At 37.0% G+C, this 57,408-nt stretch overlaps 1 protein-coding gene across 1 annotated transcript; it reads right to left on the bottom strand.

Annotated features, from left to right (window-relative positions):
- Window positions 1–5,484: 5,484 nt before the first annotated feature.
- Window positions 5,485–53,631, bottom strand: PLEKHH2 (pleckstrin homology, MyTH4 and FERM domain containing H2). The gene is made up of 29 exons (XM_009641595.1): window positions 53,509–53,631; window positions 40,886–40,948; window positions 39,696–39,845; window positions 39,141–39,224; window positions 37,557–37,638; window positions 35,559–35,741; window positions 32,878–33,866; window positions 31,787–31,862; window positions 31,204–31,298; window positions 30,437–30,581; window positions 28,100–28,236; window positions 26,897–27,007; window positions 26,548–26,634; window positions 25,903–26,061; window positions 25,118–25,198; window positions 21,944–22,123; window positions 21,033–21,141; window positions 20,833–20,945; window positions 18,422–18,601; window positions 16,556–16,653; window positions 15,904–16,081; window positions 13,927–14,082; window positions 12,429–12,526; window positions 11,929–12,070; window positions 11,038–11,183; window positions 9,321–9,450; window positions 8,339–8,425; window positions 6,488–6,625; window positions 5,485–5,667 (listed from the first exon to the last, which is right to left on the bottom strand). The coding sequence occupies exons 1-29, from the start codon at window positions 53,629–53,631 to the stop codon at window positions 5,485–5,487; spliced, it is 4,503 nt and encodes a 1,500-aa protein (XP_009639890.1).
- Window positions 53,632–57,408: the final 3,777 nt, after the last annotated feature.

Here is a 57,408-nt window from a genome sequence, read left to right as displayed (position 1 = left end):
CGCCTCGCACCTGAGGGGAGTGAAGGCCCGCGGTTCTGCCCCCGGAGTTGTTGGTGGGACCCGCCGCTGCCGCTGTTTTTCGGGTGCTGAAAATGGCGACCCGCCTTAGAACCAGAGCGAGGGGAGCTGGTGTGAGGGAGTCACCGCGTCCTTGGGGGACCTCGACTGCAGCCCTTGCTGTGAAGTGACAAAATACTTCAGCCGTGGAGAAAGCCAGGGAGGAATAAACAAGCCATAAATGGCCGGAGCCTTTTATTTTACCTCAGACGTAAGCATCGGCTCTTGATAAACTCAGGATTCCCAAGCCAGGTTTGTTAACAGTGAAGGGAATGAAACATGATTTGAGATGGTTCCCACCCCCTAATAAGTGAACTGCTGTTTAAGAAATTCAGTGTAATTATTTTGTAATAACTATGGCATACAGATCAAATGTAACTAAAAGTAAGATGCTGTAACAAACAGCAGATGGGGGCTAGACTATTTCAAATAAGATCTATCAGTCAAAGATCAAATCCAAAGATTGTGTTAGGGTTAGGTTAGAAATCTAAAGGGTGCAGTAAACCAGTGGGATGACCCAGCACATGAAAGGGATATAGGAGGTAGGTGAACCCGACAAGACAAGTCAAAAGCAGCTTATGTCAGGGAAGTGACCCCAAATCCAGGACAGCAATTAGGGCTGACCTGTAGCTGATGAGCTGCTTTGCGTCTTGAGAGACTAGAGAGAGAAAAACCTAAGTAAAATCCTCTCTTACCTGTTTGATCATAACCGGGAAAGTGGCCTCATTCATAATGATTAACTCAGAATTAATTTTAGCTGTTCCTTCTTCCTTCCTGAAAGAAGGCTTACGTAGCCTTCTACAGACCCAAAGTAATACTTGTTCTTTAAATAAGAGGTTTTTCTAAGTTTGACTTGCATGATCACTCAGTTTCAGCTCCAAAAGCCTTCATATGGTTATTTTCAGCTGCCTTTATTTACTTCCAGGTTTTTACATGGCTCTTCTAAAGCATTTGCTACCCCCGTATGGAAACCATGGTCTTACTAATTAAAATCCAGAAAGAAACTTCATTGTTTAGTGTTGCATGGGGGCAAGTCATGCCGATGCCTTTCTAAGTGCGTTTCTTTTCATCAATTTCATTTTAACAGAACCTTTCTTGGTATCTTGGTGTATGAAGCCAGTGCCTATATATAATCAGTGGTTAGAGGTGGTGAAAACCCTGGACAAAGCTGCTATTGCTCTGCCAAAGAAAGCAAAACTAAGGTCGGAATTGCTCCTGGCACTGTGATCTAGGCATATATTACTGCAACAGCAAGAGTGTAACACTAAAAAGCAAAGTATTTTTACAGTGATTTACTCACTGGCAGAGAGGTTGCAAATCTGGAAGATGCCGCAGTACAAATCTGAGCTGGGAAGCACTGTGTGAGACTGTACAATTAATAAGCTGTACTGAAGTCCAATATGAAAATGAATTGGCCTTTTCATTATTTTAAGCTTCACCCTACTCAGTTTCATTTCCTTTGCCCTAAGGAACTGTAAAAAATACTTTTTTCTTCCTAATTAATTATTACTGAGTTGCTAATCACCTTAGTTAAAATTAACTCAAACTAATGGATTGCACTAAGCCGCATGGACTATTAAAGCTCTGCCTAAAGCTTTAAGTGGTGCATTCCTTTATGCAAGGATGAATTTTTTTCCTTCAGGATCTAACCTATAAAAACTGTTAGTCTGACAAGCAACTCCAACACCAAATACCTACCAGCCTTCTTTTATAGAGAAAAATATATCTCAATTTCAAATTTAAAAATAGCCCAAATTTAAAATAACAGAAAAACATGCATTTTGTGGATTGTATTAAAACCTCAAAGCTTTATCACTTGCCTACTGTACTACAGGAGTAAATAGGTCTTGCTTGTTTTAGAAATGAGCAGTTCGCTTACTAACACTGCTGCACAAAAATTGACAAGGCAAAGTGAAGTTGAAGTAATATATTAATTTACATTGCATTCCAAATACTATTTTCAATGTGATTGTTTATGCAGAGAGTTGTCAGTGATCTTTCAGTTTCATTGACCATTTATACTGAGTGTTGTTACTGACCGCTAGCTCAAAGCAAGCACAAAAGATGTTCTAAAGTTCATGATAGAAGGTGAAGTCTCCTTGCATGTGCTAACACATTAAATCTCATCCTGTGAATATTTTTACAGCCTAGGTTCTGCAAGCCTTGAGCATGGGAGGTTCTTCAGCATCAGTCTTAGAGGTCACTGCTCATTTGACAGCTTCCATTGCATCCTCACTGCTGAAGGTTAAAAGGTGAGAGAGGTCTAGTTCCTACCTGGGATTAGGTAGCACGGTATGAATTGTGTTGGTGGTTGACTCAAGGTTAAGACTGAGATGTAGATCACTCGTGAGGCTTGGGCGGGGTGGGGATGGCAGAACACATTATCTGACTGGACTCTGAAATTTTCAGCTTTTGCTGTCTTATGTTTTGTGGTATCCTCTAAGTAGCTCTGGAGCTAGGTTAACATGGAACAAGTTCCTGGAGACTTGCACAGCTGTGTTTGCAAACCCAGCTGTTGAAGCGTGCTTGCGTGTGTAAGAGACCTTACTTGCTGACTCTGTTAACTTGAAGGGAAGTGTCTGCTTGAGGAGGTTACTAGCGTGCTACCGGAAGCCCACTCTTGCTAATCAAAATCCTGGAAGAAATTTCATTGTTTAGTCTAGTGTTGTCACAGTAGCTGTAATTCCAAGTGCATTTATTCCATAAAAATCAACACAGCATTTCTGGTAATGTGACTGTGTGGGATTAATGGTGACCTATAATGAGCAGTTAGTGGTAGTAAGTCTGGAAAGTGCTTCCAAGAAAAGGGAAACTAAGGCATGAATTGCTTCTGGCACTATGATGTAGGGGTACACTGCAGCAGCAAGAGTTTACCACTAAAAAGCAAAGCAATGCCTAGAGATATCCACCCAAAGGCAGGCAGGAACATCATACTATACTTCATATATTGTATACTGCTTTATAAAACAGCAGTTTGTAAGGCTGTATTAATGAAAATTGTTTAAAAAACTCAAAATCTGCATATCAGCTGTGAGTATTGTATATCATGTTGTCTCCAAACTTAGCAAAGATTTTAAAAACTTCATGAACAAGCTCACTAGCGGCATGCCCCAATTCTTTTTTTTTTCCCTTCTAGCAGAACCTCATCTGCCACATTCATTTAAGACCAGACAATTAGGAAAGAATTATTAGTTGGAATATTCTAGGTTGATGGCTGTCATAATTTTGTGATGACATGTAAATTTCTGCATTTGTAAATTGTGGTTTCTAATAAACGTATTTGAGAAGCTTTAGCCTATGACTAGGCAGTGGCAGCTGTTTGAATTTGCACATACAACACTTCCCCCCCCCCCAAACTGCTGAAAGTTAACTATTCTGCTGATTGCAGAAGGATGTTAATTCCTAGCCCAATTACACCACACTATCTGCATCACTTCACATGGGGTGCTGCACAAAAAGATGCTGCAGTTGGTGCCAGGGTCTCTTGTAGCTTCTGATTTGCTTTCCTTCATTATGGCAGGCGATCAGCTGCCCACTCGGAGGTCAACCTCCTGCTGCTGGCCCTTCCTAGTTGGAAGAGAAGGATCTAGTGCCACAGCCACCACCAAAGGGTGAAAGTTACCAGGCAGCTCTTTTCGCATTGCAAATGTGAAGGCATTTAGATACACTATGCTTATTATCTGCTTGTAATTTTCAAGACAAAACATTGGCCCACAGTACCATTCACAAAATGGTGCTCCGAGTCCTGCAGAGTTAAGGAGCTGTGACAGGACTTCTGAGAGCTTTCAGAAGAAACATATGTATCAAGTCAGCTTGCCAATTTGTCTTTCCACTTTTTAAGAGCATGTTCTTTTCACAACCTGTATTTTCCTTCCAATCTATTTTAATTCTTCAGGAGAACACTCCCTACATTTCATAGATAGCAAACAGCTGAAAATTCCTTTTCTCTCAATATGAGTATGTATATATCTGAAATGTCTATATGTCATAAAACATATGAGATTTTCAACCTTAAAATATTAAAATTCATCATTGTGAAATTACTTCAGTTTTAAGTAATTAAAATAACCCAAATGATTAGGGCTAGCTGTAAGGGATTAATAATCCATGATCATTAGCATGAGCAGAAGTGAAAACTGAAATGTGTATGAATCAAGTGATTTATGTTTGACTACCTTCTCTATGGTTGGACTTAAATTATCTATTAGAATGTACTGCTGATCCGTTTCAGAGCCTGCAGAAGTGCTTTCTTTGCATGGAAATGAAAATGTGAGGGTTGGAAATAAAAAACAGGTGTAGTTTCTATATACTTGACCCTACGTAGCACTGAGGCTTGCAGCTGAAAAAGGCAACCAGAAGGTGCTCCCAGATCCAGTAGTGCAGATCCAGCATAATGTCTTCAGTGTGCAAAAACATTCTATTAATTAGTATTATAATACGAAATGTATAGATACAAATGAAAACCAAAAAGTACACCTTTTACAAAATATTATTCTGAATCATTGTATATACATTATACACATTGTACATGGATTTTATATGTCACATATGTCTCCAAGTTCAGACACAACAGTTCAAGCAAGGTCTTTCTGTGTTATTCTTGTTTTCCATTATGAGTCTTCTTTGCATCTGTATTATATTATTATTCTATTATTCTGGATTAAAGAAGAAATTAGGTATGGGATCTTGTTTAACAATACTATAGTAAATACAGTGCCAGTCCAGTTTAGATTTTTCCTAAAGGCTGGGGCAGAGGGGAATTATTTAGAAGTTTACCAGACCAAGGCTGAAGATTTGCCAAGTAAAATAGCTGTATAACAAAGCTAGAGTGTATCATGAGAATACTCTTTAGATTTATAATAGTTACATGATGCGCTTATGTTTTTTTTTTTAAAGGAGGAACAATTATACAAATGAAACAATTAGTTCTTTTTACTCCCACGGTGCTTGTATTGCAAATAAGGAGGGGTTCTGGAAGTGGAAAATATTCTGTGCTTGACTTTTTTTTTCTAAACAAAAATTCCTTTTCAAAATGAAGGTTATACAACTTGTATACTTTTGAAAAACAGAGTCAAAGAGTTAGAGTTGAAGAGAGTTTGGTCCCTGAGTAGGTATCTGGAAAATGACTAAAATCTATACATTTTTTCCTAAGGCCATCTTTCCCCATCATTATCAACAGACAGATTTATTTCTGAGTTGTAGGCATAAGCTACCACCAGTAAAGCATAATCCTTACATTGGCTCATCATCATTCCAGTTCAGGCCAGGGCTTTAATTAAAGGGCTCCTCCTGTTACATACCACTGAAATGGATGTAAACCTGTTGGCCGTTCTTTTGGTTATGGACCTGCTTATGCCTACATCAAAATGTTGTCAATCGGTGTAGAAACCCTGTAACAAAGATGGATTGTCATGATGCATAATCCTTTCATAACAAAGTGGGACATTTAGTTGGTCTGTTGTTTGCAAGAAGTGGCTGACTGCCCATTTCCTTGAGTTTCTGTCCACTTTGAGGTGTCAGTAATGCTGGAGCAGAGAGGTGAAGAGCAGCTCCTTTCAGCTGATGAAAGTTGTTAATATAGCTGGCAATCAGTAGAGTGATCTCAAGAATCTATAACAGGAACATACAAAACTCTCTGAAAAATACAGTGATGTGTTTTGACTGCTGAAAAAATAGCTAACTTTTTAGCAAGTGACAATCATTATCAACTGGAAAAGTACTTGTACTTTATCAAACAAATTAATGATGGGGAGGGAGGAGATGCCTAATAGAGCTTTTTTCTACTGCTCCTTGCCAATAATGTAATGTTATTCCCATCAGTATGCTAGGTACTTCGTCTTCCACAGTCCTCAATGATTCAAACAGATGGTTTCTTTCACTTTGAGAGAGATTTTGAAGTCCGAAAGATGACACTCTTAAAAAAAACCAAAACTTTCATGATGTGTTCCTTCAGTTTTGCTAGAAAATATCTAGTGCTCAGAGAACTAAAGATGCAGGGTAGATAAAAGTAATACAGACTTCTGGGAGCTTTTTAGCCTATTTTCTCTTTGCAGTCCACACAACCTTGCCTGTAAGGGCATGATCTGACAGACACTTGAACAGATGTATTTTACTACGCTTATTTGTATGACGAGTCGTGTTTTGACCAATATACTTCCTATCCTTAATAGCCGCCTTTGTCCTTCTATGAAAAATTTGGAATGTTATAGACAGGGACGTGAAAAGAAAAGGAACACATCAGTATGGTCACCACCGTTAGCTCTTACATTGCTAATTGTTTTGCTCTCTAAAACCATCTGGCAAAAGTCAATGATCTGAGAATGCTAGGAATAAAGAAGGTGTTTCATCTTTCACATCTGTTAAGGATTACCCACTAGAAGTAGTAGAAAAGTAGCAGATGGTGGGAAACTATTTCAGGTAATATACCAACCTTTGGTTTTGTCATGGCAAAAAGGTGTTTTTCAGTTGATTTGTCCTTTGTCTGAGCATTGTTAACAACCAACATAAAATCATCTTGATAGCCTCCGAAAGTCATCAGGCTCTTATATGTATATGTAACTGTTAATCGCTTAAAAAAGAAAACCAAAAGAACAAAACGCAAAGCTATAAGCAGGACAATGCAGGAAAAACAGATTATGACAAATACTTCTTTTAAAAATATAATTACGTGTATTTTTAAAAATCTTGTTGTTAGCCTCTTGTAAATCTTGAAATTAATTGTAGATTTTGGGATAGCTTCGTTCAGACCTTCACTATCGGGAATTTGCATTGCAGATGATAACTCTTAGAAGTTTGCCCTCTGTTTCTATTCCAAATTAATTAGATCAGAGGTATTATAAACAGGTTTCAACTCAAGTGTGTAATTCAATTTACACAAGTCTTCGCTGACTCTGAGGGAAGTTAATTTTAGGAATTCCATCTGAAATCGAAGCAGTGTCTAAATAAATTAAATGGCAGAGCATGAGACATCTAAAGGAATTTAGATTTAGGACTTCTTTTTGTGCAGTGATGTAGTTTACATACACACAAGTGAAATTAAATTCTGTTCTCTTTTTTTTCACATCCATGATGAAACATAAATGCTCTTCAAGGCTCCTCTGCTTTCCATGCCTTGGCTCTTATCGTTCAATGTCCTACACCACACTAGTGGCTTTTGAGTCTATGATTAGCATTTAATTTCTTATTATGACTCATATTAATGTGCTGCAGATGTCCACATTTGAAATTCATCGGGAGATAATATGTGTACAATAACTGACTTCGTGTCCTTCGGTTACTAAACCTCTTTTTGCCCTTATTTTGAAATTATGTTTTCTCTAACTACCCCTTGCAACACCATTTCTGATACCCTTGATCCTTCCTACAGAAAATCAGAATGTTCCCTGGAAACTGGGCGTTTCTTGAATGGCAAGTAAGGTATTGTAAACTGGCAGTGCTCTGCAGAAATGCCACAGCTAGCTCTAGGAGTAGATAGTGTTCACAGAGCTTTCTGCAGTCTGATGCAAGCTCATTTTGCCTGTTCTCTGAACAGAGCTGCTGTTTGCTCTCCTCATGTTCTTTGTTTTATTATTTCTTTAACTGCACAGAAGCGTAATGAAAAGGCCCATATCAGTACAATTATAAAGTTGAGATTTTAATTTTCTGATATTCAATATTAGCACTTGCTAATAGCACCGTGCCATTCTGTTTCTTTGCAGCATATAAATTAAAGCAGGGATCTTCTCAGGCACTGTGTTTTTACACCAATTACCATGAGTCGTTTTCTGCGAAAACTTTTATTGGAAATCAAAGAAAAATCAGAGCCTAAAATGACATAATTAAATAACACCGGGTTATATTACCTACTATTAAACAAAAATAATACAATGAAAATAACAATCTTTTAAAGCAACTGCTCTTTGCAGAGTGTATTATGAATAATAATGGAAAATGAAGTCTCCAGGAAAAGAAAATTAATGTTATTGTAAGAACTGTAACTATGGATCTCCTGACATCTGAATGATTAAAACATTAACATTTCATTAAAAGATATAAAAACTGTATCTGATAAACAAAAATAAATTCTGTGAAAGAATTCATTACTTATATCTATTATTAGTGCTACTATAATGATGATAACATTAAAGCATTTTGAAAGGAATGAATTTTTCTTTAAGAGAAAGACTAGATAACTTAGCATGGAAGGCTAATGCCGTCTTTTATGTAGTATGGTGGCAAATCTCTCCATATACTCAGTATTAAAATCTACTTTGACCAAAACAAAAAAAGAAATTTCACTTACCATAGAGCTGTAATCTAGGATGCTTACGCCGTCTTCATGTACAGCAAACCATATGAAGGACTTCTCAGCTGAGGATGTTGCTAGAGGCTACAAAGAGAAATGTTCTTTAATTGCTACTTCAAAATGAGGCAATATGTAAATAATTATTAACTCTCAGCTATTATAGAGCTCTCTCCATCCACAGATCTTACTGAGGTTTACACTGGGAGGGAACTGATGTAAAGGAATTGAAGTAGCTGCCCAAAGCCATGTAGGTGGCCAGTGGCAGAGCTATGAACTCAACCTAATACTCTTGAAGCCTCCCCTGGTGCTTAGTCCAATAAAATGTACAGTCTCATTAATAAAATAAATAAAAAAAGTCAGGTGCTTTAAAGTTTGTTCACTAGCACATACGCTTCCATAAGCAAAGAACAGAGTGCTGATAAGCAATCATATATATATATATATATACACACACACACTAGGATTACCTAATAAAACATAAGGGGTGAGGTGACAGTTCTGTTTAACAGCTGTTACTCGAATCAAGAGAATTAAGATACTTGTGGTTTAAGAGAAATTGAGAGAGGCCAGCACAGAAGGGAGTGCTCTAAACACCCTTAACAACATTCAGTTGTTTCTGCAAGGTTCAGCTTCCATAGCCAGTTAATGATGCTTTTCCAGTATTCTACTAGTTATCGGGTAAAAAAAGTCTGGAACAAAAAGGCTATCTCAAACTAAGATATAAGAAAATGAAAAGATACCACCTAGATTAATAATATAAAACAAGCAATAAGTGTACTGGAAAGTTACCATTATGGTATATTTAGTACTACGGCTATTACATTTTGCCAGTGTATGGCTTAAACACGTTAGTAATTTGACAAGAGATTCAATCAGCACATGTGTAACACACTCATTTTTAACAAAAAGGTATCACTATTGGCAAATTATATTTATGTTTAAAAAACCCCCACCACTCAAACTCAGTAAAGTTTCTTACTTTTGCTGCAAACAATTTAGCACCAAAGAAAGACCATTTTCTGGCTACAGTGAGATAAATGCGCACACAGTCTGCAGCACTGTGCCCCCGGAGAGCCATCCATCTTGTAGACAATCGCTGACAAAGCTGTCTGTTGAAATGAAATATGTAATTTAGTTATTGAAAGGAATTTAAATGCTTACCCATAGCGAGTTTAATGAGCAAAAAAAAATCCATTTGTTAAAATGATAATTTAAGTTAATGCAACAACTATCACTTATACAGTATTGAATAAATCCAAAGTGTCATTTAATATTTTTATGCACATGAAAATTATGAAGTATCTTCTGATTTCTGCAACATTATGATTAAATATTGATGTAGCAGTTGCAGCATAAAGGGAAAAAGTCTAGCACAGCTTTTAATGTGTCTCCACAGATGATCAATCTACCTTTATCAGTACTCAACAGCTATGCCAGTTGTCATTCCAAAAATCCATCCAGCTTAGTACATAACTTTACCTGTGGCTAGTATTAGATGTGGAAGATAAAGCTTAATGCTACTTTATTATAGTGTGTCTGGGCGCTGCTGCCGAAAAGGGTGCTTCTGATGCATGATGTGTTCACACTGGCTCTTTTCTTTTGTGGCCCCATGGTGAGTTGGTTCAATGAAATGATCCTATGGAAAACTAACCCTTCAAATAAAAAAAACCCCAGAATACCTTTCTAGCACATTGACTTGCAGGAGTGACTCACCTGGCAGCGACAAGATTATTAGATGCAGCCCAAGAAAAGGGAGGGGGAATGCGTAGTACAGCGAGACCTTTCACTTGCAGCTTACTCTTACTGGAAGTTTATGAAGTCAAACTGCACCCTTAGCAAAAGAATACAAGAAACAGGGCACGTATAGAGTGATTCTTTCCCTGCCACAGACTTCCAGGTCTGGCAACTGGTAGTTTAGGGACTACTTGAACAGTTTGACAGTTGTTTGACTTAATCCTCCATTAGTTAGTCTAATCTAGGACCTCTCATACTTTGTCCTTTGAAATTAATTGCATAACTTTATATTTGTTGTGCATATACTTTTGAATGTCCCTATTATCTTCTGAGTATGTAATAATGTTACTTTGTGCATATGATAATAGTTTCAAACTTTCTCAGCCCTGTAGTGAAGAATGAAGATTTCTATGATTTTTATTGGACTTCAAAATGGCTATGTCATTGACTTTGGATAATTTATGACACTGTTCTGCTCTTCTTTATTTTAATAGGTGTTGATTGAAATGACTTGCAAATTATTCATTTTAAATTAAGTGATATCTTACTAGCAAGCCCACTAAGTTAATGTATTGCCAATTTGGCTGGCTGCCAGAGATAGCACATTCGAACAGCAAACACTCAGATCAGATCCGCGTGTCCTTTACTTTCAGTAGTCCTTTAGTCTGTGCACGGACTTAATTTAGATTTGCTGAATAAGAAAAATAAGAATTTCAAAATCTCCGGGTTTTGTAACACAATGTAGTAACTTGTACAGCTTTTGCTTGAATGTGCCCTTAACAATGGTCCTCTATTTTAGATTAGAAATATACAGAGGGAATGGGTAATTTAGCAAGAATATGAGTTTCAAACACGGGTTTAGGCAAGTATGGCATAACAGTAAGTTGTACCTAATGACAATTTAAAACCTCCTCATTTCACTCCTAGATTTTGAGAGAATATGAATTGCAAATACATCTCACCTTAATTGTTCCTCTGAACAGCCATGCCTGTATCTCTTTGGGTAGAATCTCTCCAAAACTTGTTTTAACGTTTGATTGGACTTGGACTGGGAATTGACTTGCCCTGCTGGAGTGGAGAAAGGCCGTTCAAAATCTCCAATCTCTACCTAAGGGAAAGACCACAAAGAAGAAATTCTTTTGTTATTCCAGAATAATTTTCTATCTGAGTATTATGAGCTATCTTTTCCTCTGTCTTACCAAGTATAAAATGAAACAGTTTGTCAATTCATGTATATTTGTCACCGATACAAAAGTCATGCAAGTAATTTTATTTTTCTTGTTTTATATTTACCATAGAAAACAGATAAACATGAAGTATAAATTGTACAAATATAATACTTACTAGTTCTGCTCCAAGATTGCTAGATCTCCAGCTGACACAAACCAGTTTAAATTTATTGAGTAACACCATCAAGTAACTTTATCAATAACCTTCCCTTGAGCCTTTAATTTTTTAAAAATAAAACAGATCTTACCAAGACCCACGTCTAGTAAAGGAGTCTTAGGCTTTCATTAAACAGCTGCTACTTTGGTGTATTAACTTGCAGAAATCATGTAAGGAATAGTGAATCAAGAAACGGTACGTGATGACATGATATTTAATCAAAGACTGTGTAGGAGGTAAAGCACGTTTTATCCGTACTGGTGCCAAGAGCAGCATACGCTGTAAAGCATTTCTACTGAAGTACAGAGTTAACCTTACACAAAAATTCCAGCCCAGCCTATTTCCTGCACTATCACGTGTAAAAAAGCTGGAGGTCACTTGACTGTCAAGCAATCGTGGACCAGTTTCTTTATTCAAGTTTTTCATCTGTACAACTGCCGAGTGAGTCATTAATGCACAAGGATTACCTGAGCTAAAAGAGCTGTCAATTCCATCGCTAGTTCTTTGTTTACGGGGAAGAGTCCATTGACTATTTGATCATTTGTCTGATATACTAGCAGCAGCTTCTCTCTCTCTGTCTCCCCATGGACTTGAACCGAAAAATAAAGCCTACAGAAAAGACAGAAAGTTATTAAATAAAGAAGATGGGGAAATGCATTAGCCCAGGGGATTAGCAGTATCTGCTCTGAATGTGACATGTTTACGTGAGCGTCAAAACACATCAGCAGAGCAACACTTGTACTTGAACCTGTGAGCAAATATTTAATTTCAGTCTTCTGAGTTCAGTGTTGCTTGGTTGGTTGGGGGTTTTTTTGGCAGCCCTGATCACCTCTGAAGAACTAGAAAAAATTAACTTTTTTTTTTTTTTTAAAATTCTCTGGTTACACCTATTTACTATTTTTGTTGCAAGTTTTGAGTCAGGCATTATTTTTCAAATGAAGAAACTCTGCATACTTGCTATACAAACCTATTTTTGTAAGTAAGGCGGACAGTCCTTGTGCCTTCACATTTCCCAGGGTGTTGTTCTTTGGAGGCTTGCTCCCATTTTGAAATAATGTCACAGATCTAGAAGGAAAGCATTACAAAACTGACTTTGCCATGTATTCCTCTTTGAAAAGACCTTTGAATGGAAATTGTCTACTTATTTTAATATCTTTAACCTATTACAGATCAGAAACATACATAGTTTGAATTTTTAAACTTACTGAAAGACAAGTTTACTTGCATTTCTTAGTTGGAGCATTTAATAATTAACGTTTTTGTTGTTTGTTTATCCTGCAACACACACACTACCTTTGGGAACGAGCCATAACACGTTTATATGGAAAGGCCAGGTACTTGATTTAGCAGCCGCCAATGAATGTGTGATTATACAGAGTGAGTTGTTATATAATTAATCAAATGCCTTTGATCTCTGCCTTCTCTTTCTGCTGCATGCTGGAGGTTTTCAGGTCCTTTCTGGTAACTGCTGCAAAGTTTGTATGAAGTTTGTTATGAAGTGCAGCTAGAGTGGTTTACGACAAGTGGTGTAGGTGGGCAGGTGGGGAGGAGGTGGAGTGGAGGTCCTGGGAGCCCTGTTGGGCTTCATGTGCTCCTTCATAGAAGAGCCTTCCTGGAAGCAGTAATGTGACCAGCTTCTGAAGTTGCATTTACCAGGAAAATAGGTACATTTTTTATACATTTTGCTTTCCGTATGCTAATTATTCTAGTAAGGGAAGAGAGCTGATCAGGACGGCCCTGCTTTTCTTTGTCACTAAGGCCTGGTTATACTGTACCTTGTGACTCAAAGTGCAGCTGTAAACATTGGCTGAAGGGTGCAAAAGAACCAATTGATAGAAGCACAAAAAATTCATTATTCATTAGTTGCTAAAAAGCTTGAAAAATATCTAATATTTTATTAAAGTGTAGATTATATTGCATTTTGCCAATCTTTACTGCAAAGAATTTAATTCTAGCAATAGAGGGAAATAAATTCAGAATTCAGAACAATGATAAGCCAAACATTGGAAATTTCCTGAACAGAACCCTAATTATTCTCTAGTTAGATAAAGAACCCTTTCCTCTCTTTTTTTTCTTTCCCAGGATCTCTGCCCCACCATGAATGACTTTTTGGACCTCAAACGGTCATCTTTTGGAGCCATACAAGAAATGTCTAAATGCATCTTGGAATCCAATTGCTTTTTAAAGGACTGTGATTAGTAACAGCTTTATTCTTCTTTTTTAACGCAGCTGCTACTTCTATAGCATCATTCTAGACAAAGCTTTTAAATATAGTTCACTGAATGAATTTCAGAAATTGAAATAGTGATTTTTTTTTAATCTTTCCTTTTACGTTATGAGGAAAAAACCCTAAAGACAGTTTTCAGCCTGAAAAGTGTTTTCCTTTACATTGTCTGAAGAGAGCTCTGTAAAACGAAGATATTTTGTTGTTTTATATGCAGAGCTCATTAAAGGTTTTTGCTTACCTTGATGTTTCCTTGAAGACAGTGCTCTATATCCTTGCCAGAGGGATCATCAGAAAACAGTGCAAATCCTGACTGAGCTGGTTTCCTCATTCCTGTATCCTGGTTCAGGGTGTTTAGAAATTCCTCCACTGTGGTAGAGGCATCAAATCCAACAACCTAAAAAAGCAGCCAAAATGTATTTTGCTATCAAACTCAATAAAAAAACCTCACTGCCTTGCCCCCTGCCAAATCAAAGATATTGAAGGATAATACCTCTAGAATAACAGTGGCAATGTAAGAGTAATTCCATCCCCTATGAATAACTTATTGTCATTGGAAATAAAAAAAATCCATAAAGGGTTTGGAAAAGATTCAAGATCTCCACATGGGGAGTCAATTTAGTGGAGTTTTTCTCCATCCAAAAATTGACAAACTTCCCAGCAGATTACACCTTACTGCATTTTGTTTATGAAACCAAAGTCACTATTAAAAAGCTTTCAAATGTTGTATTTTGGTTTTCTTTTCTTCGTTTATACTATTTTCTTTGCACTTGCTACACTTGCATTTCTCTTACTGAATTTATGTAACAGAAAGCAGTCTAGTACCTGAGCTTTTTGTGAGAAATACCACTTGAAAAATGAAGACTCATCATGTGCAACTTCAGAGGGGTATTTACCTTTTTGTGAGAAATACCACTTGAAAAATGAAGACAACTCATCATGTGCAACTTCAGAGGGGTATTTACTGGCAGATCTACACTGGCAGATCCAAAACATTTTACAAATGTTGCTCTGTCAGTACTACATATGCCAGTAATAGAAAGAGCCTTCTAAGTTTTATTTTCCCAAATCAGAATTTTTGTCTGTTACTAACATTAAAGCATTTTAGCAAGAGATGGCAAATGGCTTTTATACAGATTGTGGTTGCTGTTGTTCATTTCTATCTACTTTGAGGGTGTTTTCCTGTATTTGATATGTTTAAGAAGGCCCCTTACCTCTTTTCTGTAAAGAAATATCTTGAAAAAGGATCTTGGACTTCTAATTTGGGCTTCTCAGTGGTTGGAATTAAAAAAAAAATTCTGTTGAATCTAGCTTTAGAGATGAATACAAGAGTTTTCAATACCACTATAACTGGTTATTTGCTGATCCCACCGAAGGAATTTATTTATTTAATTAAAGTTTTCATAACCCTTAAGTATACATTTTTGACCAATAACTAACTAGTGAGTAGTTACTGCTTTTCTCCTTCAAACTTCAATTTTGAAACCTTTTAGGATGATTTAAATACATGTTGTTTTTTTCTGTTTTACTGGGCAAGCAGTAACCAATTAAGAAACTTAGAGGGGAAAAAAAAACAGAGTTCTTCTGTGACCTGAAATAAAAAAATTATTCGATATAGTTTTGATTTCATACCAAAAACTTGCTTTTTGTCTAGGAATACTGTGAATTGTTAAAAAACTCTTTTCAGCCAGCTCTTACAGGTAGAAACACAAACCAGGATGTGAAGCCCATGGAAAGTTTCCTACAGACTTTGACTGATGAAGAGTTAAGAATGAAGCTGTGTTTGTTCTGTAACAAATACAGTTATCCTTCATGACTGATAATGGGAGTTACAGCTGTGCTTCCAGGCCTTCAGTGAGATATTGAACTTTCAAGATGTCTGATGAAAGGAAGTGGAATATAATACCTTTCCCTGTTCTTCAGTCTAATTCATTCATTCAGTGGTCAGGTTAAATAAGAAACAGAACTTTAGTATTTCTCACTCTTAAGAGGTGTTAATTTTTTTTTCTTTCTTTTAATGATTTGCCTCCAAACCTTTACTCTTCGTTGATCAAATCTGATTCAATTACCTTGTGCCTGTCATTGCTAGCACTGGCACAGGACGAACTTGAACCGTGTTTACCTTAACAATTACAGTTCTGTTTCTGATATACTACTTCATGTATATGCTAATACCAAGGGGCTGAGAGGTTAGATTTTGTGGTCTACCTGATATTACCTGATATATGCCATTCATGAAATGAACTGGAATACTGAAGGGCAGGGAGTGGTGGTAGGGGTTTCGTAGAAGAGTGGAAAGGATTTCCATTCTGGAAGGTCTGGCTTCTCTGTCTCCGTTCTGCTGGGTACGCTCTACACATCGCTGACAATATATTGCATATTTCCCAAATTCAGTTCTGTGACAAAAAGAGAAATGAGGCAATTTTGGGGAATTGATTGAAAGGATAGTAAACTGTGAGTAAGTCCCTCTGGGGGTGCCAAATGGGAGGAGCAGTCAGATTTCACCACAAGATTTCCAACACATTTTTCCATGTGGAATTATAAGGACAATTAGTCCTCTGAGACCAAGAGAATTGTGCCAAAGATGAACATGGCTCAGAGCGTTTTGTGTAACTGCCATATTTTGGTTTTCGTGGTTTTGCAACATACAGCCAGAGTTCCATTGCAGAGTATTTTTCAAAACAAAGGATAACTTTCCCAAGGGATGCATAAAAGTAACGTGTACTACATTTTTGTAGCACTGGAGCACAATTCTACTCAATTTTTTTTTTAAATATATGCCAAAAGATCTGAAATACTAAATGGAAGATTGAAAATAAGGTACTTCAGAAAGACTAGTCAACTATCTGGGTAATAATATTCAGGCACACCTGGAATCTGCGTTCTTCTTTAAATGAAGTTTAAGAAGCCAAAGGAATGGATGCTGGGGCAGAAAGAGTCCAACGCAGAGAGCCAAGAGCTGCAAGCCCTGGACAAAAGGAAGACATTCACTGTTTTAAACATCTTACAAAGTAAAACTTCCTGCAGTGGCTGCTGGCCAGCAGTGCAGCTTACTGCGCCAAGTCAAGTAACAGACAGCTGTAAATAGGAGTAAAAAAACAAAACAGAGAAAAAGCTGAGTAAATAAGCATGTCACCTCATCAGAAGGCCAAAATGCTTTCTATTTATTCTGTACAGCAAGTTTCTTTCAGGGCTGGAAGTGGGAAAGCAGATCAGTTTGTATAAAAAGGAGTAATACACAGGAAAAAATTACTAAGGCTGCAAGGCCAAGCACTAAGAAATGAGGAGAACCCCGTGCAATTTTGATTCATGTCTCCAGTTATATATATTACGAAGCAACCTGTAAAGCATTTTCCTCCTACCAAGTAGATAGTAACTATTGAAAAAACAATTACTTAATATTTTGTTATATTTTCATTGCTCAATATGTACCCATAGGCTTCATTTAATACAGACCCCTCTCGTGCACTCTGGAGGTACACTTACTAATGTTGCCACTACTTTTCTCACAATTGTATCAATGCATCACACTGAAAGTTAGAAAATGGGGTTTCTCTATCTTGATTTATCTGACTTGCCTGGTATTAAATAGGAATTTGGCAGCACAGGCACAGATATTCCCTTTCATCAAATACTTGTACTTTGATGGAGCATAGCATTGGCTCTGTTTCAGGAAGACAAAGCAGTAGAAGCAAGTGTGGGAGACTACAGCATGAATTTAGGACTTAAAGAAATCAGTGTGAGGCTATGAACATTTTACTGAACATGTTAACCCTTAAAAATCATGCCAGTGGATTATGATAGCAACAATTTATTTATCTGTATCAGACAGAAGGCCTTGCCAGTGGTACAGAAGTACCAAAGAAGGATTACGGTTAATTTAAATTCCATCAGTTGTATGTAAGTTCAGTGAATGCTAATTGACATGAATGTGCTAAGTCCATTATAAAAGCTTTGTGGATGTTTTAGCAATGCACACATACTGACCATATCCCAGATATGGGCTGTTTCTAGATAATAGTTATGTCTGCTTGTCATGTTCTACTATCTATGGCAAGAGAAAAACATGTCTATTACAAAAGCCTTGATGTGGTAATTTCCTTTCTCATTTTCTGATCCATCTCATAGTTCTGTACATATTCCTCCATCATATGCACTATTGTTCCAGTTCTGTTAATTCTACACAAACTATAAGTATTAGCTTTCCTTTCCATTTTAGTTCATTTAATAGCTGGCAATGGACAAAGGTGAAGAATTTTAAGTATGTATTTATAATCTAGTGTGTCAGGTGCACGCAGAACAGCATGACATACAAGAGGTGACATCTATCCGAAACCCTGAGCATATCTGAGATTCCACGACATGGCACTACAGCTTTTCTTCACACTCATGCTACTCAGACATCTGCCATGTGGTTTAGTCCACCATGCTTCCTGATGCAGCACCTCTCTTAGCAAAATGCAGTAAAAGAGAATTAGGTTCTATACATGATGTCTTACTTAACACTTTACTTGAAGATAGCCCATTTTATGTTCAGCCTGTAAAAACAGCACAGGCACAGATAAACCCTGTCATCAGATATAAGTACTTTGATGCATCAGCTCTGTTTCAGGAGCACACGGTAGCAATAAGATGTTATTTCAGGTTTTTATTAAGCAAATGCTACAGAAGTGTGGAGCCCCTTTACCAATTTAAACAGTCTGTGCTAGATACCATTAAAATAAATACTGGGTTACCTGTATTGGTCCTGCCTGGTTTTGTGGATGTCGACGTCTCGTCTGTTTAATAAGCTGGCAACAGATCTCATTTTGAAGTTCAGGATGTGTGAGGCAGATCTGCAAAGCACTTTGGGCCAAAGATACATGGTAATCAATGGCAGGAGAGTCAACTGCAGCATTTATAAACAACTGGCAGGTCTAGATATAAAATAATAAACAAGTGAGTTTACATACAAAAAGTTCCAACAAATCTTTTTAGATGTTCTGTATAACAAAAGTGCACTATAATTGGGGCCACAATTAGTCAGTTTACCAGTAGACAAAAGAAACCCTGCTGGCCCTGCAAAAACGGGCGGAAAGGGGCCAGAATGGGTGAAAAGCTATACAGAGAGACTTAAGATAAAAACACCTCTTAAAAACCACGCTTTTCACTCCATATGGTGGTAGGCAGGTTCAAGGGCATGCTGAACACAGCTTATCCCTGCACAGGACTTTAAAACACAAGGTGTCCAGCTCTCAATGGCAGCCAGTGTAAAATGCTTGTGCAAGTAGCAAGCACAACACGGCAGAATATACACAGATAAGAAATCCGTAACTCAGAGCAATTTGTTTTATGTCTTGGCTTTCCGGGTATTTTTACTGAGGGTAAGTATAACCTTTCCCATCCCCAGTACTGTCTTAGGAAAGCCAGGTGTTAAGCATTTGTTGTGCTGTATTAGAAGAGAGCTTACTATCACTCATTGCACTTACACTATATAATAGCTGATGAATTTTCAAGGTGTATAAGCAAAATAAAAGAAATGGATGGAAGCCAAATCTATTTCTAGTCCTTCTGAAAATATGTGGATGCACAGGACTAATTTTTATGAGCAATGGAATAACTGAAACATGACTTGATCCATTTCTAAATCAATTCCCTACCTGACTTTTAAACTGATTTATACAAAGTTTCAATAAAGGTCATACATGCCATCTCTGATTTATTTATTTTAGGTAGGTGTCTGTGATTTAAGTTGGGTCTGAAATATATTTCCAAAAGTGATATCCAAATAGATATAAATTTAGTTTTATCAGAGAAATAGATTCTCTTTTATATTTTCATGCTGCAGGATTGCAGAAAATAAGATGGATGTACTTCTTTAAAGTGCTTCGAACATTTCAGAGAAACAAGTTGGAAGGCTTGCCTACAAGTGGCTGTGCCTGAATGTATGGTGCTTGTCTTGAATTCCTTTCTAGATCTGAACCATTACATCGAAATTCTCCAGATAGCTGATGCTTCAGGGAATCTGGTCTTTAGACTTGTGTAAGTTCTGTGGAGAAAGTTCATTTATCCAAGCTCTATGCCTTGACAACTTGTAATTTGTTTCACAACGTACAAAAAAGGAACAGCAAGACTTTATTTTGTCTCTGAAATAGACTGGCTATTATTTAACGTTCAGGAGTAGTTTTACCTGGGTGAGGGCAGGAGAGAGGAGAAAGAAGGTTAATAGCATTGCAGCATACTCCCTCTCATAGATACAAATCACCTATCTGGCCTTTCACGGGGAAAGATATAAGGTCTTACTGGCATAGAGAAATTCTCAGGAAACTAGCTGCAACACAGCAGTTGCTGCAACACAGAACCATTACATGTCTCTTAACCATAAAGCCTTTCCACTGCTACTGGGAGATATACATATGTGTATTTTTAAAGGTGTATGAAAATCTTTAAAAGTGAATTAAAAATTTTGTGAAACACTTTCAATAATTTTACTCCGTAATATTTATTCTCTCTATTTATATTACTAGAATACCTAATCAGTCTTTTAAGAATAGCTACTTTATATGAAGAAAATATTTTCTTTTTATTAAAAAGAGCAGTAGAATTTCTGCTTTCTATCTCAATTTGAAATAATGAATGACTTGCTTAAACTCTGCCTTCTTTTTCTTCCAAATTTTAAAATGTCTTCTAGCTGATTTAAATATATCTACCACAAAACTTTTGCCTACCATTTGTTCTTCCTGAAATCAAATTGAAAAAATAGTATTTCCAATACAGTTCTCTGAATACAGAGATCCATCTATGCTGTTAGGTTCTCTGGGACTTAGGAACTTCATGATGAAATTATTATCATCCATGATGGCCATGGATTTTTCTACTAACTTGCACTTTATCAAGAACCTCAGTAGAAAGGCCAGAAGTTGAAGTCTTGAACTGCTCCCTGGTAACTAAAAGTGATCTCTTTACATTGGAAGTGATGATACTCTTTGGTGAGGTAGTATGGGGACATTCTGCTCCTGCCCATTAGCTACCTTCACTAACGAGTAAACTTCTCTTTTCTTTTTCCTTATCTGTTGAACATCTCTATTAAGCCAACTAATAGCCATTCTTTAGCTAAGAGTTAAAATAGTAAGTCAGTTAATAAAAAAGGCATCTGCTATGGTTTTACCTTAAATAATTTAATTGCTTCTGTTTGTAAGGCTTCTGATGGCAGTGTTGTAAGAGGGGAAGCAATTCCTTCTTTGCTGTGGCAAAGGGTAGGATGTCTCCAAATCTGAGAAGCTAAACAGATAAAATATGTAGGTTTTGCAATTAATTCAGTTCCTAAGTATGTAGAAGATTAGTATGTTGAAACAAAACCAAACTTACTGGTATCGCCTTCCATATTTAATAATTTGCAAATAAGTTGTTCAAACTCAGATCCAACATTTACACTGGTACTTCCAGCTGCAACTGTCAGATGATAACACCACATGTCCTAAAGCAGAAAAACACACAGCAGCTCACTCATTACATGTAGGAATGAGCTGCTTCATCAAGATTTTGTTCTCAACTTGAAACGCTGCCATACACTCCTGCTGAGGCCCAGAGGAGTTTGCCTTTGTTTGAATACACCCATATTCGTAGTCTCTCTGTTACAAATATTAAGCAAGGAAGATTGGACAGGGCTGTCTTCAGAAGTTTTTTACCCTCAGAAGCCATGGCTAGTTATCAGGGCATTCTTCATTTCCTCTTCAGAAAGCTAACATAAGTGCCTTTTTATCACTGCCAGATCCTGCTAACCTGGGGGTGAGGCCAGAAAGCAAAACGAGGTCTAAAAGATTACTTGAAAACAAAGAAGCAATGGTAATAAAAATGGGTTTAACCATACCTCTCATTTCTCCTTCACTTCAGTAGGGCAGTCTTCCCTACTGTTAGTCTTATCAGTGCAAATGGGTAACAGTATCCCAAAATGTCTCAGGAAGGTGTGCTACAGGTCTGTCTATGAGTTAGTGTAATGTGAGCAAAATTCTCCAATTACAGCATATTTGATATTCTGCACCATCTCCTTATGTAGGCAAGCCTGCTTATTTTTGCCTGTTTTAAAAAGGATTACCTTCAATTGCATTAGTTCGCAAACTCTGATTGATATTAATGAAGCAGGACTTTCTTGCTTATTATATCAAACTACAAGCCAGATGACTTGTAGGTCCCCCTCCTCCTCTTTAAGAAATATCCATATCACAGCACCATACTTGTAGATGTGTTACTGAAACTCAGTAAAAAAGTCCTTTTATTACCTTCTCATGTTTGGATCCTATAAGAAGATAAGTGGGTCCTTGATCTTTGGGGTGGATAACAATAGTGTAATGCGTTGATAATAAACTGCGACCACTAGCCTCATAATCTTCATCAGAATCACATGATCTATCAACTTCTTCAACCTTCGCCTCAGAAAGCTTGATTTGACCAAGAGGAAACTAAAAATAAATATCAGAAGTGGTGAGAAAGCAAGTATTTGCTTCAGTGCCCACTAATTTTGTATTTCTTATTCTACAAATAGAAAGAAAAACGTGAACTACCATCAATACGCATTTGTATTTATTCATTTTCAGTCCTGCCAAGGAATGTCAGATAAGCCAGCTGTTGCAGACAGCAGCAGAATGATACGTGCCAAAGTCTGAAAGTGAGATTTTATAAAATTCTTTTCCAGGTCTGCTTCTGTACCTAGTTAATGCAATAAATGTCTGTTAGGATGAGAGAAGTAATTCTTCAGTTTCCACACTTGGTTCCAAAAAAAGCTTCCCTGGGTCAAGCCTAACCTTGTCATTTCAAAGGACAGCAGTGTAGTGTTGACGTATCAATTTTGCTCATGCTATAAATTCACAAGGTAAATTTTTTGTGTAGTAGACCTTCTCAGCTGATTTCATTTGTCAGTCTGATAGATCACAGTACTTGAGTCTTCAGTTGTATATGTAGTTATGCTCATTTATCAGGAAATATTTTATACAAAAAGCCACTCAAAAGGGCATTTTCACAGAAATAATTATTTCATAGTAATTATCAACAGGAAGGCACAACATCACACATGCAGCATGCTACGTTTCTGTATTGTTTGTGATGTCTAGCAATGCTTAGTGATTCAGCAGAGAGGGATGTTTCCCTTTAGTAGAAGGACGCTTGGGCACTACAGTAACTAGCATCTTATTTGTGTCACATTCAAGTGTAAGCCTGAAGTTGTCTTGAAATACCAACAATGGTGAAAAAGACATGAGGCTGACTCTTAGCTTCTCAATAATACTGTTTAAAACTTGAAAATAGGGTACTGGAGAGTCGCTGGCAAACTTGACTCAATCTAAGGTGGGCTTCTTGAATAGTGATTTGATAAACTGAGCAGTTAATAATATACTCATTTTGAAGAAAACTTTACATAGTGGTGGCTCTTTATTCCAGTGCTCTCACTAGAAAGGCTTAAAGATGCATGTGATGATTTGTATTTTCTGTGGTGCTTCTGAAGCATTCAACTTCTTGAACAAGATAAGATTCTGAAAATCAAGAGATGTCATTTCATATACAAATAGTCAAGACTGATTTATTCACCAAGTTTAACTAAAACACAGTTGGCTGATTTTTTAATTTGAATTCCATTTTGAAAGGAGGCCACTTGAATGGACTCCATTACTGTATTAACCACTGCAGATTGTGTAATTTGTTTCCGCACAGTCACATTCAACTACAGCAAACATGTTTTTAATTAGCAAATTGTTGAACATTAGAAATGAACTAGCTTTGGAAAACCTATTCTGCTTACAAAAGCTAAATTCTTATTCTATTACAAGCTAGCAAATTAGTTTCAATTTTGTTTTAAAAGGACAGCAAAACTTGTTCCAAATCTGAGGGAAATATTCACCAAGAATCCAGAAAACTTATTGGATGTTTCCAAAGGGCGTGTTAAAACCCCAAAATCTTCAATGGTAAAAATGTGTAAATTCAGATACTTTGTACACATAGAGATTTCTTCAAAGAAGAAAATGCAAGTGAATTTTAATGTCTCTGTAAGATGAGCTAGAGATTAATACTCTAGTAATTTGATTCCCCATCCCTGTATTACACTTTTAAAGAGTAATTACAATAAAATGTTTTGATGGATAGTTATTGCTATCTTACTTGTATAGTTCTAGAAAGAAGGTTTAGTGGAATGTTTAAAAAAAGGCTAAAAAAGGAAAAGATAACAAAGGGAATAACTAGCATTATACAGAGACTACAAATTACTGGGTCCAGTATGATTATTTGACTAGATTAGAAGTAATAAGTGAGATTTTCTGTATTTTTTTGAACTGTTACAGGTTATAATGGCTCAGTGGACTGTTAACATTTTGTCAAGTGTCAGCAGTCTTACTAGAGCTAAGAAATAAGGGTATGAATCAAATATTCATAACCTCAGCGGTATTAACAAGAATTCTTGGAGACATTTCCAAAATCTTGTTCCTGACCCACCTCCACTAAAAAGATGTTTCTTGATGAAAAAAATGCAATGCCTTGGGAGCAAAAGGGCAGAGAAAAGTATGACTGGTAGGTGTCCTTTGCCCTGTCTCTTAGGTAAATATGACTGCAAATATTAGGACTGACAATATTCAGAAGTGTGGGTAGAGAACTAAAGGTCAGGCCCAATGTGGAAGAGTTAGGTCTTGCTCTTTCTTAGCTCCTTGTGTCCTACAGGGTATGGGATATTGGGAGGTTAACTTAAAACTGAGTGGATCCCATTTCTTCCTTTTCTTTCTCAAACAGTATTTTCTCTAAGTTTCAGAAATAATTTTCTCCTCCCTTTCTCTTGCCATCCTCCATCTCCATTTCTGTGCATCTCATCATTTGTAGACCATGAGCTCCTTTTCCATGATTCCTATGGGGAGCAGGAAAAGATCCCCCCAGAGACACACATCTGCAAAGCAGCAAACCCTGCATCCTGCTAGCCTTTTTTAAATTTTGCCTTTCTTGCAGCACTGTGGAGGCACAGTGACATACCAAAGAACAGGATTTGGAAGTCAATTGAGGGATAAACAGAACACTTAATTTCTTGAAACTTGCAGTCACTGTCCACTGCAAACATACATTAGAAAGGGTCAGCTTCCAGAAGTAAATGACAGCCTGGTCTTTTCTGAAGAGTCTCATGCCTGTCAGAAAGGGAGACCTGAGCTGTCAGCAAGTTGGCGTCCCCCTTCAGCTAGGGATGAGAAGATGCAGAATACATATCACGTCCTGTAGGAGAAGGAGACCAACTGGCATGCCCTGGATTACTGTCTATTAGATAGGAAACTTCCAAGCTGACAATCTGAAGTCTAAATGTTTGGTAATCGTGATAAAATGGGCATATACTACCAAGGCCAATTGTACCTTAATACAGCTGGAACTTACTGTTTAAAAACTATTTCAGTATGTTATCTTCCATTCACTGAGGAAGCAAGTAAGGGACCTACCTTGTCTTCTTGATTACGGAAGTAATACAGAATTTTTCCAACTAGAGTGCACCAAACTCTTTTGGAATATCCATGTTTCACCTGAAATTACAGAACATTAGGAACAAGCATAGCCAGAGAAATGCAGACTATGTTTCACCATCTCTGAACTTTGGTGATGTTGGGAATAAATGCTGTGGTTCAAATTCCTTTCCACATTACTAGACAAATAATTAAAACTGCGTAACTCTATTAAGGGCATAAGAATTAAAGCATTAAATGCTGGTCCAAAGCCCAGTAAAAGCCAATGTGAGTTTTTCATTTGGCTTTGGATCAGGCCTAAGGTATGGAAGCTGAGGAAATGAAAGAATTGAAAGAGAAAAATCCCTTTTATACAGTATTTTTATTTCCTTGAAATAATCTGACCCAGTGAATAATACTGAAAAATAGAGCACTCCACTGAAATAAGTTTGGTCAGTTAACTACTGAAACTTATGCATGTGTCAAAGAACCGTGCTGAACTAAAATACCACTGAAATGCAAATGGAGAACTCAACACAGGAACTAATGGATTAAAAAGACAAAAAGAAAAACCAAATCAAATCAAATCAAACAACCAGAATAAAAATATTGCCCAAAGTAGGTGAGTTGGTAGTCCTTCTGGATTGTTCACATTGTGAAGTACTGGGAAAGTGAATACATGTCTGTTTTCCTTGTACTTATTTTATTGAAGAGCCACTTTCATCTAGATATTATTCTTAAGAAATACTGAATAAAGCAGTCTGGGGGAAGAAGAGTGTTCCTACCTTAGTTAGTAATCCTTTCATGGTTGGCTTCATTTCAGGCTGTATGAAAAGTGGACTGGCAGCCTGTATTTTAAGAACATTCTGTAGTACTTTGATCCATTCTTCTAAGATGTTGGGAGAATCTGCAGTCAAGTAGTATGTTCGTTTTTCTGTGGTCAGCTATGTAGTAACAGAAGAATCTTGAGCTTTAAGAACATTATACGTTTGATCCCACAGTATGGGGGTTGTAACATATAACCCAGTGTAGTTTCACAACTTTAGGGTTTTTCTTTTTCCCAAATAACTTTTCATTAATGAAACATTTGGTGGGCAGACAGAGCAGACAGACCCATTGCCTTCTAAGGCTTGATCTGAAAAGTTGCAGGACAGCTCAACTGAGGAAACTCAGTTTATCTCCTTAATGGCTGGCCCCAATTTATGTCTCTTATGTGAAGATCTGGCCTTTGTAGCAATGCAAACGAGACTACGTGTAGTCCTTTCTACAGTTTCTATAACTGAAATGATCCTTTGGTTTCAAACGAAGGGCACTGATTAATTCCAAGTCTACACTTGGACTTTCAGTCCAGTAAGGATTGGAACAAGGGGTTGGTTTTGGGGATGGAGGAAATAAATACCCACTGAAACACAGATGAGAAAAGCAGGCACCTGAATTGTTTGTTTTCCATCACCCCTTTCAATGTGGCTAGATGCATTTAGCTCAATTTGACCTTGAGGTTTTCGAATGACATCACTCTGTGCGAAAAGAATGGAAAAAGAACATTTTAAATCTACTGACAAATAGCAGTAAGTAATTATAGAACTCATTTAAACATTAATCTTGACAAATACTTCCTAGTTAGACATTGAGTACCTTGTACACCTCTCAAGGAACTGAGTCATGAATCACTCTCTAACAGCTCAGACACCAGGAATGCATTTCTTTTCCTTCTAGCAGCCCTAGATTCTCAGTAAAAACAGTCTAATATTAAACAGCAAGTAAGTTACATGTACTTACTGGAGATTTGTAGTATAGTAATTCACCTCCTTTAAGCACAAACCACCGTCGTTTCCAGGTCTTTACTTTACCACCCATTTTTAACAGATATCCAGATTTTTCCAAAGGTTCCTGATTATTTAGAAGTTAGATAAAAAGTAGTTAGGTACAAATATATACCTATAACCCTCAGAGATATGTACAAATACACATACACACAGATATATTAATGACTAAAAAGCATGCTAAATAATACAGTATTTTATGAGACTTTTAGTCCAATGACAAAGTTTTACAAACATCAATTAAGACAAATGCCATGCATGTGGGATAACTAATTCATAACCCTACTTACAGTTATAGTACATGAAGGAGAGTAAGTGATTTGCCCAGAACTATACAAAAGAATGAAGAATATGATGATTCCTGATTTTACTTTATGATTATTTATATTAAACAAGGAACAAAATTAATACAATGTGAATATATATTTTTTTCCCAACTTCAGGGCCTAACTTGCATACCAGATATAGAGCAGTGTAATTCAGAGCTCCACACAGGCACACTTTTAGTGTGTACACTAAACGGAGTTCACAGTTTTGCTCTGTGAAGAAAGCTTAAAATAAATTATCTTCATCACCAGGCCTTCAATCCACTTCTATTTTAAGATACTAACTACTAACACAGGCCATTAAAAAACTCCCAGAGACAGACTAATACCCCATAATGGTTTGGTTTCTTTGACCTCACACATTGCTCTACTTATGATTTCGCTGATGTGTAAAATTTTCCCTCTATGAGGAAACCATGGAAACGTTACTACTGCACATAAGATTTCTACTGATGCCTCCAACTCCTTCAGCAGAATGCCCTTCTATTTCCCTGAATATTCAAATAATAATTTTAAGCCTATTTTAGCATTTCCTATGCAATGTGATACCAGATCCGGTTCCAAGAAAGGAAAAACTTAAGTGCTTTGGATTGTCTTCTGGAGTTGTCTACCTATTTCCGTTCATTATACAGAAAGGTCAGAATTATCCTCCACTTTCCTTCAATCATTATAGTCTTACATGGCTAACTAACTGTTGGTATATTTTGCTATTTGTACTCATAAGGCAGCCTGTGAGTCAGCAAGGCTGAACATAGCGATTTGGTAGCAGTCTTTGAACATAAATACACACAAAGCACCACAGGTACACTTCTTCACAGAACTTCAGTACTCACATTTTTTCCGTTATCACTAGATGAGGAAGAGGTCTTAGGAAGTTTCTGCTCTGGCTCTGAATAGTCTGTATCTACTGAATAGGCATCTGGAGGAATAGCATAGTCGCTTTCTGAGGTCACAGAAGACAGAGACACACCTGCGTTAAAAAAGAAAGATGTTTCTTCATATTTTTTATTATATTAGAAACAAAGGAGATCAGAACATCCATGCAGACAGAATATCTGAGTAGGATCTGCAGTCAAATGCAAGTATCAACATAATTCCATCAGGAACTAAGCATTTTTTTACATATCAGCTTATCGAACTATTAGCACAGTGCTGATACCTGAATCCCACTTTCTTCGTAATTAAACAGGGTTTAAGCCACTTGTGAATGAAACAACAAATAATGTCTTCTATATATTATCACCTTCTGTTATGTTACTACAGCTTTTTTAAGGAGGGAGTTAGTGCCACGCATCATACTCATTCTCTAGAAAATGAATAGAGGATCATTAATTAAACTAAACACCTTTCCCCTTCCCCTTTCTATCATTCACTCTGGAATCTGGATTTCTCATGCAACTGCTTGTGTACTAAGAAGCTATGCTCAGGATCTGATACATCTTGAAGCTGTAGGTGACTGTCTTTATCTTGCGATTAGTATGAATTTTTATACTGAGGTTTTCTAAAAATCTGAATTCCAGAATTCAGGATTTTTTTTAGAATTTATTAGCTTTAATCCTGAAAGAAAATGCACTGTGGTTTCCATTCTAGTGAATCAGCAATAGAAATTCAAACTCCTCCCTTAATCATCATAGAAATAATTATTGTTGAACATGTGAACATGTCCTTTTGTAAGGCCTAGTGTTCTACTCTGAAAGGTTACTCTCCAGGACTGAAAGGAAGATGCCTTGTTTCCTTTGTTTCATTAATTTCCAAACTCATTTGCCAACGTTATTTAAAAAAAAAAAAGCTTTTCTCATTTATTGCTTTGGTAAGCCACCTGGGCTTTCAGAGTGGGTTCTTCTCTTCTTGTATAGGATCTTTAAATAACAAATATGCAGCAAACTGATTATGCACCTAGTGGAATTTGTGACTGCCTGGATTTTTAAATAATGTGATTTCAACAAAGATAGGTGCATATGTGTTTTGTGGTTAGGAAAGGTTTCCATGCATTAAACTATGCCAGGACTATTTTATGAGAAGAAAGCACAAAAGGAATGGTTCCATTTTACAGACACGGATATAAACTGTAGGTGAAACCAGCTATTAAATTAGCTAATTTACCCTTCCTGTTGTGCAAACACATAACATGAGATGCATCTGCAGCCATGGCACTGGTTTTTGCTCAGCATGCTGGCACTGCTGGGAAGCTGGAACTATGGGTCCTTTTCACACTCATGCAGCAGAACTGTAACTACATCACTGGAAACAGGACTCGACGCCATGTGTGGCTGGCACTGGAAAGCTCCTAGTGGACCAGTGGCTCTACCTGCCTGCTCAAGTGTGACTGAGCAGAGCTCTTGTTAACTGGGATTTTAACAGGTGTAATGGAGAGTACTGAATAATGTTATTTTGTATTTCTAAAGCAACGTATAATGAAGAATCTTAACACTTGGCCTCACTGGGATCTTAGATCTTGGTCTCCACTGGTTTACCCAGTGAAGAAATACTCGCAGGGATGTAACACCAATACTGTCATCCCATGAGGAAGCACTGTATCTTTCAATGTTATGAAGCATATTATTTTCATTTTGCAGATGGAAAACACACAGTTACCTACAGCTGTGAGATCTGTCTTCCACAGAAGAGAGAACATTACTGAATTCAAGTGTTTTAACTAAATCTTGGCACAGGACCTTGAGAATCACTGTAAAAATGAAAGAAATGCTTCATTGCATGAGATGACAGAACAAAATACCATGTTGAGAGAACTTTTTCACCTGCTTTCTGATCATGTGAAACTTTTACTTTGTTTTATAAACTTGAGTGTATGTGGGGTTTTTTTCTGATGGCAATTACTTTTTTCTAGGTAATTTTTACCTACCTACAGTTAAAGGTCATAGGAAGTCCTTGGCATGACTCAGTATAGACTACAGCTTCTTGCTTTAAATGTAGGGGTCACTTTTCCCTCATGACAACAGCCAGCTACAAGATTAATGCCGTAAAAAGACATCTATAATAATAACAATAAAGCCATGTATAACACTCCTTTCTCCTGCTTGAATAATAGATAAAAGCCTAGATTTAAGATGTCCATGCTGTTTAAGGAGGGAATAAATTTCTAAGATGATGTAAACTGCCTTGTTTTCCAAACTTCCCAGAAGTTACTCCTTCTTACGGCTTCTGCCTACCTCGTTTCATAGCCCGAGGACTACCCGGACCACTTCTGCTTCGAGAATCAGACTCAGAAGTCCTTGAGCTGGACCGAGAACTGTCTTCTTCCTCAGATCCTGACGACTCATCTATAAATGGGCTGTTGCTTATTTGAGTTGCTTTCTGCAAAAATTAACACAACATTCTTTGATACCTTGCATAAAGGGTATCAGTCATTTCCTTCATACTGTGGCAGAGCTCTACTGGCTTCTTAACATTCAAAGTTGTTCTTACTTGGGTTGTGAGTTTTGGCACACAAGTATCAACATAAAACTGAATTCCCTCTGCTCTCTGTATCCTCAGTCACCCCCACACTTTAAAACAGAAACCTGAGGTAGCTCAAGGCACAGGTCTTTCCAAATCACAAAAGGCTGCCAGAAAACAAACAATGCTGTGACTAGTTACTGCTGGCCATCTGAGTATAAACAGCTTTGGCACTGACACAAAAACATTTCTACACACTTTCAACTACAGTACTGAACATCATGTGGCTCTGTTTAATAATTAACAAGCCTTTGGAAAAAATCAGCAAGGAATCTAAGAACTGACGGGGCTAGTAACATTTTATAAGCAGCAACAATTTTTTTCCAACTATTTGACATTTCCATTACTTCTGGGGTTCTGTGATCTCTAAACATCATCTTATGACATATTTGGCATGGTAGCATCAAATGTGAAACAGCAAGTTCCTGGATGTGAAGCCTAATGGTATTTAAAAATTTCCTTTAAACAGTAATACAGTTACCCCTTTCAAAGTGGTGTAGACAGGAGTGGTCATGTTCTTATATATCAGAGATGTATATAATCCAGATATGGAGTATGAAGTTAGTGAAACAGCACCTAAAAAAGCAACATATCCTATAAATGACCTTCCTAATTTACCCCTCAATTAGACAAATTCTAATATTTTTTTTGCATTGTATAACTGCTATAAAATGCAAACTAACTCCTGAACTGTTTTGGATGTGAGATTTATAGCTTTTTGAAATTTACAGTGGTTTTAAGGAGTATAAATAAATTGTAGTCATCACCACTAACCCTTTTTAAATTGAAAGTATAATCTCTCACCTTGGTACCTGGTATAGAATCTTCAAAGTGAATTGCAAAGAAAACTGGAGTGAACAAAGTACCAATTCAGCACAAAGTCAAGAAGCAAAGTAATAGAAGACAATGGAAAGATAACCCATGATCATCTAGGTTTTATATAGCAGACAACTAAATCTCCATAAAAGTATCTTAGAGGAACATGGGACATTTGGTCCTTGCTTATAAATGGCCAGAAGAAGAGAATTTTTGTTCATGAGACAATGAACAGCTAAACCACTTACTTTTGTTATGAGATTCCATGGTGAAAGCTTCAGACATCCTTAAACCAGATTTGGCTACAGCATAAATTCTGCTTTCCTATAAGCAGAATGGATTTGATGGCAGATAATTAAAACACAACAATTACTTTTCTTCTGTTTAGCCTCCCCATAGCCTCCCAGTTTTTGTGTTAGTACAACCATGTGATGAGATGGTTGATAAAATGGCGTCATGAGTAGCAGCCGAAAAATGCACCCTTCTTTTATATGCCATAGCCACCACACCCATAGTCTGTTTCAGCCTTTTTTCACACAATGATTGCCCTTACAGATCACTTCTTTTTTAAAAATACTATTACCAGGGGCCAGAGAAGCTATAGCAAGAATATTTTTTAATGGAAGATTGCATGTTAAGAACAGAGAGATGCCATTATGGAGGCAACTTTTCAGCAGTTTTGTGTTCCACTTTAAGAAAATCTATAATGAAAAAATATGCACTAAGATATATACATAGACAAACTGTTACATTAACACATTATTAATCTCTGAATCATTAATAAATCTCTGACTATGGAATTACAGAATCAGTGAGTCTAGACACAGTTAATTTTGGATTTTGTGTAAGAAATACTAGTATCTACTGTAATTCTCTGACTGATGGCTTTACAATTTTACTTGGAAATGTGATCAATAACTTCCATAGTTTGTAGTTGTTTTCTGTCGACTTAATTGTCTAGATTGGGAGTAGTACAGTGGTAATAGCAAAGGCACTGACACCAGCACTCTAAGGCTCTGTTGGTGTTAAGATAAACAAATAAATGCAGTTGCAAGCATTACCTCATTGGATATACTCAAAAGGACATACATAACTTAGATGTGGCATGAAAAGAATTGGTCTTATCTACAAAAATAGTGACCATGTTTTTCAGTGGCAGAAACGCTGTACTTCAAATCAAACTTGCTTCTGAGTTAAGGTAACTCGCTGCAGTTAAGGTAATGTCCCGTCTTGTCATCAGAAATAGAATGAGAAAGGTAGAAGCAACAAAAATCATAGAAGAGAAGCATGAAAATGAGTTAGTTTCACCAGCAGGAAAAATATCTATCATTACACTTACCCAGGAAGGAAATCGATGTAATGGAGGGGTCGGAGGTTTGTTGCTAGCACCCTTTTTTGTCGTATCACAAGGTTCCTGGGCTTCAGCATTTTGTGCTTCAGTGCAGTCATAGGTAAACACTCCTTCATCACAGCCAATCTCCATTTTCTCTAAAATATCAGTATCTTCTCCATCCACTAGATCAATGTCTGTTTCCTGAGGTCTCCACGGACGTATCATGCTTATGGCATTTCTATTTCTACCAAACATTCTGTCAGAACTCAGCTGGGGCTGGCTTAGATGTTTCTTTGCTAATGCTGAATTTATACTAAACACATCAGGAGTCCGTAACTTTGGAGGTGGCAAATTTGAGGGAGAATCTGACGGTGTTGGGCACTGAGAACCTGCAGAAGTTGCTAGAATTGGGTGTTTGGGTGTCAGAGCAGGGGTTAAAATTGGACTTGGGATATTTGCCTCACTGGATGAGGATGAATAATCTAGCCTCTGAGACTGAAATTTCTTATTCAGTTCATCTGAAGAACTATCTTGGTCTTTCTTTTTACTTGTGAAATCAGAGTTGCACTTTCCACCTGGATTGTTGTGGCCTTTCCTTTGGGACCCTTGCTGCCAGGAGTATAACTTCTTGTGCTGAGTCCTCTGAACACCAAAACTCTCTTCTTCAAATAGAGAACTACTGTCATCAGATGCTGTCAAATACATTTCGCTCCCCATTCTACTGTACCTTGCATTCTCTTCAGAAGTGTGGCTTGAGAGAGTCGATGCACACCTGGATTTCAGTCCTTTATTCTCTCCTCCATCGTCGTCTGAGCTCCAGTCACTCCCGGTAGTGCAGGAGTTCTTTGACATGTCGCTGTCTATGTCTTTGGATGAACAGCTCATTCTCACATTTTTATTCTGCTCTGATCCAGAGGAACTTTGTTGCAATGACTTCTGGCCTGTATTGCTCTCATGTGCAGGACCAGCAAAAGTAGTTTCCAGGATATCCTTCTCTAGAGGAGAAATACAATGAACATGAGAAAATTACTTTAGCAAACTTGACTGCTAAGCGATTTTATCACGTCTGCGAATAGTAAGTAGGTAATAATTTCAAATGTGTAACATTTGAGTTTTTTGTATATTGTAAATAATAAAACTTAAGAAAATTATTACAAGTTTTTGAATGCAACTGAAGTTGCAACAATGTTTGCCAAAAACCTTTAACAGACGTTATTCAAAGTTCTAGCCAAACTAAAACCAGCAATAAATGTAAAGATGAGCAGAGTGGAGCCATATTTTAATGTAAACCAGATATGTATGTATGAAAACAAACAAAAAAACGCCAAACAAACAAAAAAAGGCTTAAGAGGGCATATAAATTTAACTGCTTTATTAAATCTAAGGAAAATTAAAGTTTAGTAAAAGCTTGTCAGAAAATATTTACATTAACGAATGAGGTATTCTGAGTATTTCTACAGTGTTTATATAAAGAAATTTCTTCTGCAAGCTATTACTGTATTCCCAGTGGTGAATGCTTAAGGTATACAAGAGAGGCTGCTTAGGGAAAGTCACTGTATTAAAACTAGCTTTGCTTGCGCTGTTCACTTTTACCTGGTTTTGCAAGAGAGAGCTATAGCTTGCAGCGTGTCAGTGAGGCCTATATGCTCCCCCTGAGTTAAAACAGATGCAAGAACTAGAGCTTTTCTACATAGACACTTGGGAAAGTTAATGTTAAATAGCTGTATGAAGCTAAAGTGGATTGGATAAGCCACAGATACTCATTTAGTCCACTTTAAAGTAACAAAGTCACAAAAGTTGATCTGTTTCCATCTAGACTCTATTTCTTATCCTTTCCCTTGAAAAAAAGTTCTTAGGTCAATTTCCTCATCTATAAAGATGGAAATAATAATACATGCCCACCTCTATAATGAACTTGGCATCATATAAATATACAAAATATTAATAGGATCTGTTTCAGTCTCTGATTTTCTACAGACCTCAACCTGCAATTTTGGGTACCATGATTAACTGTGGAGAAAGTGCTGAAGTCATGAGAAGTACTGTGGGACTCAAATGAAGGAGCAGAGCAACATTCTACTAACTGAGCTTTTCATTGCTTAAGGGAAGCAGCAAGCTGCAATAGACTTGCTTACGCTTACAATAGCATAACAGCCCAGCAATTTGCTGGCATTGCCAGGCTTTGGACAGGAAACAATGGTGCAAAAAGATGCCTAAGACCCTCTTCTGTTTTTTCTGACCTTGATCATACTAATAAAAGATTACTGAGTTGATCTTGTTGAGTTAGGGCATAAAACTAACACTGGGACACCAATGATAGCATAGATAAAATATACAGAAACTGGACTTTGGTGAGACCCTACATAGGCATAAAAATGCCCCTCCCTGGGGGACTGGCAGCCCTAAATTCCTTACGCTACTGTGGGGCAAACCTGGGCCACAACACATTCTTTCCTTTGCAACCAAAGCACCCATCAGCCACTGCACACTGCCAAACAAGGTTTTAGTGGTATTACAGAGACTCTAGCGCTCAAGAGGATTTCTTCCTACTAATAGAGACTAGTATAAAGAGGGAGAGAGCACTGCTATGTACTTTGAAAACAGCTGGTTTGGATACAATGACATAGCTGTTGATTCTAGTTTTCGTTCTGTATCAGAATAAAACGGCAGGACTGGTGACTAAGTACCTAGCATGTTTTTGCCTTCCATGTAGTCTAACTCTTTGGATGAAGACTTGCTTATTTCTTCAAACTTAGGAGATGGTTGAGGACTTCTTGCTCTGTTTGAAAAGCATCCAAAAGTCAAACTGCTTAGTCGCTGACACTCTCCAGGTTTTTGTGCTGAAGTAACAGATTTCTTGCCCGTAGCTTCTGAAGAATAGTAATTCAGAAATCTTGTGTTAATGTGATACAGCAAGCTATGCTACTGGTCTCTTTACTCTGCAGTGTAAAGTTAGGGTTTTTTAAGATAACTAAAATTTAGCAAAAAGATAATAAAAAAATTATTATAGGAATAAAAATCTACCTGATACCTCCTCATATCAAATGAAACCCAGAGCTACATTTCTAGTTCTTAAAGATGGGTTTTTTAATATAGAAAGGAAAAGAAAATATCTTCTAACAATTTCAGAGCAGTAAGATATAAAACATGCACTTAATACAGAATGAACACCTGGTGGAAATACCTGATTTTCTTCTGCTGTGACTGAAATTAAACCTATGGATTGGTCTAGGATATATAATATGGGAAAGGCTGTGGCAGCTTTCCCTTCAGATAAAAATATTAAGAGAATCTGTAATAGGTGCTACAGCAAATGTAAAGGAGTAAGTTACCAGGCTTAGAAGGTATATATGGATGACTTCAAGAGAAAGTAAAAGCACAAAATTATTAACGGCCTCGAGAATATGAAATCTGTCCTTAGGGACAGCTATTCTGCCAGAAACTGATAGGAAACAATGCTGTCCATCCCCGTTTATAAAATGTTCTGTGGCAGATCCAGGAACAAAAGGCCCTTATCCATAGCTGTAAACCGTTTAAAACGGTACTGCATGATCATAATTTATAGCCTGTTACTAGCATGGACACTGCAAATGGTAATACATTTCTTAATATTTTTGAGCATGTTGATAAATGTGTGTTGAAAACCAGCTGACAAATTCTTAGTGTCTCAAAACCCCTTTGAATAGATCTCTTACAAGAGGATGACTAAAGCTGTTAAGCACTGAAGTATATAGAATTGCCACTGACCAAAAAATAGCAAAGAAATGAAACAATCCAGTTTCTTCATTAACAGAGGTGCATCTTAGTTTAAAAACTTCATATTGTGTATATGTCTTTTCTAAATATTTGTATTTTCATATATTATGCATATTACATGTGTACACACACATATATATACACATATACACACATTTCTAAATGTCCATGTACGTACATATATACATGAGATATATAATCAAGAAATGAGGGCTAGGTAGCAAACTAACAAGATTTTCAGATGATAGTAAGTTGTCAGGTCAGCCAAGTATGGAGAAGACTGTGGCAACCTTCAGAGAGACTTAAGAAAGTTGGTGAACAGGCAACATGGTGGAAAATTAAATTCAACTTTGATTAATGCAAAATAATGCTCTTTGGAGGGGATGTTCCTCTTTTGCATATTTACATTTTACAATTTTTAAATTAACTATATCCACTTGGAGAGGAACCTGGTGATACTGTGGCTGAGTTAAGGTTTTGGATCACTGTAGTCAAATGTAGTAATTAAAAAAATCTGATCAGAATTCTGATTCCCAGCTGAGCATTTGCTAGAAAAAGCAGATGCAGACTGACATTCATCTATTCCTTAATAGTGCTAGGACCACCTATGCTATAAAGAAATGAAAGCAAAGATCTGACATAAATCCAGTCAAATCTTATTATTTGCTGAACCTCTCATATAACAGAGATAGATACCCATTCACCCAACAAAAAACAGTTGTGGTTTGTCTGTGTGTCTTTTTAACAAAAATTGAATTATTGAATTATTGCTTGCCTAATACCTTCATGCACAGTCACTCTGATGTCAATTCATACTGAAATCTTTGCGATTTCACACAATATTTCAATTATGTGGATGCACAAATTAAGAAGGAATGGAAAGATGTGTGCCATATACAGAGAAGTTTTAAAAAGATTTGTACATTTACCTTGCAGTTTAGATTGTACTGTTTTCATCTCTTTGGTTTGCTTTTGGTTGATCAAGCGAAGATTCTGATTTTCCACCTCTAACTAAAAGCATATAAATGTAATCTTATCCATCGGTAAAACAATTTTTAAAGTCATTACATCATTTAGATTTTCTTTGAATTTCTGCCTATCTAAGGATAAAGCTAGTTTAAATGGTAAGCTCCTCTCTGCTACTTAATGCCAGTCTAGGCATTTGTTCATACTGAACAATGAAATTCCCTGCAATGACTATTTGCCCAACTTCTGTTAAAATCATTCCCCCAACCAAGCAAACCCAAGACTGCTTTAAAAAGCCTTAATAATTAAGATAAAAGAAATCTGCATTGGCATTTCTAATAAAAGCAGAGGGCTAGAATTAAAAACTTTTGTGCCACTTTGCAAACCCAAGAGCAAGCAGAGGAATTAGAGGGAATTCCGGTGCTAATGCCTCCTACCATGCCACAGCCAGGATTAAAAAAATAGGTACCGAAAAGCTTTATACAGAGCAGAAGACCTTCTACAGGAAGAAGACACCCAACAAGCCATTACTGTAGCCCACTACCAGGAGGTAAAAGATGTTGGTTCAAACTCCTGCTCCGAATTAGGCAAAGAGAAGATTTGAATCTGGGTATCCCATATCACACAGAGGGGAGCCAGCAATTCCATTTCCCGTTGGGGGATACCTAGCCATCCCTGTGAAACTAGCTTGATGTTCTCCATGTTTCAAACTAAGTAAATAGTTTGAGTCATATTTGATTTTGTCCAAACTTTTTCAAGATCATTTTAGCTAAACTTAATTGCATTTTTATTCAATTATTTCAAAAACTCCCCTCACAGACTAGTAGTAAATATTAATTCTCGTTTCCTGCTTTAAAAATAATAATTTAATTGATTTTCAACTGGAGCAAGTATAATTTCCAGTTGACCACAACAGAGTGGGATTTTAACTTTTACAGGCGGCTTTAAGTTTTATACGCACAAGGAGGAGAAAGCACAGCTGCACATGGAAACTGGCAGCCTTAGGCAGGGCAAGGACATGGTTGTCTCACCGCAGCAGAGAAACAGGGGAGGCAATGGGTCTCTTTCGGGAATAGAGCGAGCTGGTGCCCCTGAAACTATTCATGACTAAGAGTACTGTAGGCACTGAAAATAGAAAAGGATCAAGTCTTTTTTTCTGCCAGGCCCCAGCAGACTTGTTCGGCTTTCTGGGCATTATTCACACTTTCGGCATCTGCTTGAACAAGCTCAGTTTGCCAGCTAATCTCTCTCAATTGGCGGAGGCAAGTACACCTTCCAGAGAGCAGTTCTGGGCCCTTTCTCCATAAAGAGGACCCAAGTATACAAGCTGACCAAATTAGCCATCAGAATTCAGGTGACAGGGATACTCTGCCCTCTGTGCTGTTGTTTTCATTTTTCCTCTTTCAAGCAAATAACTGTATAGATCAATGAAACTGGGAAGCATTTTTTTTTACTATGGCACAAAGCCCTTTAACAGCCAAAAACCCTAAGGGGTATCCAGTCACACCACTGTATTTTCTGTGTAAGTATTGTAGCAAGAGTTATACCTCATGGAGCTTGACTGTCACCCATTCTTTTATTTTAGCTGCTTTTTCTTCTATGATTTTTGCTTCTTGCAGTCTTATTTGCTTCTGGAAAAAAATTGACATAAGCATATTTTTCACTGAGTATTATAGTCTGCCTGAGTACTATCTTCAGACACAAATCCTAAGTTTGCTTGAAGTAATTCAGTCTCCTGGCTAATATATGGTGATTTTGAAAAAAAAAAAAAAAAAAAAAAAAAGATTAATAGGCTCTTTACAGAGGCTGCTGTTCCTCCTTCCTCTAGGAAAAATGAAAGGTCTTCAGAGGAGATAGTGAAGAGGAAGAACATCTGTCTTTCCCCTTTTAAAAGTTACATGTTTTTTCAAAGGATGCCAGAGCATAATTTCCAAGTGAATCAACCTTATTCAAATTATATACTTCTAATGGGAACCTCTTCAATCAGACAACAGAAATAATGCTAAACATTTCTGTCCTCTATCAATCTTAATTTTTATTTTCCTTTTGTATAATGAAGAATGGAATTGATGCTCATCTTTTGTGACACCATTATTTCTAACCTGTTCTTCAAGTTGTTGCTCCAATTTTTGTATTATGTCGTTTTTATCTTGTATCAGGATCTCCAGATCTTGACATCTCTTATACAGCCTGGTTTCTGATTCACTCGTTTGAACATTAGCTGCTTTTAATTTTTCTTCCATGACCTGGACCTATTTGGAAGGTCAAACATAAGACTTTAAGAAACATAATGCTCCAAGTTAAACACAGTAATTTGATCACAAAATGGACTGTTAAAATTGCCCAAGATAACCCTGCAAGGTTCTGAAGCCTATTGGAGAAGAAATTCCACAGTTTTTTATGTCTCCCCATGCATCTAATACCAATAGGACTGGCAAAACACTGATAGACCTTATACAGATTTTGTTAGTACTAGTGAGAGGCTTCTAGGTTTGTAACACACAAGCTGTTAGAAATACCAATATGGGGAGAATGCAGTTTACATATAGGGAGCTGTTGTTAGGCTTAATAAACAACATTTTAAATAAATAAACAATTGCACAGTGTAAAAAACCCCAATAAATTATCAGAAGCATTCTAAAAAATATCTTAAAAGTACTTGGCTTGTAGTCAGGAACATTTTCTAATTCCAAATTAGTACATGAACATTTTTATTCTTACAGTTTTCAGTTTCTATCTGTCTCACAGTAAGATATGAAGGATTTTTAGGGAATACCAGCGATTTCTTCATAACATGTCTGCAGTAGCTCTATCTGCCATTTGGAATTAAAAGGCAACTTTGGTTAAATATTTAGCCACAATCTCGTTCTTTAGGTGATGTAACTTCTACAAGAAGAACAAACAACATAGACTAATCCTAGTTTGAGACTGTATTGGATAGCCTCATTTTATTTCCTTCCAGGTTTTCTAAAATAGGTGACTGATTCCTCTCCCTTTTGCTTCCATGTGCATCATCTATCAAAGGCTCATTATGTATCAGTGAAGAAGCTCATTACATGTACCTATTTTTGATTCGTGCTGTTAGCTTTTGACTTTATTGAACTGAACTGGATAGTGAGCAGAGAAAGGTGTTGGAACATCTCCGGTAAGACAAATCAATAGATGCAAAAAGAAACTGTCTTCTCCCTTTTGAGCAATACTTAAGAAAAACAGCAATATTCTGAATTTCCCTTCATTACAGTAACATGCACATAGCTAGTGGAGATATTTTCCAATTTTTATATATATATACCTGCTGAAAAGCTCTCTCTGCTTGACGATCAGCATCTATAACTTGTTTCTCAAGCTGCTGCATCTGTAGATACACAAAAACATACAGTAAAATGGCCATGCCTTCTGTCCATCACCAGAAATACCACATTTTCATGGTCTGTTTTGAAAAAGGAAAAGACAGGTTGTGGGCAGGAGCATAAAAATACATAGAAGGATAAACAGTATGTCAGACTGGGAAGATAATTACTCATTATGACAAAATAAAACATTGTTAAGATTCTTCTACAGGAAAAAAATGAACACAACTTTTTTTCATAGTACAATTTTGTGGCTGCTATATGACACACTGCTTTTTTTCCCTGCTACCAAGAGTAGAAATTCCTTTGACAATAGCCCTGAAACTTTCTTCATGCAGGCTCATAGTCTTAGTGCTAAGCTCCTTCATGTCCTTCCAAAACTGGCAAGAGTAAAGGCTACTTGGCACATTATACAATTTGGCTGCTAATTCTTCTGAAGTTGACAAATTTAGCTTTTGGGAGGTATTGTGCTACAAGGCCTGTCCCAGACTCCTCTACCCTCTGCACAAAAGGAGGCAGAAGAGACATGGGGGATTCAGGTGCTACACTGAAAAAAAATGTGAAACGCCACAGTAGAAATGGATAAAGACAGAGACCAGCACAACATGAGGAGTGATTGCAGGTCCCTTTTGAGAAGTGAGAGACCCTGATCTGTTACATTTTAATGATGCCTGATAAATCACAGGCTCAACCTTTGCCCCAGGCCTCGGAAACCCCCTGCATTTCACATGATTCATTTTGAAGGCTTTTCCAAGAATGTGTAACCGAGGAGGCCAGAAGGAAACTTTTTAAAAACATGTTTTTACATTTTGGTAAGAGCTCTCTAGTCTGATTTTGGTGAACAACAGTATTATGACTTCTTTAAAAAGTAAACTAGGGTTTGAAATCATACTAGAAAGTACCTAAGGAAATGAATGTATTATTTCTTAACTTAAGGACTTACTGATTTTCAGGAAATACCTAGCTAAGACCTCCATTCATCTGAAGAGGATGAAACATCAAATACTTAACATTGGGATACTCAATATTCAGCTTCAAAATTGTTTATAGAAAAGCATGTGATACAAATAATACAAATGAAAATCATTTATTCCTTCTCCAGTTTACTGCTTAGTTTTAAAATAATCAAGTTTCATTCTGCCCTGTTTGTACTCGATTTCTGGCATCATTCGGTTTCTTATTCTCTCTCTGTCTCTTTTTTTTTCCTCTCCCCAATTATGTTGTCAATCACATGAAACAGTTTTGTGTACTTTTAGCACCTCATCCAGACAAGGACACCGAGTCATCATTTTCTATCAATCAAAAACTGAAAACGGAGAAAATGAGTTTTCACTAACATGAAAAAAAGCTGTGACTGACCTTCCAGTGCCTTCTCATATGATACAAAAACTCCCAAGTCTACATCATAGTACCGCAACACACTGTTGATACGAGAGCGACAAACATTTCACAATAGGCATGGCTAGGGACAGGTCCTCAGTGAGTTGTTTTGCAAGAACAGTTCTAAGGAAACAACTGTCTCATTCATGTACTAACAGTCTGGACAGACGGACAAGGAGGAGGTGAACCTTCGGTGTTCCTCTCTGGTCACATGCATTTAATTCTGTATTTGTAGAACTTCATGTTGAGATTTAAACTATGAGTTTAATTTTTAGAATTCTGAATTCTAAAGTTACTTTCCATCTGTCTTTTTGGTTTTATGTCCAAATAGAAGTTTGGTTTACAAGACTTACTTGAATATAGTTTTTAAGACAGTTCTTTTTCAGTGAGTTGGGAATTCAGCAATCGAGGTTATTTCTGAATATGTGGTCAGCTAACATTCCACTGTAGTAAAAGCACTATGCTAAACCAAGTAAAAGTGCAGCTATGATATCAATAGTGAACATTGTTAATAAAACTCCTTCAGATATTTATAATGTGGAATTCACTGTTGATGGGCAGCAAGTTGTTAATCCATTTTCACAAACAATTTGTAAATGCACATGATTGCCATGGCAGTAATTCACAATTTATGTTCCCCTAAGTAAAATTCAGTTCAGCTGAAGGTCATATCAGAAACCTGGCAGATTTAATAAATGGAAATAAAACCTGAAAATGCTGCTTGCCAGGTCCACATAGCTGCCAGTGCAGCTCAACTAGGGGACTCGGCTTACACCTGAAAACAACTAGTCTCTCTAGAGGTATCCAGTGATTACTAAACCACTGCACAAGCATTAAGCAGTAGTGCTGCTGTTCTGCACAGCAGCTTGAGTTCTGGATAATGCAGTGCACTACAGACCTAAGTTCCTTCTGTGTTTCTGCACTGAAACCATATGGTGCACTTCTTGCTAGGAATATATACTGCTGCATAGGACCAGGAACATAATAATATGTTCATGTAGACTACTGGGAGAAAGAATATGATTTGAATAAAGCTATTGCTAAACTGAATGTAAAGCTAGGAGCCAAACGAGCTGAGAGAGTAATTACCAAGAAAAATAGCATTCAGAGATTAAAAATGGAAGTACGAGGTTTATTTTTGCTTCTGTAAGAGTTAACTATTTCAAGAAGGTATGCTAAGAAGCTTTGGGTGATCTCACAATATGGATATGTCAGTCAGCTTCCTGGCAACAACTAAACATGAGATTTTATTTGGAAAATTTCTAAAGGGTCTTCAATTTATTTTAGGAGGCTCCTGTTGAAAAAAAAGAAATCTATACTGTTCAGCAAGAATGGAATACCATAGTTACCAAACATGACCACTTCTATTACAGCTAAATTGGCCAGCATTTCAATAATTTGATGCTACATAATGTAATGCCCCAGTTCAACAAACCTCCTATAAGCAATCTTCTTGTAGTGCACATCTATGATTGGTTCAGGCTCTTTTCAAAATTCATTAAGGATTCAGAGGTGTCCTGTCGTAATCTATACTGGTTTTGGTTTTACAGTCTCAAATATAAAGAATAAATGTTTTAGGCCCATGAACAAAAAATACATGCATACTGACTAAAGAACAAGATCAGCATAAGTACAGAAGAACAGACTGCTACTTTAACCTGCACTTTCTCCTCCTCTTTTTGAGTTCAAAAATCCTCTTACAATTTTAAGAAAATGTGTTAGTGCATGCTGCATCAATTAGCTGAATTATGGAGAATAGTATCTATTGTTAGAAACAGATTTGTTTTTAAACTTAGTAAGAAAATAACCACTCTACATCTGACACTCATCAAATTTAGCTATTTTTGTTCAAACAATGAACAGAGAAATGCCACATGTGAATAAATACTGAATGCTTTGAAGAAACATAGCAGCAATAAAAACAAAGAGGTGTACTGCATTGGAGGTTTGCACACTGAAGCACAACACACAGTCACTGGGAATTTCTTACAATATGAAAGCAAATCATATAGCAATTCTTTTTCAAAGATCACTTGAAAATTTCTTGACTGTATTCAGAAATGTTCAACACGTATTTTTGTGCAAATAAAGAAATTTTTGTTTTATTAAACCATGTACGCCATGAAATCACATCTACTTTTGCACCAAAGGGTATAAAGTCAGAAGTCATCACTCATAAATTTTAAAAAATACTCCCATTTGTATGCATATGTGTGTATATATGCATTCATTTATATACATATATATGGATCATTGTTCCTGTAATGTGTGTTAGAGAGAAATTACAGCACTAAATTGATAATTTTCCTGATATTTGAAATAATTATTTAATAATTTTAAAGGACATATTTTATTTTCAAAATAAAAATCCTTTAATTCTTTCCTTTTTCAGATCTGAAAATGTATGTTATTTATAGGAACAAAATCCTAATCTTTTATCCAAGTCAATTTTCAACATAGTAACTTGTCCCATTCACACTTAAAATTTACATTATGATCAGTGCATAATACACAGTCTCCTAATTTTTAATAGTATAAACAACACAGTTATATCACATAGACTTTTTGGAAATCTCTTTGACATAAATACAGGAAAAACTACTGCCATTAATGAACTAAAAGGAAAACATCACTTCTCTGTTAGCCTTTCAAAGTGTGCTGATAATAGGTCAGAGTTTTCAAAATGGAAAAAGGAGTTAAAACCTAATGTTTCTGAAGCAGAAATACAGCCTGTCTATTGATTAAGTGCAGAACTTCAGTGACTTGAGAACGGTATCTTTAGAGTCTGCTTTTTTCCTTGCATTTCAATTTTTCAATACTTCCTCATCTGAAAAAAAGGCCCAAACCATCTGTGGGTGAAAAATAGTGTTCCACATAAAAAGAAAAGTACTAAATCTGTCCAATTTTAGATTTAGTGAACTATCAGTCCTCAACCACATAGGACTTACCAAAACTGAAGAAACATGGGGATATGGTTGCTTCTATAAACAAATGGGAGAAGCAAGTGAGGTATAAACACGCCTACAACTTTCAAAGGGGCAAGCAGATATAAACAGGTGATGAAAAAACAACACAGCCTGGAAATGAGAAGACCCTCATTTTCCACATTGACTAAAAAAGATTTTGGAACTGCCTTCTAATAGAAGCTATAAAGGCAAAAGATCTGACTTTTTATGCGGTGCTTGATAAGTTTATAAATGGTTTGAAGAATAAGTCTGCCAGCTATTCCAGAGCACTGCCTGTGACCAAGATTTCCCCTTTTGGTTCTATATTCCTATGTTTAAACCCAAATATTTCAACAAATCTCTCCTTTTCCTTAAGAAAAGAGCCAGTACTGCTTAAAAGCAAGTCATCTGTTTGGCAGTGGCTTTGATGACCACCAGTTTTCACATTTTAAAATATGCTATGCCCAATCTATACATGTATAAAGCGTTGCATACATTCATTAGTTAAAAGCAATGTTAAAACTGGTTTAGAAGCACGACTTACTCTTTTTACAAAAAGGTCTCTCTTCTGGTGGTTTAGCTTAATATTCCTCTGCAGTAATATTCCTCCTATTTCTCTAAGTAATTTATTAAAAAGCTGACTGGCTATGTTCTATCCACATTTTCAGACATTATTCCTTCTGTCTGGACACTGATTTCTTTTCTATGTGTTATGTATCTTCCATAAGGACAGTGCTAAATCTTTATAAACTACACCAAACTTTAAAATACGACCTGACCAATTAAGCCACACAGACAAAGCAACTAAAGAATAGAGATGTAAAATCAAGATATTAATATTTCACAGGAAAATTAAACAAGAAGATAATTTGTGAAGAAGGAATTAGCACATGCCTTGGGTAGATATAATTTGTTCTTTACTGGATGATTTTTTTTATCCCAAAGGCAACACTATAATTAGAAAGACTTATCTTTTATACAAACTTTGCATTTTAACTAATTAATAGAAATCTGTCTTGTCTCATAAATCTAGGAAGCGATACTTCAGACCTACCTATATTTAGAAATTTAAATATGCCTTCAGTAAAAAAAAAGCACAAAAGCTTCCCCCTAGAACAAGATGATACCTATAGAAATATTTCTCAACGGTACGGATTTAGTCATCAAAATGAAGAACTGCTTTCTGAACCCAGTCTTATTTTTGCCATAGATCTCCCCAAAAGGGCTAATGCTAAATTAGGCTGTCTTAATGGGGCTCAAATGGTTCCTTAGGCTACTCACGTATCAAGCATGGTGAATTTTCTTCGCTATTTTACTGGTTCACAGTATATGGAATTTTACTGGTTTTTACTATTTCCTACATGAAAAAAATGATGAAAGAATTAGTTATGTGGCTTAAATCCCCAAAGCTACAGCCTTATTTCTCCTCCAAATCCCACCTGAATGCTCACCTAGGTTATGACTACTACAAAACTCAGCTTAGCACTCACAACCTGGCAGCTGCAAGCTGCCACTTTTCAGTGAACTCCCATTTTTTCCTCCTCCCATCTTCTCCATTTTTAATACCAGTTAAAAGGTAAAAGGCAACAATTCTTCTCATGAACAAAGCACTGTCAAATATTCCTCTGAAAATTTGCCATCCAACCAACTCCACCTCTTCATTTTCTCTCTTTCTCTGTTCAGATAGTTCACCATAGGGACCATCTCTTTTCTCTGCCTCAATTGTGGTCAGAAATACAGAGTGTAAAAGCAATCTGGTTCTTTGATGCCAACTTTATATGTATATATATGTATGTATACACATGTATATACACATATATACACTCCTGCTGCTTCTGAAGATGGCTAGTAGTTCTACAGTCTCAATGAACTGAATGACAATCCTGCCCACTTCCAACTACAGCAACTTCTGGCACTGCTCTCCTAGTTAACCAAAAGGCACTTCTTAATTGCAAATCTCTCTTTACTCTCCTTTTTAGCTCTTCAGCTCATTTGCATAAACTATGCTTCGCACAAGAGCCTTTCTGTGGAACAAAATGAAACCTACAAAGATTATCAGTCTCCATCTGCTCAGTTTCCAAAATGATCAGGCTCAAAATTTTTATCAGCCTCCGTGACATGAGACCAGTTTTACCACTGAGTTATATTTGACTTCTTTCAAGTTCTTTTCAATATTTAAACATGATTTGGAGAATAATAGTTTAGCTCAAAAGGTTTTCCTACCGCTTATTAAATGGGTGAAAAGTACATATGAAAAAGCAATCTTTCACATTTCAGCTGAGTTCATTATAGTAAAATTAATGTTTTCTTCTGGAAACTATATAAATTAAAAATACGGAACAGAAAAACTCGGGGAGGGAACTCTTCCAGAATTAGTAGTCTAGGACAGCTGCCAGTAAATATACAGACTTTAAAAAGTTAAATTCAGCAGTGGGATTTGGGGAGGCAGTGCAGGGCGGGCAGGTCAAATGAGCAACGATGTGGGCTGAACAATGGTGCTTTTCCCAGTGTCAGTCATGGGACTTGCCTAAGCCTGGTAAAATACTAGGAATGCCCCCTCTTTCTGGCTGTCATCTTCTCCAACTCACATCTTGGTAGTTAAGTTGCAGAGTCACAATCAAATACAAATTACGTAGACCGCCACTGTAGCACAAACAGACATTATTATAGCATTCAAAACCTTGAAAGAAGTGAAGATGCTGTTTAGCAAGATGGAAGAATGTAGCAAAGCACTCTGGCAGGCAAGGAAAAAGAAGTCTCACATAGTGCTTAAAATGAAAAGAGAGAGGTATCGACAACTGGTTGTTCATCTGTATTAAAAAGGCAGCCGCCTGCTTTGTTTTGTTTTGATCATTGTACTGCAGTTGTGGCAATCATGCTAACTTCTGTCTCGCTGAACTCTGAGCTCCGATTAGAGCCACAACAGGAACATCAGAAACAGGAGGCCGTTTTCCATGCCACTGCCTGAGAGGTGATGGCTTAAGAATCAAAGGTACCACTGACTGCTAAAGTTTAAAAAATTGAAAACTTGACTGAAATGGAATTTATTGATGAAATTAAAGTGCATAGGACACCTAGGAAACAGAGATGGTAAGGGAGCGAGAGATTCCAGAAATATATGTAAGGCAGCATAACGCAGTTTGAAGACATGACAACGGATATTTAAAGCCTGAAAATACTCTCTGAGGGAATGAAAATTAAATGCATAATTTCTAAGTGCAAAAAGAGTTCCCTCCACGAAAAATGGAGAAAAAACATCTTGTAGCTCCTACAAGTGAAATGCTAAACAAATACTAGATCGGCTAAGGATCTGCACAGGTGCCTGCCCACTACCACACCTTCCACAACTTCCATCAACTTCCCCATCTCAGGTGGGCTGGAATGCTACGGATGCCCTTGTCTCCACACCACCAGAGGGAAAATACTCATCCTCTGGCCTCACACAAGGGCTGTTCTCCTTCATGCCATTACCCAGCCTGGCCTCTACAAGAACAGCTAATTTATTGCTTCCTGAGTTCTCGTTTTTCATTTTTTTTCCATCTTCACCCTCCTTAGAAAGAATGTAAGTTTAAAACATACAAAAACAGTGAAACAAAAAAAAAGCCCCACTGTTATAAAAAGGCACGGCATAAACTTTTAGACAAGGGATAAAAATACAGTTATAGGGAAAAAGATACAGGTATTAAAGAGGCATAAACAAACTTAAGATTCTAACCATATAAACTTTTTTATTCCCTTTAACTGTCCTTGCTTTCTCCTGTTTGTATCTCCTAATTGCACCTGAACTGTTTTCCGTGACAGGAAGTTTTTTAAGAGCAACTGAAATACCGAAAACTAACCTTCATTTTAATAATTTTGGTACTACGGTATTTTGCTCCTTTTTACTTTACCCTTCATAATCCTTTGAATGCAAATGGAAACACTCCTTGTGCTTTTTTACAATTTTCATATTGGCAATCACTGCACAAGTCAAATGTGTTACGGACTTTTCCTCTGAAAACATTTATCTTGAAATTGTCATGCCACAGATAACAAAACACACGGCATGGGCTTCATTTTAAAATGTCAAATGATGCCTGTGAAATGAATGAAAATACAGTGGGACATGGATTTAGCTGTTGGTTTATAAGACAGAGTCAGAACTGTGTTATGCTTTGGAATATACTGGAAATAGGATTTGGCCTAAAAATCAGTTATCATTCCATTTTCATAATCTGTACAGAAAGCATAAATATTATTGCATTTGTCATGTACACACTCAGTTGCTAGCTGAGCAAGTATACAGAGAATATCCAAATGGAAGGTTAAAAGTAAACAAATCAATACATATATGAAAATAATCCTCTCATTTATATTTGTTGAAAGTCATTGAAAGCATAAAATAATGGCCCTCAGCACTGAAGGAAACAAACTTGGAGACATTCGTGTGAATATTGAGTATTACTGGACAGTTCATGATGCAACATTTGGGATAGTGCCATATTCAGTCCTTATGGGGTCTGATGAAAAAGAAATTCAGTGGAGGCTGCCCAAGAGGAAATTTAACACAGCTATGTAGTTCTTCTACTAAAATGATTTTTAGTGATAGGACAAACATTAACTTTATACCTGATGTTGCACATGTATTTTAGGTGAAAAATGTACTTACTATGAAAAGAATGAGGGTCACCAACTTTTCCTATGACATGAAATGCTAGCTAGCAGCTAAACTTGCAGCAGAATATTGCAATCTTTTATTCAGTGAAGGTTTTTTTAGTAAACTCTTCACATGCATAAGACTCAAGCTGCATTAAAATAAATGCTTCTACTTAAAAATCAGTTCCACAGCCATCCTAAATTTGGCATACTAGGGATACTTTCTACATCATTCCTTAAATTCCTGCAAAGACCTCTCCCACCTACAGCAGCAGCTTCTGCTTAAAACTCCAACAAGGTCTCTTTCTTTGCATGTTAGATTTATAAATATAGGCTATACTTGGCAAAATGAAAACAAATAAAAAACCCAAACAAATAAACAACAGTGAATGGATTAGTTTTCTGAAAACATTGTATATTCCTTTGCTCCTCTCTCTTCTTCTCCCTAAGTTCACTACAAAATTAAAATTCTGACAGCCATACTGCTGAAATGCACTTGTAATGCAAATTTCTTAAAGTCTTCAACCACTGAGGTTCAAGGATGAGTATTTGCTGGACTTACAAAACCCAGTAAATAGTTTGGGTTTTTTCCTAATTAGAGCATATCTATTAGAAGAATATACCGAAGGCTTGCCATGTTGATCATTCATTTATTTGCAGAGGCACTACTAAATAAAACAACTTTGCAAAGGTACCTGATTTCCAGTGCATAAGAAAAGTACCTCACTTAATCCACTGCCTGAATACATTTACAGAAGCACATAGGTCACAGATACAGATATTGAAAAGGGACAGATTTAAGCAAACCCTTACTGAAATCTGGTTTCAGAGTAAATTATGGAACAAATATAAGGGGAAGAACCCACTGGCAGTTTCTGACAAGTCATACGCAGTGAAATAGGATGGAAACTCCTTTTCCTGATTCACTGTCTTCAAGAGATACCTCTCAAATACACACAGAGGAGGAAAACTGGAGAATTACCACCAATTCATTTCTCTTACCTTCCTTCAGACACCACCTGTTTTGTCACAATATCCCTCTTCCTCTGTTTTCTACAATTGCAGAGTTTATTACCCATGAGGGTTTTATGTCTGTCATGCAATAGTACTCACAGATGAGAATTTTCCTTTGAATGCTTTGTTTCAGGCACAGTGCTGAAGATTTGTGATTTTACCCCTCTTATTCTTTTTTTTTTTTAATGCCAACTTCTGAAATTATATGATTATGCATAGATTTCTAATCATTTAAGAGGACACTTCTAGCAGTTAAGAGCCTGTAAATGCAAACTGTAAAGGAACAAAGTGAAAAGTCAAATAGAAAGCATTCAAACTTCTAAAATCTTTTTTTTTTAAATTCAGATAGTTTGTTAAGTGCTGTTCATGAATCTTAACTTTTTGATTGCCAAAACTATAATCATCAGCAGCTGCATAAAACATGGTCGTTATGGCTGCTGGAAAGTCCCTAGAAAAGTCATGTCCAGCGTTTAGCCACTTGATTTCCATCCCGATCAGTAGTGATCCAAATAGGGTAAAGAGGCAGAAGAGAGATGTGACATCTAACAGCCCCGACCGCGTAAGCATCCAATAACCTGTTAAGTGGTACAGCAGACAGTATTGTACTCTGTGATGGATGTTCTCCTCCAAGCCTGGTGATAATGATTTCTTAACTCACCTGTGGGCTTTGCTAACTGGAATGAAGGACACAAGTATTTTTCCTTTTTTTTTTTCTTTTCACTTTAAAATGAAATTTCAAAGGATGCCATTTTTACAGCTGGTCACACTTTCAAAACCCAATATTCTGCAATACCTGTTCAATGAGAGTTTATCATACAGGAAAATTGCAGGATTGGATAAAAAAATAAGAGTTTTCAACTACACTGCTTTCTAACAGCAGTATTTTTAGTCATGCCGAAGCAGGTATTTGGCACAAATAGATAAAATGAATAGTAACAAATTGCCAAATGATATTCAGTCAAGAACTGGATGATACGGTTGAACCCACTATTGATCTCTAAGTCTGATGTCTGTAGTAAGCAAATTAGTAGAAACTATAACAGCAGAATTAGGGGCGCACATGGATAAGTACGATAGACGAGGGAAGAGTCAAAGCGGCCCTTATAAAGAGTTGGCTCACAAAGCTATTGAAGTTTTTTGAGGGATTCACCAAGGCTGTAGATAGGGGAGATCTGGCTTATGTATTTTTTTGGATTTTTGAAAGTGTTTAAAGCAAACAAACAGCCACAGGGTAAGAGGGAATGTCCCTCCATGCATGAAAAAAAATGGCTCAACAATAAAAATAGTAGGTGACTGGTTGCTTCCCACAGTGACCGATGGCTATCAGTGCAGATCTGCAGAGATCCGTTCAGGCCGTATGCTGTTCAGCACAATCATAGACATTTGGTAATGGGCATCGGGCAGTGAAGTGACCAAGTTTTTTGATGGTATTTTTTTATTCAGGATAATACAAGCTTTCTGACAAGAAAAGAAGATCCTTACAAAATGTAGTGACTGGTCAATAAAGTAACAAATTATGCGTAACATGGAAATCCAAAGGATTTTGAGTAAGATCCTGGAATTAAGTAGGTATCTCCATGAAAACATACTCAATGGTTAATTTAGCTGTCAGAGAAAACAAAATGTTAAGCATTATTAAGAAAGGAGTGGAGCACATAACTGTACACATGATCCACGGTTTTTCATAAGTACAAAACCACATGGTTTTCCTGCTTGAATACTATTTAGTTCTTGGCCCCATCAAAATACAGTAAAATAGGAATGTCTCAAAGAGGGCTTAATGTGGATGCTAAATTTATTTATGGCTTCAAAGGGAGACTGGATAAGCTCACAAAAGAGAAGCATTAACATAAATATATAAAATAAAACTATTGTCACTCTAACGTACTACAAAAGGATCTGAATTTTATTTTTCTTTTGGGGGGGAATAACTGATGGAAAATTTAGCTCTAGGAAAAACTGAGCAGCTTTGACAAAGTAACTTTTTAAAGTAGAAATTCAGTGAAGTCAATATTAATGATAACAGAGTCCCAAAGATTCTCTAGAAAGTTTTATCTCTTGTACTCTTTTAATTGCCTTGTTCTGCAAAAATCTTGCCAGGTAAATACAACGGTGGGGGTTTTTCATATTTCAAATACAATATGCCATAGTTGGAGATGTCTTATTATAGGAAAAACAAGTCTGGTAAATTATATGATTTGGTAAGGAGTACTGGGGAAAATAATACTTCTGGATTTTCTCCCCAGTGATTTCTGTGTCTTAAATCAGATCTTAAATACCTTGGAAAATGTGCTAAATATTAACTTCAGTGTTGTAAAAGTGATTACTGGATACATATTTTTCTCTGCAGGAGAGTTTGCAGTGTGTTCTTATTTGAAAATGAACATTTCTTGCTGGCAAATCTAGTGTGTGAAATTCTTTCACAAGCATTAAAACATACCTGTTTTTCATATATTTTGTTTTAGAATGCCTTTTTTTTCCTCCTGAAAAAAATCCCAGTACTTGTAATCTCAAGCCACGACATGTGATCAGACCCCATCATCAAATAAAATCATTTATACAGCATTAAAAATTCATATCCCGAGACCTACCTTTTCTGCTAACAATTCCCTGATCTTGCTTGCCTGGAGACGAAATTTCATTAGCTGTGACTCCAGAGTTAAACATCTTTCCTTCCAGTTTACAGTACCTTCTGGCTCTGAAAGTTCAGCCATATTTATGCTGGAAAAAGAAAGGGAAAAAAATGCCCATGTCAGATTGAGTCTGTATTTAATGTCTGACCTTTTTTCAGTATACATACTAACTTATTTTATATAAATCTCAAGAATGCCCCCAAATTTTGTACACGTATGGCTTCATAAAACTTAGTAAAAGCACATTAATCTACAAAGGCCCTTATCATAACTGGGAGATTTCTGAAATCTGTGTTGATAATATTTAGCTTTATCATAATTTAATTTCTTCAATTATTTTGGGGCTGCAATATGTTTTCCTTGATAAGCAGAGACACATCACGCATTTTAATCTTCAGTTACTGTGTATATCCTTTCTTACATAGAAGAGGCTTGTAGAGAACTGAGCTTTTGCTAAGAAAATGCCTTATATAGGTGCAACTACCTGTGAGTTAGCAGCACATTTGGTTTTATGCAGGTTTAATGTTTGGCAGATGACTCTTTATAAATTGTTTTAAAATTCTTATGCATAATCAAATTGCCTTTAAAATTTAACATCCTTAATGAGATGCAAGGGGGAGTTTATGGTTCCAAAGGTAAAGGCAGGTGAGCAAACAGTCCCTAATGGGTCCCCCCCGTGAAAACCAATCCCATTACATTAGCTGTTGCAGATCTCAGGACATCCCGATTCATGCCTGTTCCGGGTTCAAATCTGGGCTTTTATCTATGTTTAACTGCTCACGCCTTCTGGAAATTAAGCTCAGTGCCCTTTTGGACAAGCACTACTGGAAAAAGTATTCAGCATGAGAGCTGGCTCATCATGGTTTGAGTCTGAGAAGCCAAGAAAATCATCTGTGTGTAAGCAGAAGGACTGGGCTCTGTTGTATTCCAACTATTTGTAGACAGCTTAGTAGAGGGTAAGCGGATGGCTGAATGTAACCATTCAGTGCAAGAAGTTCCCTTGTGAGCAAAGGCCCTGGCCTTTGCAGTGCTCTGAACACATAGGTTTGGCTTTGAAAATAAAGCTTGAGCGTCCCCTAAGTATTCAATTTATCTCTGAAATAACAAATGGCCATAAAAACACCATTTGGAGGAAGGCAGCTGGAAGATCACAACAAACAAAAATCACCAGTCATAAGGTTATGCTGCATGTTCGTCACCTTCGTCGTGGACAATGGACACTGACAAGGAAAGGCCAAGCAGCAACCATTTTCAGTGTGATGGAAGAAGCTGGCACAGGAAAACCATGCATAATATAGATCCCTACACTGCAACTCCTGACCCAGTTAGCATGGATTAATAAGTGACGTCTGAGAGCCCCCCTCCCCATGACTACTCCAGTCCATCAGGAGCCTGGGTTCAAGCACTCCCCTCCCTCCCACTGTTAGAGGAGGCAGCCCCAGTTCCCCTCCTTCCCCAAGCTCTCATCAGCTAGAGGGGAAGGACCTATGGCTTTATCTTTTCCACTGTTCTGACACCAGGAAGAAAAAAGGAAAAGGCAAAGCATCGCAGGAGAGATCGAAGTCATGACTAAGATTCCAGAAAGTCTTTAACTTTTCTTCAGTACAGTAGTATTTTCTAGTTCTCTTCTCAATTTTCAATGTCTCAAATTATTCTCAAGTTCATCATAGCTGAGGAGGTGAAAAACTCACTGTCTCAAAACTTTCCTTCCTTTCACATACCCTATTTTTTTGTTCCTTTCATTCCGTATCTTAAGTTAGAGGAAAGAAGAGGATCACCACCATCGCTTGTCTGAAGGTAACTGCTCCATTCTGGACTCCCTTTTCTTCTTGGTCCTGCAGGCTATGATTCCAGCTGTTAAGCCTGAGGTTACAACCATCCCTGTTCAGGAATCCCCCACTCAGGAATCCCCATGGAATCACTGAGATTTAAGCACGTTATTAAAATAGTTTCCTGAGCCGATCCTACAACACCCAAATTCTAAACTTTAAAGCACACAGTCATTTCAGCTGCAAGCCTTCTGGGTGAGCGGTGTCTTTTACCATTTTCCCCCTTCTTTTACGGTTGGCAGGAAACTCCCTGGACTGTCAGGGAACCAGCCTGCTCACCGTTGTCCTGTCCCTAATCCTCGCTCCTCTCTCCTTGTGCAGAGTCCCCACCTTCAAGGGGGGAAGGTGGCACTTGCAACCAGCAGCTTCTTCTGCTTTACAGAGGAAGCAGAAGTTTCAGCTGCTGATTGATTAGGACAGGCAGCCTGGATTCTGCTATCCCAAATAAAGAGGAATGACAATTTCCTATTAGACTGTCTACTTAGGAGTTTTTATAATGTTTTTTTCCTTTTTGACTAATTGCAGCTACCCAAGACAGAGATGAACTGGGCCAACATCTAGTTAACAGTAGGGTATTTCAGTGTTTGTGGTAGTGAAAACACAAACGGATCAAGTAGTGAAAGAATTTTTGCTTTGTCGTAGGGTGCAATATTACAGGGTAGAGTTAAAAATGTTTGTCTTTCAACAGACAAAACATTTGAGTAGATGGATTTCTGGCAGCGAACAATGCGTTCAGCCAAGTCGTTTCTCAATGTCCAAGCTAATTAATATTCCACTGTATAAACATTACAGATAAAAAGTTTGAAAATAACTCTTTTTATTGTGGGATGTTTGTTAGAGATTATAATAATTTACTTCATATTTTCCAAAAAGCCAATGGGTTCTGGAAATATTTACAGGCACATAATACGCTGTTTACAGTTGTGGAGTGAATGATCTTACTTTGAATCAATGACTTCCTGTTTCTTGTTTGATTTCCCAAGAGAGGAAAAAAATGAGTTCATCTCTCTTGGCTTAATAGAGTGCTCTGAATCAGCAGTCGAACCTACACAGAGTCCTCCCCTTCTTCCTGCTCCAGTTCCCACCGCAAAGCCCTCCGTTTTCCCCGAGTCTTTAAAAATAAAATCTTTTGAAAAGTAAACTAAAAAAGCGCACATTAAAGCGGTAAGTTCTAATTATGTCATCAAAAATTAATTGAGACAGGTTTGACAAGTCTGGAAAGATTAAAATCGTCTTTTTCATTTTTTAAGTTTATAAACCTCTTCGTAGGCTTCGAGAAGTCAGAATGTCACATTCTCCCCTAAGGGATTGATATAATTTCCTTTTCTTTGCCGTCTGCTTGGAAATTATCAAAATACATTTCAGGGGGAAGGAGGGAACAACGTTCTGGCTTTTTGAAGCATGGTAAAAATTTACATATTCCTTATCGCACTGTCAGTGTTTTCCTCTGTTTTTAACAAAACACTGTGTTTAACTAAACACTTCATATTCTGTCCCTATGTTCTGTACGTCCTTTCTCTGCTGGAGAAAGCTTGGTAAGTTCCTTCTGTTTCAATAGGAGGGGCAGTACACGGTGGGTTCCCCACACCATCCTAAAACGCTCACCAGCCCAAACGCATTTGGACCGTACCTCTCGAATTGCAGGCCCCTTTTCTTCCACCCTTTTCACCCAAACTCGTCACTTTCAAATATTTTTGGAGCCATAAAGGTTGGACTGGAGAAAGGAAATGATGAGACACAAAGTGGACCTGTTTGGGAATCAAGGAAGTTATTCTCAGGTTTGTTGCTGGCCCAGGCCCTTACTCCTGTCGAAACACTGGCAACTTTATTTTCCATTTGACTCATTTTGCATAATTCTGTGCTCAAACTGTAGCCTAAGCTATTTAAAACTTCCTTCAAAATATGATTTACAAATGGTTTTTCTGCTGCTTTCCTAGATATTGGTGAGGTTGTTCCCGTGAAGCAACAACGTCAGCCAGGGCTCTGCCATGCCAGCACCCGATACCAGGCCTGATATATGATCTCGGGC

The sequence above is a fragment of the Egretta garzetta genome, unplaced genomic scaffold (assembly GCF_000687185.1).
Source record: "Egretta garzetta isolate BGI_Z169 unplaced genomic scaffold, ASM68718v1 scaffold166, whole genome shotgun sequence".
NCBI lineage: Eukaryota > Metazoa > Chordata > Aves > Pelecaniformes > Ardeidae > Egretta > Egretta garzetta.
Note: the sequence above shows the minus strand (reverse complement) of the source record. Positions and strands in the feature narration are given on the sequence as shown.

Bases quoted from the DNA above. Each gene is read 5' to 3' on its own strand.
- PLEKHH2 (XM_009641595.1), bottom strand. From the start codon at position 53,631: ATGGCTGAACTTTCAGAGCCAGAAGGTACTGTAAACTGGAAGGAAAGA. The intron at 37,639-39,140 runs GTATAACTCTTG...ATATGCTTTTAG, and splicing joins TGACAGTCAAGCTCCATGAG to TTAGAGGTGGAAAATCAGAA. The intron at 16,082-16,555 runs GTGTGCCTGAAT...TTTTTGTCACAG, and splicing joins AAGAAGAACGCAGATTCCAG to AACTGAATTTGGGAAATATG.